Raw genomic sequence first — 71432 nt, 5'->3', positions numbered from 1 at the left:
AAACACACAAACATACCTGTGTTGAACATCGACAAATAAATCAATAATTAAACCAACAAATACCTACACTAACACCTACACATATACACTGTGACTCGCCCACACATAACTTTCTTCCCTTTCTGTCTCCGTATTAAATCCATAATTAATAACTTGTCACAGTTAATGGGGCTTTTTGAGCTTGACATGCACAAAGAAATAAAAGTTGAAATAATTTATAAGCAGCTTTTCAGGTGTAAGCACACAAAATAAATCATGTTACACACAGTTTGCCTGCGGAAGTTATAGCTTCTTATGCATGTGCATGTGCCAGAGAGTCTTTTCATCAACAGATTTCTTTGTCACTGTTACAGCAGATTATTAGCACGCAGTTGCAATTAGACAATGTAACTCACGGCATCGAAATGTACGAGAAATACAACTTCAGGTCCAGAGAAGACAGCAACACTATTTTCAAAGAGACTAACTCCTCATTTTAGTTGTTTTGAGCAATACAGGTAATGAGGTTAAGTGTAATACTGTAACACAATACAGCTGAAACTTTACTTAGAGAGACAACAGCATATTTGGTTTCAAGGCCAGCAACTGCTTTGTAGATTAGCCACAAGAGTCAGTCTGAGTTCCTCTGACATGTGCTAAATTATTTAAACTTTTTGCCAAAAACATTCTTTTTTAAAGTGCACTCCTCTCAACAAATTATCCAGTAGATATGTAATCAATTGTACATCTTCAACAAACTGCAATAGATTAAAGTCCCACTTTTACCACCATTATTGCTCCTATGGGCTTTTTAGGCACACAGTAAAATAGCCTGACACTGTACTTAATCGCAGTTCGAGCATCACTTGACCATCCGGTCAGTTGGTTTTTCATATTTGTGTTCTGTCAAACATTTAATGAGTGAATAAGTGATGCTATGCTTTGTTTGTTCTTTGGGTTCTGCTTCCCGGTGATGATCAGTTGGACTGATCTGGTGCTGGCTGAAAGAGCACCAGTCGACCACATGATGGTTTGGTTGCCGTGCCTCCATGTGCCTGCAGCTCACTATTCTGGGTGTGGACAGTGTGGTTGTGACTTAATAACTGACTGGACCGTCCTGGGATCCATTTATACCAGGCAGCACTCAGACAGGCTGTATATAACCGAGGCCTGACCAGTTATAGTGAGGTGGTGAGGAGTTGCGGCGGAATAAGTACACAAATCCTCTATTTATCTGATCCATACACGTCCTTAACTCTACCTCTGAGATAAACACATCGGCTAAAAAGAGGCTTAATGGTAAAGACACTTTTGAAGCTCTCCACCTCTGATGAAAATCTTTAGTAGAGAGCAAATTTTTTATCCACAGTATGACACATTTTTTTTTACCAATAATGCAAAGATAAATTACATAGAGTGGAGTACAGTTTGGGATAAAAAATACATACATTAGTCTTTAAGCTAATCTTTTCACACGCTCCATTATTCACATTCTCAATAAGGGAGCATCCATACTCCTCAGTGCAATGGCTCCTGTGGCTTGAAGAAGTCCAAAGTCTTGAAGTTTAGTCTGTTTTGATGTTACAGTTGTATAGGAGTAGTTTAAAGTATCACACATTTAATTAGTTTAAAAAATGTTTGCAATTATGGCCTCCTCATAACTTTCATCATAAAAAAAATTCCAAAATTGTAGTTGTAAAATTTGTGTTTCTTCTCCTTTGCAGGAGTGCTCTCCATACGCTGCCCACCTGTATGATGCTGAAGATGCCAACACACCAATGCGGCTGCTGCCTGGACTGTGCGAAGATTACTGTTCTGACTACTGGCATCAGTGTCGGTACACACTCAGTCTCCTCTTGGAGGACATGGGGAGCCCGCAGCAGTTTGCAAACCTGACGGCAACAATAGAGGAAGATCGCAGAAAGTTCTGTGACTTTCTGGTGCTGAAGGACAAACAGTACTGTTATCCAAATGTACTGACAAATGCAGGTATGGTGTTGTTTGGATGTTTTTATGTTCACCAGCTGGCACACACACCAATTACCACTCATACATGAGTCTGATCTAATAGTGAGGATGCGTTTTCATCCCTTGAGAACCACAAATGTCTGCACAAATTTTCATGGTTATCCATTCAGAAGTTGTAGAGTGCACTTATCAGCTTTAGTGCTGGGGAACAGGAGGTTCTAGTAATCAAGTTTCACACTGATACACTTAAATACAAAAAAAGCTGTTCTCTGTTTCTGTGTGCTTATAACAATCCATAAATCTTATCATAAAAACTTTCCCCTTGTGTCTCTTCTTTTCTGTCCCCAGACCTAAATGCTAACCTCGGCTTGGTGCGTGAAGATCCCCAAGGTTGTCTGGAGTTGTGTTTACAGGAGGTTGCCAACGGGCTCCGTAACCCTGTGGCCATGATCCACGCAGATGATGGTACTCATCGTATCTTTGTGGCAGAGCAGCTGGGTTATGTGTGGGTGTATTTGGCCAACGGCTCGAGGATTGACCGTCCTTTCCTCAACCTCACTCGGGCTGTCCTCACGTCGCCGTGGGCTGGAGACGAGAGGGGATTCCTCTGCATAGCCCTGCACCCAAGGTTCATACTCTGACAGTAACAGTGCCTGTGGTTTATGCAGAGAACTCAACAGTGGCTTTGTGCACAGCCTGTCACACCTTTTGACTCAAAGGAAAAGGTGCCTACATTGTGTGTAAAGCATGACTTGGATATTGACATTTAGCTTTTCTTGTGTACTTAGGTTCACAACAGTCAGAAAAGCCTATGTGTACTACTCTGTATCTATCAAGAAGGAGGAGAGGATACGTATCAGCGAGTTCACACTGTCAACACATGATGAAAACCAACTGGATCACTCCTCTGAGAGGTGAGACCTTCAATTTAACTATACGAATGAAAACAAGCACAGAAAATTTTTATAATATGTTGTCTGTGTGAACTGCACACATTGTAGCTTGCATAGTTTTGTATGTATATACTCATGTTTTCTCGGCCTCCTCTTACCTCTTCTCTCTTGGTGTAGAACCATCCTTGAGGTGGTAGAGCCGGCATCCAACCATAATGGTGGACAGCTTCTGTTTGGCCATGACGGCTATCTGTACATCTTCATCGGTGATGGTGGTCGAGCTGGGGACCCCTTTGGAAAGTTTGGCAACTCACAGAACAAGTAAATAAAATTTAACAAATTCAGTTGAACAAGGGAGGAGGATGATTGTGTTAACTTTAACATCAGCCAACACCTCACATCAAATTTCTGAGCCAGCACTTTATTGTCATAACAAAAAGTGTATTATGCCACACCAAAAAAGCTAACCTGAAACCTGCAGCACATCTATGACGTGAGCCTGGAAAAAGTTTGACACCTAATTGGTAAAAATTATAATGATAATTATTCTTTCAAAGCTTCAGTCCTCTATGTAATTTTAAATAATTTACCTGAATAAGATAAACACACCCTTGAGTTTGCTCTATTGAAAAAGAAATTGCTGATCAAAGAAAAATGTAAAAACCTCCTTGACACTGAGGCGATGTCTGCATAAACATAAATCCGCAAAATACCAAAGTGTGGTGGGAACCAGCCACTTCTGATTTCCAGGTAATTAAATACTTGTTAAATGAAGACTAATAAAAATCATCAAAATTATGGATAACTGTTGCTCAGTGACAACTATAAATGATAGCTGGTTATCTTTCCACTTATAAAAATTCTCCTAAACCGAGGATCTCCTCGGGCAGTAAACCGGCTTATATAATTCAAATTATTACATCAAGAGTACAAAACAAATTATCACCAACATTTAACCTTGAAACCTGCGGAGCTCAGTAGTGCACTTGTGGTACACTGTAGTGCACTTGTTCACTGAGATTTCAATAATCAAGTTATACTAGATTTTTAAAATTGGCCCAAAACTTACTTTATTGAGTTGGTTTATTAATTTGCTAGAAATGAGGAGTGTTGAGCAGTGTGAATGAACTGTCCAATGAGACAGAAGTTTCCACCAATCACATTTCACATACAGTATTTTGTAACAGTTGAGAATCAAGATCACTGATCATTTTTCCAAAGACACACTTCATTTATACACATGCTGTTGTTTGACAGGTATTATTTCTCTATTTAAAGCCGGATCTATCAGGCAGAGAGGACTTGTTCACTTAAATAAAAGAGGAAAACAAATCAGAGTATTGATGTTGAGACGTAGATATGTAACATAGTTGACAAGTCAAGGAGAAGTGGCAGAATGTGTTTATGCCAAGAGCAGTGTACATACAGTTTATGAAATGAGATGTCATTAAAGGGACTGCAGGGCATTTTTGTCTTTTACTGTGTTGGTAAACATTACTCACCTCTCTAACCACATGACGTTCACATTATAATTCATTTGACTCATTCTATTGAGAGGCTAGCTGTATCTTAAGGCAATGTGATTTATGTAATGTGTATATATTTACACAGAAACACAATGTCTGAGTGCTGCATGTGTGCGGGGGCAATTATGTAGGTTTTTTTCACTGTGGTGTAGGTTTTGTCATTCAACTATGAACTCATCCGTCACTCCTCATTCTCATTTCATCAACACACACTGGCTTTAAATGTTAATTACTGCCAAAGGATAAAAAGGTCAGAAGCATAAATATTAATGCTCATTAGTTGTATACATGTTGCACAAGAATGTCATACACAGTAGTTACACTGTGTAATGTGGAGCTGACAAATACCTGGACTTTGATTATAGAACAAAATAAGATGCAGTTATGAAAACAAAATAAAAATAGACTTATCTTTCAAATTCATAGGGACGGTAAGACTAAACTTAATTATTCATGATCTTGTTTGTCCTAAAAAAAACTGTGGCTGGGAAACCCTCTGAGGAAAAAACATCTGTCTGAAGTGCTATCAGCAGCAGGTTGAAGACAGTTTATGAAACAGTATGTTTTAGCTTAGACGCTGACACTTTTTCTCCAGACAGTTGCAGTTTCGTTATGAAGCTAGTTAGTTTCAGAGGGGCCTTGTTGACATGCTGTATTAGCTGTTCTGGGAATGACGGTGGATACACCCTGCCAAGTCTAATATTGACACTACACATTGCGGGCCGCCACACACTGGTATGTGTAGGGGGGAGAGAGAGAGTGGAGCCTGGGATTGGAGAGAGTGGAAAAGGGCTATGAGGAGACAGTGATCGGGGCATAGGGAGGAAAAAAGGTGCAAAGTGAATGATGGGGGAGGAGTACTAGGCTGGAAAAAGATGGGGAAAGGGGTAGGGTAAGGACAAGAGATTTAGCTCAGATGGATGAACAGAGTGAAAAGTGAAAAAGAGTGGACAGTAACCTATAACAGGATGTTGGAGGGAGATGAAGACATGGGCACGAGGAAGAATCATTTGTACAACATGTTTAAAAGATTTAAGAGAGTGTGAGTGTGGCAAGGTTGAAGAAGCTGCAGATATAAAGACAAAGATAGGGTAGAGGAAATATTAATGGGAAATAAAAAGTAGGGAAGTCCAATCAGGAGGAAGACATTTTTTTTTTTTTGCAATAAATAGAAAAAGAGCATTATAAGGGACTTTGGAATTAAAGAACGATGTAAGATGTAAAGCAATCTCAGTCTTTAAGCCTCTCTGACTCTTTCACCCTCTCTCGCCTACTTTTCGTGTTCGGTAGGTCAGTGCTTCTTGGCAAGGTGCTGCGTGTTGATGTCGACAACAATGACGATGGAGCCCCGTACAGCATTCCATCAGACAACCCGTTCCTGGGGGACAAAGAAGCACGACCTGGTAAATCACTTAAAATATTCTATTTAAGTGGAATAAGGTCATGTCTGGTGACTTTTATGATAAAATGAACATTTAAGATAACTGGCATGATTGTAAATTATTATTTTAGCTTTTCCAAAGAGTTTGCATAATGTCACATCACTACTCTTCTTATGCCTTGACGGGTGCAAAATCACTGTTCACTGTTCAGAAATGTGCCTTGGGTTTCTGTGTATAGTTTCTAAGATTATTCATTCAATCGTTACAAGGGTTGCATGCTTTTTATGTCAACAATTCCTGTCTTTCTTTCTTTCTTTCTTACTTTCAGAGATTTATGCCTATGGAGTGCGCAACATGTGGCGCTGCTCCATTGACCGTGGTGACCCCGCTACAGGCCGAGGTAGAGGCCGAATGTTTTGTGGCGACGTGGGCCAGAACAAATATGAAGAGGTGGACCTCATTGTTAAAGGTACAATGAGTCTATTTCGAAGTGGCATTTTATTGTGGAGGGAGATTTTACTTTTTAGCACAAGTACATGTACTTTCAAGATCTCTCTTGAAGTTGGACAGTATGTGAAATGGCTGTTATTATCTACTCATCCCCACATCGTATAAAACGGAGACCGCACAGTCAGACAGTGAGTCACACATCAAAGCTTAATCTCAGTCTGCTCTTTAACAGTTACGGTGAATGGGGCCTGGTTATGTTGGGTTCCAAAAAAAGGCATGAAATAAACATCAAATTACAAGTTTCCTTTTCCAGCCAAACAATAGTTATGTGAGTCCAAAGGTATATTTACAGTATATTTACTGCATTATGAAGCAACTCCAATTAGAAGAAACCATACAATGGCTTTTTCCTGAGGAGTTATACTAACTGTGTCAACACATTTAAAGGAGGCAACTATGGATGGAGGGCCAAAGAAGGATTCAGCTGCTACGACCGCAAACTCTGCCAAAACTCATCGCTAGGTGAGTCAAATTTCTGGGTCACTGTCACTGACACTGAATCTAATATTCACACAGAGGGACATAAAGTGGCCGCAGCAAAATTAATGCAGATGTGAGCTGTGACATTTTTTTTCACTTTCACTTTTTACGATATACAATAAATAGCATTTAAATAGAACATTGTGTTCTTTTTATGTGGTGAACAGTATAAAGTGATGTGTTCTTCTGTGTCTGTGTAGATGACATCTTACCTATCTTTGCCTACCCCCACAAGTTGGGCAAATCAGTGACAGGAGGATACATCTACAGAGGCTGTCAGATGCCCAACCTCAATGGACGCTACATCTTTGGGGATTTCATGAGCGGGTAGGTGTTCTTTCTTATCTTATTCAAAAATGGGAAAATTAGCATTTTGCCCCTGCATGTGTGTCATAAGCGTGGGTGCAGAAACACAAGCACTTTTGATAACACAAAACACAATAAGCTGCAGTTCCATTCAACACAGATATAATTTCATAGTTTCACTAAAATGCATCAATATGAATCTATATCCATAGGGAAGTATTTGTGCTGATGTGGATATATATCTATCTCTGTCTCTATTTAGGCGTCTGATGTCTTTAAAGGAGAATGTCAGCACAGGTGAATGGCAGTACCATGAGATCTGTATGGGAACAGACCAGACCTGCAGATTCCCCAAACTCATCAACAGTTATTATAAATACATCATCTCTTTTGCTGAGGATGAAGCAGGTAATGACTGCATGTGACAGGCTACATATTCAGGGAGAACGTTACACCAATGTTGCATAACTAACAAAAAATAAAAGAAATGAGGTCATTAAGGTGTGGGAAAGTTTGTTTTTTGTTAAATTTAGTAATAAGATTAAGTGGTATGTGTTTTGAAAACATATTTAGCCAGTGAGCCTTCATCAACATATGATGATGTTATCGCAACCTTGATGGTTCTTTAATGAGGTTGGATGGATGCTGCCAAAACAGTCTGAGCTTTGCATCTTGAACCAACTAATGTATCTAAGTGGCAATTATTCTTTCCCTACAGTGCAACTCAACTCAACTTGCTCATACTGATTCATTAACCAACTGCACTTAAAGGCATTTTTGCAAACTTGAAATGATATGTAATGAACAAGTGATAGTAAATACATTTCAGTCATGTAAACCTCTTCCCTTCACTAAACTTTCACGGTTTCTGAGGGGTTCACATGTTCCAGTAGACGGTTAGGTTTGACTTGGATTCGAGAGATCAGACTGTTGATTTACTAGGGAGTGTTGCACACATGCTGCTGGCCTGAGATAATCTCTTCCCTCCCACTGAAAATGCACTGGAGGAGATTTAAGTTAAAAAGTTCAAGCAAAGTCCAAACCCCTTTACTGTAAGACACCTTCCCTCACACACATTTTTAATGTGTTATGTCTTCTCCTCTCCTTCGTCCCTCTCCATCTCCCCTGTTTTGCTATTTTTCTTCCTTTCTCCTCTACTTTCTTGCTCTTTCTCCAACTCATACTCCCTCTTCCTTCCTCTCTCTCTGCTCTATTTTCACCTCCTTCTTTTCTTTCTTTCTTTGTCATTGTCTTTTTCTCCCCATCTCATGTCCGCCCTCCCCTCTCCCTTTCCTCCGTCCATCATCCTAGGTGAACTGTATTTCTTAGCCACAGGAGTCCCGAGTGCCACAGCCAGAGCAGGAGTCATCTATAAGATAGTGGACCCTTCCAGGTAGCTAACCATTACAATACTTCTTCATACCTACAGGAGTGTGTGGTACAGAAGTTTAGGTACTACTGATCAAATTTGAGACAGCCTCTAAAATGACACATTTTTATGCTTCCACGCAAGTGACAGCCAGAGCTGGAGGTGTTTTGTTGTCTGTCTGTCCCTACCCCATGCTCATTGACATGATATCTCAGAAATGCCTTGACGGAACTTTTTGGCACAAACAGTCACCTGAGCTGTTTCGATTTTGGTGGTCAAAGGTAACGGTAACCTCACAAAACGTGGTTTTGGCCTCATGGATGCAATATCTTGAGAACTTGGCACAAGAAGTTGGACTCAAGGACAAACTGATTAGATTTTGGTGGTCAAAGGTCAAGGTCCATGTGGACTCACAAAACACTTTTTAGCCATTACTCAAGACTTAATATTTTATATGACTCTGGATAAACAGGGATGTTATTGAAACCAGTCTGAGTGGTGGAAGCATACAACCGCAAAGCAGTAATTCTAGTTTTGGTCTTGTCAAGAGGCCAGCTGTGAGATTGTAAACTTCACCAGAAAGTAACTAAAAGAAACTAACTATCAACTAACTCTGTGGATTATGTAGACCTTTACTTATAAACTAAATATATATAACTACAAATTCCTATTATACACTAAAATTACTTACTACTAAGTACTAGAAAAAGCTACAGAGCTCAGAAAGCATCTACATCTGCATGTGTTAATCCTTTCTCTGGTGACCACACAGGCGAGCTCCACCAGGAAAATGCATCATCAAGCCTTCACATGTTCAGATAAAGGGAAAACTGATTCACTTCCACCCCAAAGAAGGTAAGGTTAATTTTAAAATAATATTTACTTCCTAGTTTCGTTGTTTTGTTGTTTGTTTTTGTCGTTGGTCTTTATGCAAACATTTTTACCAAAACTAATTATTCTCATCTTTTAAATGATAACAAAATAATCATGTCTGTTATTCTCACTATGTTGTCAATGTGCAACATGTAGTTAAATAGTGTGGATATGTGTTTCAGAGCCTGGCTAGGTTTTTTGACGCTATACAAATGTCTTTATTTCTTCCATTTCATGTTTGCAGAGTTTGTAATCAACAAGAAACCGACCACAACAGCTGTTCCCACGACGACCACAAGAAAAACTACCACAACAACAAAAAGAACACAAAGAAAACCTATAATAATAATAAAACCACCAATGCCAACAAGAAAAACAATAAGAAAAACACAGCTAGCACCACCAACAACAGCAACAGCAACAACAAGAAAAACAACAACAACAACAACAACAACAAAACCAACATTACCACCAACAACAGCAACAACAAGAAAAACAACAACAACAACAAAACCAACATTACCACCAACAACAGCAACAACAAGAAAACCAATATTGCAGACAACAAGAAAAACAATGAGAAAGACAACATTACCACCAACAACATCAACTGTAAAAGCAACAACAAGAAAAACAACCCCAGCTACAACAATAAAACCAACAACCTTACGCACAACTGTCCAGATGGCCATGGCAACAACTCCTGGCACAACTACGCCCTCTGGTAGGCCCACTGGTGCACCTGTTTACCAAGCCAGCTCCACAGATTATACGACTTCTAGGTCAACTGCTAACCCAGCCACTAGGTCCATTACTTACCCAACCACTAAGTCGACTGTCAGGGCTAACATTAAACCTACCAGTAGAGCAGTGCACACCTTGCCTCGGGGAGAAGCAACCAGCGCCAAACCAGGTGGTTTCTTCTTCTGCGCTCTATTTCTGTTTTACATTTTGACATGTTAATAGCTGAATTAATATTTTCCATCTTCAGGCATATTTTCAAATGGAAGATTCTTTGCAATTTACTTTCAAATGATAAAACCACACCACTTTTAGAATATTTAGAATAATAGTATTAGAAAACTATAAATCAGTATTGCACAGAATGGTCACTGGGGTAGATGCTGCAAATGTCAGTTGCAGGCTGTCTAGTGACCTAAAGTTATATGGTAATAAAATCATATAAAATATGACATTTAAATTATTTTGCAGCTAAGTTTACTGTAAATATGCAAATGGATATTTCCCTACTTTTTGATCTGTATATCACTTTCGTACTGCAGCATAGATATGGACTTTATTATAGTGCAATTCTGGCTATAATAGCAATTTATCCAAAGTCCATAAAAGTTTTACTGTGTAGACAAGAAAGCTGAAAGCTATTTCATTCAAGTTTATACATTATGTTAGAGATGAACTACATAGCTATTTTAGACATGTCTGTTTTGAATGGTACAAATAGAAAAAGATAATTAAATGATTAAACAAGTGCTAAAAAGTGAGGTGATAAATAAATGACAGTGATAGGAAGTAGGCTTAATTGGTAAATGAGATAGTAATATATTTATTGTAAATCGTTCTATTGGTTGTTTTGTACAATACTTGAAAAAAAAACTCTTTAACAATCCACTGAAATTACTCAACTCAAGATCAATTTTATTGTTTTTAAATTATAATCAAATTGCCTATTAAAATAGATAAAACAATTTTTTGATAGGCTATTGATAAATAGTTGTTTTTTTGTCTGTTTTTTTAACCTCTTCTGAGATTCCATAATTCCATATCCACCAAAACAGGTAATTCTTTGATGGAATTTTGTTCTTTTACTTATGCATTTTTTCAGTCTTTGCACTTACTTTGCAACATCTCTGCACTGGAAGAGTTAAACGAAAAGACACTAATCCTCCAAATTGTGGAAGGAGTAACAAATTAAAGCTGTATTCACAGCATTAAATGTTAATAAAATTGCAGTTAAACTGTTAGAAATTTAATATTAATTACAGGAGTGTCTTGACTACAGGGTATATTATTAATTAACAAGTTTGCCTGTGCAGATGTAAACTGGGGGATGAGCCATTTGCAAAAGCTAATATCAAACTCAGGTAAAAGAATTAGCTAAAATGGCTTTCATTCCCAACTTTAATTTCCTGCTTATATGCTATTCTTTGGCTGGTACAAGAGTCTAAAGCAGGATAAATGGTGCTTATCTATGTGTTGAGTATTTGCACTACTTTAAGTTAAATCAGGTACATTGGCTTTATTTATTTTGAATAAATGGTTCTGCATCAGCCTCAGTTTGGACATTCATCTTTGTGTGTCTGTGTTTATGTCCTTTCTTTTCCTGCCTTCAAGGCAAACAGTTCCCTAAATGGCTGTAGTAATATAGTATGGTCATGAAACATACTCAGCGCTTAACACCACTTTCTTGTATTAGTTAAAGGAATAGTTTAACATTTTGGGAAATATGCGTATTCACTTTCTTGACACACATTAGAAGAGAAGATACCATTCTCATGTTTGACCAGTTAGCCTAGCCTAGCATAAAGAGTGGAAACAGCTAACCTGACTCTGTAACAGAATCAGCTACCAGCACGTCTAAAGCTCACTAATTAATTTGTTTGGTATGTTTACTTTGTACATAAGCCAAAGTGAAAACAACAAAACAAAGCTGGAAGCAAATTTTGTTTCCCTGTATTCAGTCTTTGTGCTGTAGGCTAAGCTAACCAGCTGCTGGAGGTATCTTCAGACTTACTGTATATGTGTATTACTTTAAAGAAAAACAAAACAACAACAACAAAAAAAAGCAAAAAAAACAAAACAAACTTTAACACACTGTTAATCTACATATATTCAAATAAAGAGGGTGATTCTGTCTCTCCCTCAGGTTATCGCACAACCGTCATGACTGCAGTCTCCTCTAGGATTGCTCAAACTCCAATCATCACCACACGTCCAACAAGGAGACATGGGAGACCCCTTCAGTATCCCCCTAGTACCACCTTCCAACCTTCAACCTCGACTCAGCTTCCTCCTTCTCCATTCACAACATCCTCTACACATTATCCTGATCATCCCGGAGCACTGACCACACCACGTCCACCATATTGGAGCCAGAAACCCACAGTTTTCTCCTACAAGCCCCAGAGACCACCAATCAACACTATGCTGCCTAAAACACAAGAAGAGAAGCTGGGGCTTGGGGAGAAGCTGGAAAGTGCTGGGGAGGGCAACCAAATATATAAGAGGCCCAGAGTAAGAGGCAGAGGTCGCGGTTACAAAAGAGGAAGAGGAGGGAGAAGATTGAGGGTCGGCTCGGTGCGACTGGTGAGCGCTGATGGTTTATCAGATCGAGGCAGAGTGGAGATCTTTATCCGAGGAGAGTGGGGAACAGTGTGTGATGACCTTTTCACCAGCAAGGCAGGCACAGTGGTGTGTCGACAGATGGGCTTCACGACGGCTGTGGCGGTGATGAAGAGGGCTGCGCTGGGGGAGGCAGACAACAGCGTCAGGATCTTCCTGGACGACGTGGAGTGCGAGGGCGGGGAGAGATCGCTGCTGGAATGCAAGAGATCCAGAGTTGGGAAACACAACTGCTCACATGGGGAAGATGTTGGGGTGATTTGCCGTTAGCACAGAGGGGTGAAAAGTAGGAAAGCATTGGAAGGAAAGGAGGAGACAGTGGAGTGATGTATGTTTCTGTCGCACATAGGAAGTGACAGAATTAGGAGGAGACGAGCAGAGAAGAAGAGAGCATTTGAAGAAGTTATAAAAGATTATAACAGACTGCACATTTTCAAGCATGAATGTTGAAGTCAGTTTGCCAAAATCTACATGAATTGTATTTTTACTTGTTTGCCTGATTTGCATATTGATGTTCCATTTTTTAATACCCACCCTCTGCTAAATGCTCTGTTGTCTATCTGCATTACCTTACAGTTCTTACTACGCACCTCCAACAAAGAATGGAGGAGCATGGAGGAGGTGCATGTCCCTGCTTGGGTCCTTTTGTGCGCTTCGTCTGATCCTTTTTGAAGACAGTTTCTCCTTAACTCACTCAGTCCTCTGTTGTGTAAAAACTAACCACGCCCATAGAGTAACACCAATGATTATAGTGAATAGTGACAGTAACCAGCCTAGGAAATCTGCTGAATTCTTCTTAACCACTGGGTAATGACCTGGTCCACCATTCGAGACAGCAGCAATTTCGGCCAAATCAAGTTATTTCAACTGAGTTGCAGAAGCGAAATAAATCTGCATACAATTGTGAACTTTGCAAATTCACACGTCCAACCATCCATATTTATAACTCTGCTCTGCTAAAGTGTAATCTGCTCCACAAAACGAGACGCGGTGTGGTTTCCATCTACTCCTGCCAGTAATGACACAGGAGTGGATGGTAAAAGTGCGTTTCCTTGAAATAACTGCGCTAACTGTGTGGTTAGTGACCATGAGTCCAAATAGTCTCTACGTAAGTGTCTGTAGCTTCAGGCAACATTTACTTCAACGTACGCCCAGATGAATTTCACTGTGCCACTCTCTGGTGTGACCTGGCACTTCAGGGTCATGACAAACAAGACAATGCACCAGTGTTGTAGAATAATGTTTGTTACTTTTTCACTTTTTAGACATTTGAAAATGTTAATTTACCAAAAACTGGTTGAAATGGAGGAAGTTAGTTTCAGAGAAACCTGTTCTGTTTACATATTTACGGGAGAAAAGCCGCCCAATCCTGTTAGCTGGGCATAGAAGATGTTTGTATTTTTGTATTGTACAATTTCAGCAGGTCTATTTTCTATTTGCATTTTGATACTTTTTTGAATGTAGTTTGTGAAAAAAATCCAAAGAGTTTTAACAAGGAAATGCTGGACATTCTGTACGATGAATGTGATAAAAGTTTCCAGTTTTACATAAAGAGATTTAACAGCAAAGTCATTTTCTTGTGATTGTCTATTATTCTCTGCCAGTGTTTTCTGATGAGCTGAAGGATGGTGACTCACAAAAGGAAAAAAGAAACAAATGTTCACACATATGTAAATATTCTGCCCATGTTACATACAGTTTTGGAGAAGATACCTTACAGGCATGTAAAATATTCAACAACATCTTGCTATCTGAAACTGAATTTGTTTTGGGGGTGAGAAGGTCCAGCAGTCCTGCCTTCTGAAATTCAATGCTTCAGACAGTGCTGCTGGGTTATACTGTAGCTCTAAAGGAATCTCAGTTCAGTAGTTTTTGATAGTTTTTTAAACTATAATTTGACTAAAAAAATGTTCATGACAGAATCAGGCGAGAATAAAAGTTTTGGTTTCCACTGAAATATGAATGGGAAGTCTTTTGAATTTCCTACATTATCTCTCTACATTTTTATTTAATATTTGCCTGTGGAAATAATCATCAACTTAACTCCAAAGGCCAAATGGCATACAGTCAACAAAAAGTGGTAGAAAAGAATCACTAGATGGCTTTGGCAGAGAATGATGTAGAGTCATGGCCATGTGAATGTATGGTAATGAAACATATGAAACACAGTTATAAAAGCATCAAACTAATAAGTCAACAGATGAGTGAAGACAGAAGCAGTGCTCAGGCACATTAATTGGAGTAAATGAATCTTGAAGAAAAAAATATATGATAATAACGAAACAGTAAACACTGAAGGAATCCAAACAGGGAGAAGCTTATGGTAATGGTGGTGAAAACAACAACTCCCATGATCCCACGCTACTCCACAATGTCAGCAAATGCTGTCTTTTGTTATTGTTTTGATTGCATGTATATGGTTATATACAGCACAGTATATGTGGAGTCTGAGTGCATCAGAAAGATCCTTCGCCTGCACTGCACTGAACCCGCACTGAGAGCAGACCTGGCAAAGCAAAAGTATTTGAGTCTTATTTTAGAGCTGAGGAGTAGGGTTGGCAAGACGCCACTGGAGCAAATGAACTGTGACAGATGACAGTAATCTATGGTAGCACAAAATGTTTCCCATGGATGTAATGTATGTAATGTATGATTATATTACAGACAGCCATGTCAAAGATGACCTCACTCTAAGAGTTGGTTTAAATTAAATATCATCCAGACTCTTCAGACACAGTACAATGTAAACAAATGATATCATTTTTTATTTTTTTTGCTACTGCTCCTTGACCAGGAGGAGGCAGTCATGTACCAAGTTTTATCACCAGTGGCTGATGTTAAAAAGAGCAGTGGATGAGTCATATACTGTATGTGGTAGATAATGTTTTCATCAGTTTTCAAAATTTACGCTATGAAGAAAATAATTTATCCCTACATCTGTCACTACAATGAAGTCTACAGCATAATGAGCCAACTGAGTCATGCATGTCAATCACACAATCAATCAACAGATTGTCTTATCAAATTTAGTTCTCATGAATGGCTCCATTAGAAGAGGTACAAAGTCATGTTTGAAATGTATCTTATATTGCAAAGCAATTAGAAATACAGTTGTGTTAAATCATATTTATCAAAGTATGGGAAACTGTTTCCTGTAGACAGATAAATACGTCATTTATCCCGAGAGAAACGAGTCAGTGAGCTTGTTCTGTTTTCATTGATTGAACCATCTGCAGATTTTTGACAGTCTCTCTAAATATTATCAGCCAGATGCTTACTCAGTCAGAGTGCTTTAATCTAGCTGGTCACAGCTGTTCGGGATGTTCTATACCGTGTTAACTAAAGCCTCAAGAGAGACATTGTTTCAAACGCAGGATTTTTCTTGCTCTTATTTACCAAAGTGAGGTGACTGGAAACACATTTCAGCAGGAGCTATAGCCTGGGGAATGAGTTTCAGATGCAAAGTGAGTCGCCTACATGCATGTACACACACCTGAGCAGCTTTAGTCAAGCAGGGGATCAGCACATGGCAGTGCATGCTTTCACCAGCCAGCGGCTGCTGAGGATGCAGTGACCAACATGTACTATATATGGTTTTTTCTCTATAAGCATTCTGCTTTTATAATTTAAAAAAATCAAATCAAAGCAAATCAATGATGCACAGTTCTAATTTAAGAGATTCTGGGGCAACCAGTCATCAATTGATTTCCCATATTTAAAAACCGCAGGGGCTAAAATGAATAAATATAGTGATGCATTGAGACTAAGACTCATTGAAATATATTGATTACATACAGTATCCACTCACAACAATCATGTCTATAATACAAACTATACACTGTAAGAAACAATCTATCACAAAACATCCTGCAGTCCCAAACATCAACACGAGGGAGAGCCATCACCCTGTGCAGTTTATTACAGCTACTGCTGTTGACCCAGATTTATCCAGGAAAAAAAAACATATGCATCTGTGTATATACGTTAAGAGAAATGCAAATGTGGACATGCACATGCATAACACAGTTTTGTGTTTTATGATGGTGACATTGATATGTTACCCATTGCCTTCAGGTTAGCTCTCTACTGTAAGTGTGTACATGTGTGTATGTGGGTGTGTGGGTGGGTGGATGTGTGGAATGGGTGGGGTGGGGGGATTGATATACTATCTTTTAGGACAAATAAAGAGAGACAAGATATATGGGGGAAAAAAGGAGTGCAGAGAGAGAGGGAGCAGAAAATGATCGCACAAAAGTGACAATAATCTTTGCCAGCAGACAATTTAACTGTGATGTTAATTATCTCTAATGGATCTATGTCTGATTAAGACGATGAACATCCCTGAACTGGATGGGGCTCAAGAGGAATGGCTAGGATGTCCTATTGATTCACAGTAAACTACTTCCCCTTCTGGAATAAAGAGAGAACACTACCATTGAAAAAAGCTTGTTCTTCGACGAAAGCAACAATAAGTGGAATTATAGGTGGTTTTTTTTTCTATTTAATGTTACTTTTCTTGCACATTAGCAGGAACATAAATCATATTGCCAGTTAAGTCACAAACTTACATACTCTGCGTTTTATGCTTCATTCTTTCATGTGATTACCTGATAACAAATATTTTATTTTATAATATTCTTAATTTGCCTTTTCTAAAAGTAATCTGAGAAATGTTGTTTTATGAGTTCTACAAGTTAATTACATCCCAGAAGATCTTCAAAACAGAACAAAATGCAAGTGGGAGAAGCAATTAAGTAGCCTACGGTTTTATAAGGGTTTTGTAAAGATGCACAAAAACATGCAAGCATGCACATGGAATCCACGCATGAGCACACACGCCCAGATACTTCCCCCCAGTGTCTTGTCTTTTGTTCCTAATTTAGCTCTCCCTCTCCCTCTCTCCCGCTGTCTCTTTATTTCTGTCTTAATCACTCTCTTGACTCTCCTCTTTGTGCAACTCTGCTCTGCTGTTTAAAGTAGAACTTTTCATAAAGGCAAGTTCGGGTTTGCAAAGTGAGGGAGGAGAGATAGGAGGAAAACATGGAAGACAGATGAAGGAAAAGAAAGCAGGGTGAGGGTAATGACGCAGCAAACTTTGGAATGAGCAAAAAGATGTATATGCCTGCTATGTGTATGTGTGTGCTTCCTGTCCCTGTGTATGCGCCTGTCTGCTGCCAGATTTGCATGTGTCAGTGTTTATATTTATATATCCCCCCCCCCCCCCCCCCCCGCCCCCCCATTATCTGTCTGTCTCTTTCCAAGTAAAACATAAAATTCACATCACATAAACTAGACTCCTGGAGCAGAGTTGCCACATCTCTAAAGTATTTAGTAGGATTAACCACTGTGTCAGCACTGCCCCTCTGTACCTCATCCAATATGTAGAGTGCATGTAGCTGTACATGAGGTTTCTCATCACTGCCTGACATGTGGGAACATTTATGCCTATGAACATGCCCGACATCATAAAATCTGGGCAAAAACATCAGTAACATCCCCTCGTCACATCACTCGTCATTTATAGATATTTAAACCCGCTGCTTATGTTAAGAACATCTCCACATAAAATATATTTCTTAATTTCAAATCACTCTTTTGGGCATTAAACCTGACATCAGGACCATATTTCACTGATGTTGATTTGTGGTTAAGGTTAGGCAACTACAGCACTTTGTTTTCAGTGAAAAATATCTAAAAGCCCACTGTACACTACCTGGCCAGGACCAAACAACAGACAGACACAGTTTGCAACTTAAGAGACAGATTTTTCCTTCAGGTGTCAGGAGAGACCAAAACTGAGCTTAAAGAGCTTAAAGACTGAATGTTGAACTTACCAGGCTGCTAGAAACATGAAACAGCTGGATGTTTAAATAGACAGCTATTTGCTAATAAGTTAAATCAGTGAAAGGTGATCATATATCATTGTTGTGTTCACAGCTTGTTACATACATACATGTGCAATAGATCAAAATCCAATCAAAATGGCGACATTCAAGCACATTTAGTTGTCTTTGTTAGTACCAGTACCAGTTGGATTATTCCACACTACCCCTCACAGAGTGATGTGGTTCCAAGTTTGGGTTTTTTTCTCTGAGTTTAGTGAGTTTTCAGAGAGATCAGTTGAGTTTGGGTGTGAATGCCTTTGCTTTCTTGTTGTGTGCGTCCATTGAACTGTAAGTGCATTTTGTTGTAATTTTATGTTCATATTTAACCCTGTAATGCCTGACCCCAGAAATAATGGACAGAAAATTCTGATTTCTTGAATCTGGAACCTTTATTTGGCCCTTTCACAAAATTTGAAAAAAAAAATTACAAAAAATTATTTGCATATAGGTTTTTCCAAATTTTATACACGATTTTACTACATACTAAAATGCAAAAAATTATGTAATTATAACTTGCTTCAACAGATTAAGTGTTCATGTTAGAATATTACTAAAAATTTCAAAGAAAATGTCACTGGAAAATTGTAAAAATTGCAATTTTCTTTACCTTGATCCAGTGAGTTGGGAACTCTCTGAAGGTGGCCAACTTGGATTGTCCCATGTACTGTGTTTGAATTGTTGTAGTGATAAAGGTATCCACCAGGGGTTGGAAGACAAGTATCATATTGGATACAAGAGGGTTTTGAGTGAAGTTTTTACCATAAGGTGATGCAATAGGTCTCAGAAATGCTTGTATCAAATTTGATGCATTTGGCATTATAGGGTTAAGCTATTTAACAAGCTGTTATTTAGGTAATAATTGGTACTACAATAATCTTATGTTGTTTATTTCTATTTCTACACACACACACACACACACACACACACACGTGCAAATAATGCACCTTTCTACACACTCTCTCTGGATTTTATTCTGTCCTCCTTCATCTGAACTTCTGGGCTACGTGTGATTTAATCAGTCAGTGGACTGATTTTTAGAACCTAAGTAAGAGAGTGAAGCCTCTGACAGTCATTCTCTTTTATTTTAGTCTTTGACTTCTTTTAAAGAGGAACTGTAGAGGTGAGGATAGCAGCAGACACCCTTAAACTAACTCAGCGGCCAGCTGCTGCGCAGTTGGTACCCTTGTAGCGTAATGGACTGTGTGTGGACTGTGTGTGTGGACATAACAAATTGGTGGGTATGTAGACATCTGCACCAGAGCCTTGTGTATACCCTTCAGAGAAAATTGACCAGAAATTCAGATGCTTCTCTGCCAGTAGTTGTCTGAATTAATATTCACTGTAATGCATCCAGGCACATTTTGTATGCAAACAAAGACTCTCAGTAAGACAAGACAGGTGGAGTTGAAGCACAGTCTCCAGGGTAGTCAGTCAGGCACACCGTGGATAAAGACCAGGCGGGATCAGAAGAGGCATGGTGGAACCTGCAGTCAAGCTACAGATAGATGGTAAGATAAGATGTTTTTCTCTGTCACAGTTGGGGGAGCCTTTGAAATGAAAAGTACAATCATGCTGACTTGACGTGACATATCTGGCACTGAAATGCATCCAGAATTCATCTCCTACATGGATGACTGTTGAGAGGTTTTACTGCAAGAGACATGAGACAGAGATGGCGTGGGCATCGCCATGAGAGTTTATTTTTTTATATGTTAAGACTAATCATTTTGACAGTTTCTTAAATATTGCACAGAATCAACTGTGGACTATGTTGATAGTGTGTTTCCAGTGCTACAGTATAGCTGCCTCTCTCACTCCTCTCTCTTTACTGGGTGACCAAAGAGATATGTTCTACTTCCTGTTCATGTCTTCATATCCAACTTTGTCACAGTCAAATGGTCAGAAATGCATGATGTAATAGTTCCTGACAGAACTGTGCTAATGTTTAATCTATTCACTCATCAACATAAGAAATAGAAAGTACACGTTTAAAACCAATGGTTATTAGTCATGATTATCAGTTCTACAACGTATATGGGATTTAAAAGCTGTAACATGACAGATGTAGGATAATAGGACAATGACCAACATTTCTTCAATTCTTTTAAACCATTTGTCATCATAGAACAGAGTGAAATTTGAGATCAACCCAATGGCCAGAACTGAATCTCGTCAGTGGTGTCATCTTCATCTCAAACATGAAAACCTGTGAGACAGTCAAAGTAAGGGTGTTCCAGAGACACCTTCTACACATGCAGTAAAGACCGGACTGGTTTTGGAGAAAAGAGGATGCTAAACAGTTGTGGCAAAGAAATGCACAGATGTGGCTCACTTCCAATCCCTTGTCTGTCTTTGCTGCCAAACTCACTGCATGTCATGAACATAAATATGCTGTTCACATCCAAGAGATACTTCATTTTGAATATGTTGAAGATATGGCAGAAGCACAAAACTTCAGAAAGTCAAACTCAGATTTCTGGCATTAATTTAGATTAATCTTGACTAGACTACAGTATATTTGCTGGAGTTCAGGAATTGGTTTTACATGTCAAAACATGAGTTGAATCTTGGACTGATAGTGTGATGAGAGATTGTTTTATTGACCCAAAGATGACCTATCATGACCTATCAAGTTTTTGGTTATATGGTGTACCGGATTGTTGACTGAACAGAAAGACAAAGAAAAACATAAAAATACAAGGTCTATAAAAAGAAAAAGTATCATTGTACCTTATCACACCTTCAGTGCTGTGCTTGACCTCCTAAATAACAGGACCAGATTTGTCAGCATGTTGCTTTACTGTGAATCTGTGTAGTTTGATTGGAAGCTAGGTCAACAAGCTAATGATATATGGAAGCCAATAGCTGAAATACAAATGTAAGACGATTCAAGTGTACAGGAAGAGAAAAGGAAATGTGAAGCGATTATGTCTTTGAAATAAACACTTTAATTTTACTCCCTCTTTTGTCATCGATTAAAGGGATTTTGTAGTTTTTTTTTACTCTTTTTTCCTCATTGATGTTGTGATTTCATCACACTTATTTAATAAGGTCAGCTTTGTCTCGTCAAGGTCTCATCTTCATCAGCAAAAAGATTGTTGCCGAATATATTTCAGCGCAATTTTTGTCAAAGAAATGAAACAACTTGGCATTACATTTAAACATATTCAGAAGCAGTAACCCAAAAACAGATGAATGAGTCTTTAGGATATCAAAATTAATCCAAGACTCTAAGGTTTATCCTGTGACCTAGTTGAGTCAAAGTCTTTACAGACACTCAAACGTAAGAAATGCAAAAATATAATTTCGACAAAACAATAACCAGCATAACAAATGTTGATCTTTAATGAGTTCACCCAAATAAAGGTCTGATCCCACACACTTTCACACTCATGCATACACATTCGTGCAGACATCTGGTTGGCAGCACAGATGGTGGCACTGGGTGATGCTAGAGGCCAAAAGGACAGCTCTAACCAGCTCCACAAACACACACACACACACACACACACACACACACACACACACACACACACACACACATACACACACACACACAAACACACACACACACACACACACACACACACACAAACACACACACACACACACACACACACACACAAAAAGGATGTGACAGACATACGTGTCATAGTTTACACATGTATGCACTAATGTTCAAATTGGGGCAACAGACACATGCGGACATATAAGACATGCACACAGACAGAACACACACACACACACACACACACACACACACACACACACACACTCTCTCTCCCTCTCTTTCTGTTCTTCTATCTCTCTCTTTCTCTGCCTGTCACACAAACCCAATGTGGCTGATGTTTCATTTATTTGTTCAATGATTCAGTTGCTGTTTGTCAAACAGAATTTTCATTTCAAATGGGAACATTTTTACCCAGCATGTGCGGTCTGTGTGTGTGTGTGTGTTTGTGTGTGTGTGTGTGTGTGCGTGTGTGTGTGTGTGTGTGCGTGTGTGTGTGTGTGTGTGTGTGTAGTTGTACTTGCTACATAGTAAGGACCAAAAAAAGTATTTTACTAACAGAGTGAGGACATTTTGGGGAAGTGAGGACATTTTGGCCGGTCCTCACTTTTTGAGACACCTTCAAATCACATTTTGAGGGTTAAGACTTGGTTTTAGAGTTATGGTTAGAATTAGGTTTAGGTTAAGGTCAGGGTCAGGGTTAGGATTAGGCACTCAGTTGTGATGGTTAAGGTTAGGGTAAGGGGCTACGGAATACATTATGTCAATGAGTGTCCTCACAAAGATAGAGGTACAAGTATGTGTGTGTGTGTGTGTGTGTGTGTGTGTACATGTCTGCAGTCATATGATCAAGCACTCCATATATTCTTCAGTCTTATCTTGAGCTGTGATATCACATCACAGAAGAACCTCTTTTATTATCAATGCCTTCGGTGTTCTGTGTTTGTGTGTGTATGTGTGTGTGTGTGTGTGTGTATGTGTGTATGGCTGCAGTGTGAATGTTGTTCAGGTATGCATGCATAACACAAACCTTGCTGTGTGTTCATTTTTCAGCAGGATGTATCTTTGTTTTTGTTGGCCAGATGGAGAAAGAGAGAGGGACAGAGAGGGCGTGTGTGTGTGTGTGTGTGTGTGTGTGTGTGTGTGTGTGTTTTATGTGTGCATGCATATGAGAAAATATGAATGTACTGTGTGTGTGTGTATTATTCATGTTGCAGGGTTATGAATGGTGTTCACATGTCCCGGGAATTGTCCTCTCCTAGAGCCTGTCCACTCTGTTCTGGAAGCTTCTCTTGGCGAGGGAGGGTTGGAAAAAAGAAAGCAAAGGACAGCAAGAGAGAGAGGAATGTGGAGAGGTGGTGATGGAATATGGGATGTGGGGAGTCGTGGGCAGAGACAGAGGGTGAGGTGGAGAGAGAATAGGAGCAGAGGGGGGAGAGGGAGGGAGGGAAATGAAAGAAATAGAGTGGGAGAGACAGAGAGAGGAGGAGGAGGGGGGGGAGAAGAGGGATGCTGCATTTTAGTGATAGCACAGACTGAGGCTGCAGGAGCAGACAGAGGGATGGAGAGAATCGATGAGAGAGGTAGAAATTAAGAGAGAGGAGGGGAGCAGTGCATTGTCAGAGAGCACAACAGGATTCCCATGCAGGTAAAAAGAATATTAAGTAGCTGTGAATGAGAGGATGATTTGAATAGTTCTGACTAATAGAGACTGGGAGAGGCCTTTTCTTCCATGACAGCTGCATGAAATCTTTTCCTCTATGTCATAGAAGAGCAGTCAATCTGTCAAACCAGTCATCCATCCCTCCACAAATCCATGTGTGTGCCTGTCTTTCTCTCCCTCTATCCACCACCAAACCCTCCATCCATCCACATGCCTCTATCCACTCATCCCTCCATCCCTCCATCCATTCTCTTCATTCCATCCCTTCCCTGACAAGCTCCTCCTCTCGCTTCACTCCATATCCATCTTACAATCATCTCTCCATTCCACCCACACAAGCTTTTCTCAAGAACCTCCCTCCTCCCCCTCTTCTTCACCCTCCTCCTCCTCCCTGCCTCCTCTTTCCCTCCATATCTCCTCTGCTGTCACTTCCACAGATCCTGAAGGCATCTCTTTTTTTCTTTTATTCATCTCCACATCCTTCTTCTTCAATCCTTGTCTTTCTCTCTCTCAGAGAGTCTCTCTTCTGTTGTACTTTAGTGTTTTCAGGGAATGTTTACCACTCTTTCATCCTTTATTTTTCTTTCTTTTTTTTTTCCAGACTCACAAACGTGGACTTGAAGGAGCAGCAGCAGCAAGGGTTAAAGAGAGGAAAAAAGAAGCAAACTCGCACCACTGACCACAGCAAGTGAAAAGACGTTCCCTCTGTATGAAGAGGAGAAAAGAAGCCACCTGTAATCAAACTAAGAGACTGTCAGCAGCAGCAAGATCACAGAAAGAATCAGACAAGCATTTAAAGGCAGACTCCTGCCTCTGTTGGGGAAAGTGTGACTCCCTCTTTCCTTTTTCTCTCTCTCTGCTTGACTGTCTATCCACAGGCTGTCCTTCCATCTGTCTCAGCAGGATGCAGAAGCATCATTTTGGTGTTTGGGACAAAGAGAAATGCTGAACAGATCCTGGCGTGTTGCTAGAGAGAGGAGACAAAAAAAAAAAAAAACAGAAGAACATTTCCAAGCCTCTGGAAGGGAAAGGGAGGTGAGAGAGCTGTATGAGTCAGAGCACAGCAGCTACAATACTGTGTATTCTGCATGCAAGAGAAGAGGTAGAGGGGGACGGAGGAGCGATGAGAGCGATATGGGGGAGAAATAGAGGAGGACTTGACCAGAATTGAGCAGTCATTAGACAAAGGAAGGACAGGATGAGGGCAGAAGCAGCCACACTGGCAGGCGGTGAGTGAGATATAGGGCAAGTGAATCAGCTTGCTACAGGGAGAGGAAGGCGAGAAGAGGGTCAGTTTAGAAAGTGGAGAGTTCGGTATGACTGAAGCCGGTTGAGGGAAGGTTGAATGAAGGTTTGCTGCAGGGCAGAGAATGGACATAGAACTGCAAAGGACAGGAGGACAGACTTAATGAAAAACTACTTGAGCGGCCACAGGGGAGAAAGTCCCGAGTGACTGTGTCTCGCTACAGGGGGAGGACATGACTGAGGTTTGCACATGGGAAGATGAGCTTGAGAAGAAGGTTGATCACAGGAAAGGAAGAAAGTGGCATGGAGAGTAGAGAGGTTAAAGAAAGAACGGATAATGCCAAGGACCAGGACATGGAGATAAAAAGCAAATCAGGCTAGATAAGAGTGAAACCTAACAACCAAGTAGAGAGCAGTAGCTAATAAGAGCCAAACTGAAAACACTACAGACTAGAGAAGTTGTGGCCCAACGCACAACGATGGAAACATGGAAACTTTAACTGTGACAGCAACACTGCAAGAGGTTCCTGTTAAATATTGATGCTGACAGGCCACTCTCAAAAGAGCTCACTCCTTGCACCACAGAGACAGAAGCAGAAGGAAGAAACACAGTTGACTTTTTTATTCTAAGGGATTTGTACGCTGCCTTTAAAAGTGTGTCAGAGGACAGCTGAGTGTGGTGAAGTTGCTGCGCATTAGGACAAGACCTACAAATTAGCCAAGACTCCTGGAGGGCTTTTATTTTTCATTTTTTATTTCTTTGGCCAGCTGTGCATTTTCTTGGGGAGTGTGGAATGATTACAGAGAGAACTGGACCTTTATCTTGTGTGGGAACAGCAAGTAAGAAGGGAATCGATACTTGAGAGATCACATCAGGACTAGAACAATTTCTTCTTCTCTACAAGAACAAGATCCAGCTGTGGCTGATGAATACAGATTTATATCTTGGATTGGCTGCCACTATGAGGTGCATCAGGTGCAGATGAGATGAGCCAAACACTGCTGTAGCATTCATAGATGTTTCCTCTCATTATTTTGTCCTGGACTGTTTGGAACTGTTCCAACTCTCTGAAAATTTCCTCATTACACAGATTTGGCCGGTGAAGTTTTTCTGTCATGGCTTGAGGAACTGTGGAGATGCTTTGATGTGCATCAACACAAAGGATCCTTTAACTGGAGGCAGGATGTATATTTTGTTTTTGTCTCCATGACTGAATAAAGTCATGATGGCTATAAATGTTGTCAAGGCGTCAAGGTAGAGTTAGCCTCCTCTCCTACCTGAATCACCGACTTCTCAAAACATCACGGCAATAACGCAGGAAGACACATCGCCACAGCCTCCATCCAGCTGCGGCTAGACCAGCTGCGTGTGTGTGTGTGGCGGCGTGGGGGTGTAAGGACTGTCGAGGAGCTCAGCTGTGTTTGTGCATTATGCTTGTGTGAGTGTGCGGTGTAGAGGTGTGTCATTGTGTGTGTGTGTGTGTGTGTGTGTGTATGTGTGCGTATGTGCGCCAAGCTTTGAACCCAGCCGTGTCTGAGTGTATTGTCAAAGCGTCGCCCGGAGCTGTGTGTGTGTGAGCGTGTTTGTGTGTGTCTGTGTATGTGTTGCCTGGATTCTCCCCACCAGCGATAGAGCTGGACCTGAACAGCAGTGGTGAGAGGGGGGACAGGGAGGGGGAGGAGGAGGAGGAGGAGAGGGAGGTGAAAGAAACCAGCAGGACGGAGGAGAAGAAAAAACTGACAACATGCTCGGATAAAGAGAAGAAGGAAAGGAGTCTTTGGCTGCCCCCCTGGTGCAATGTGTGGTGAGTACACGTCTCTACTTGTATGGTAAACCTTCATGGCTTCCATATGTGCATATAGGTGAGTGCATGTACACTGTATATCCACCTCTGAGCATCATATTCCCTTCAGGTGGTTGGCCAAGGTCAGAGGTGAAAGTTCAGTTAGAAGACACAGAGTTCAGGGGTATTAAGGCAGTCCATGTTAGTGGATGCAGCAGAGTCATGTGGCTCACTTTGTGTCCACTATTGTAGGTCACATGATGCAGGTGCCCAGTAGATCATATGACATCCAGCCTGGCACCTGAATGAAACTTAACCAACTACATAAACCAAGGCAAGTTTAACCATACAGAATGCATACAGTATCACTGCCATCAAAATATACTCCAACATCAACCAATGGTCATTAAAACACATGATGTGCATAATATCAGAGACATCAGAGGCATTTATTACCAGAGGACACACTACTATTGTATATAGCTTATAGCCATTTAACATCTGTGAACATTAACTAGTCTCCCACTAGAAAAAAGTCAAGATTATGGTTTCAAATGTGATGTCTGAAGGTGAAATCAGACGGACTATATGAGCAGCTTGTATCTTGTAATGCGACTCTTGTTGATAGAGAGAAAGGCTGTGTGAGTTTGTTGTTCAGCAAAATTTCCATTTTGCTTGGTACATGTGGTTGTTTGAGAAATTTCTTAGTGTCATCTTGTTTATTGAGCACAAACTGAAAAAATATTTAGCCTCAAATATATAATATAGCCACATAATATAGCCAAGTGAACAATGCATTCTTGATCTTCCAGAAAACATGTTAGTTTCAAACTGATTCAGTAGGTGCTTATTATGCTGTGTTATGATGAGAATTTCTCTAACCTGTTAATGACTTAAAGGTTGTGCAAATGATCGTCACTGCCACTAGATGTCGCACTCGACCACGAACATCTCAGACTAAAATGAACGCTTCGTCAACCGCCCCCCACCCTCTTCATGTTCTCACTCAGCAAGGTGTCACAGAGCCAAGTGAAAGCGGCCACGAAACACACGAGTGGCACAATTGAATAAAGTTACCCTGTGGAGACGAGAGCCAACAAATTTCAATCTAACCACAACCACTAGCCCACGCTAGCATTACCGTGATATGCTCCACAGCAATGCTGACAGTAAGCCAGCTTTCATTAGAACATTTGCTGAACAAAGTCATAATATTGGTAATAGCAAGTCAGCTAATGTTACTGGCCATGTAACATTATGTTGCATTACGTTACTTACACACGGAGGAGAAGAAAAATCAGTTCTGAGTCAAGCTGGAGCCCTTTAGCAGCTCCTAGGGTTCTCCATCTTGGTAAAGACAGAGCACCTTGGACTTTATGTGCCATTGCACAAATGACTGATGGAGCCGGTAGAGACACTGGAGCTGACAAAAACTTCAGTGCAACTGAGAAAGCCAGAATTCAGGCTGGGATATACCCTCTGTTGCACAAACTTTCAACACTTTTGACAGTCCACTGGCTGACCGGGGTTTAAGTCAGTTATCCCCATGGCCATTCAACCTTTGCTCTGGTCTCACCTCTCTTTGTCTGAACCTTTTTAGATGAAAAAATGGTTCCTTCAGTGGAGGAAATTCTGTAAGGTGCTTTCACCTGAACACTGTTGCTTTCACCTGAGCGCTGAAGCCTGCACTGTGTCAGTTTGCATTTGGGCGGTGCCTGCGTTTTTAAACCTGGGGAAAGCCAAAGGTTTAACAGGAGGGGCTCAAAGGGATGAACATCCCACTATCTCAGACCGGTTCCCATAACAAAAAGTGGAGAAAGGCAGATTACAACACACACAGAGAAGGTATGACTTCATTCTATGTGCAGGACACCATTACTCCACTGTATCTTTACATAGAAAATAGTTGTTTACTGCTTTATTATTGCTTAAAATCTAGATTACAGAACCCTTAAAAGCTTTCACCTGGGAAGGGGGACTGTTTCCAAACAAACTGAACCAAACACACACACACACACACACACACACACACACACACACACAGGTTGTTTTCTCACACTCCACACAGATGCATTTTCTTTCCTCTCTCGCTGTCATGAATACAGCACATACATGGGGTCTTACAGTAACCACACTCATTCTCGCTTTCCCTCTCGACACTCTAGATCTTTTTCACACACAAGCACCCAGACACACAATCAACAAACACACATGCTGTAAAAACACACATGCACAAACATGGAAGAAGCAGGAGTGACAGTTGCTTCATGGCCGCTGGCTTCGTATTCTAGCAGTGACGGGCTCCAGCTCATAATGAGGCTGTGGAACGTTCTAGTGTCATACGGATCTGGTTCCCACACCATCACTCTGTGCATCAGCTCAGTGTGTGTGTGTGTGTGTGCTTGTCTTTTCAAGTATGTGTGAGAGACAGAGACAGCTAGAGACAGAACCAACAAGAGACTGTGAATTTATGGAAAGCATGCAGGATTTTATATGTAGGATAAAATAATGAATCTGTCTTACTCCATGTAAAACGATATCTTTCAGCAACAAACATCTGTTTTTCACAGCTTAGCTGTGGCACACACAACCTCTTTATGTATACATACTGGGTGTATGTGTCATTGATCTCTGCAAAGGCTGAGCAGTCTCTGTATTGTAGCAAACACAAAAGCCTAATACTTGCAATTCCTTGTGTCTCTGATCACGACTCCATACACACCTGATAGACACAACACAGTGCCCCACGGTAGAACATTATCAGATTTTTTTCTGTTCTACCAATAATCACTTGCCTTGGAGCATGATGAGGGTTAAAGGGGTCAGATTTCCTCAACATGAAATCTCACTGTTGTCAGTTTGCAGTGACATATAGTAAAAATCTACCCAGCATCAAGAAGATACAAGCCGTCCTCTCATCATTTTTGGTTGTTTTAATGTGTCAAGAGTCTCAGTGGCAGCTGGTGATTATTTGCCTGACTAAATAATCATATCGCAAGGATGAGACAGACAGAAATCTGAGATAGATTACCTTTATTTGTAAGTATTAGAGGCATTTTTTGCTTTTATTTGACAGTCAGCTGACAAGAAATGAGGGGAGACAGATAGGGGATGACGAACCTAGAATACTGCAATTACGTAGTCAGCATCTTAAACCCCTAGGCCCCCAGGACACCCCAAGACAGATTAACTTGCAATGGCTGACTGGCTGATTGGGAATATAAGAGCTTGTAGGGATTCGTGAAATCTGAATCAGATGAGTTCAGAGAAAAGTTCAGAGTCTGAAGAGGCTGCTGTTATCAAGACAAATAATGGCCAAAAATGCGACCAAAGAGAGGGGAGTCTGATATATGAATGCAGTCACTTGAAGCTGATCAGGAAAAAATGGAAAAGTTGGATAGTTACGTGTCAATAAGACAACAGGCTACAGACCAGATCTTTATGTTATGATAAAGATGAGTACAGATAAGTATGTTTTTTTTAATACCCTATTAACTGTATTCATATGAGTGTAGATAGTGGAGATGTTCAGTCAGATGTTACAGTACATTACATTGCTAGGAGGACATGTTGGGAGGAGAATAAGCAATAAAGCAAAAAAAAAAAAACACCCCAAAAAAAACCATTCGTTCAAACATTCCATTTTTGACGGCTCGTTGATGGCTAACAGCTGCCAGCCATGTGGCCCAGGTGATGCACTGGTGGCCAAGGGAAACAAAACGAAATTCGCTACTTTCGAAACTTCCCTTTGAGGGGAAACAAAATGAAATTTGCTGCTATCCCTACAACCATCAGCCCTGCACTGACTGTGATTTCTGTATAGAAAAAGCGCTTGAGTTGATCCAGTGTGACTCAGTCCTTTGAGAGGTTGTTTGAGCGCTGGTCCCTGAAACATATGCATTGCTTTTTGCTACCTTAAAATCATTGGTATATAATGTGAATGTTTGGACACCAAAGTTGATGAAGAAGACAAAACTCTTCAGCATTGACTGTTGTTCATTAACAGTCATTCCAGGACGTTCAGTACTGGATTTACTCTGCTCTTTCTGCAGTAGTGGGTTCACACAGATGCATCTGTTGTGTTTTTTTAACTGCATAGTCACTCTTCACTCAAAACTAAGAGGAACTCGTCAGGGTGTACAGAGAACCGTGAGATGAGAGCATGTGCATGATAAATGTATAATCTTCTATTACAAAATGGATGAAGTAGGTATGGAGATGAGACGTACAAATTAGTACCACACTAGGATTAAATGCTTCTGCGTGTGAATGTGTGTGTGTGTGTAATTACACAGTGTGGAGACAGACTAATCTACCTTTGGCTAATGTGTCAGACAAAGATCAGAATGAGGGCCATTAAAGCATCTTCCAGGGAAAGGTTGCTGCTATTTGAGTTCACGAAACACCCAAACACGCACACACATACTCATACACTGTCCTCCCCTGACGTCTAAATTTTTCATTCTTTTATTCCTCCATCTGTTCTTCCATCCTGCAACAATCCATCCTTTCTTCAATTTTTTATTTACCTTTTATTAATTTCTGTTGCAATATCTTTTACCACAATCTTAAGACTGCAGTCAGTGCAGTCTAAAGTTGATCTTATGGTTTGGATGCTAACATTAGATGGGGGAAGACTGCAGCATTTGGTAGGTCTACCTGTAATTGTGTCTGCATATTTTTTACTGCATGTCTGCCTTTGTCTGGCTGCCTATTACTCGGTCTGTCTGTTTCATGTCTCTCTCTCTCTCTCAAGTGTTTAACTGTCTGTGTCTGTGTTTGTCCTCTGTCTGTCTTAATATATTTGAGCTGATAAATGTATCTATCTATCTATCTATCTATCTATCTATCTATCTATCTATCTATCTATCTATCTATCTATCTAATGGTCCTACTGGGAACATTTTCCTCATTTAATGTTTCAAACCAGACCACTGGTGGTGAGCCTGTGTCAGACAAAAACAAACATCATGCTTATCAGACTTTCCTCCCCTGAGGACAGGTGCTCCGGCAGAGGTGTCACCCAGGGGTGGCAATGCCCTCCAAAAAGCTCCACCCACTGAAGTTTTGCTAATTGAGTATTTCGTTTGTGTTTTTATTTAAGGAGCACTGCTTGTGTAACTGCTCACATTTACTTACAAATGAATTTTTTTTGGAAAAAGGAAGATATTCAAAGATATTACTTTACTTTATAGTGACCTTTTTTTTCCAAGTGTAGTTTATAATATGCATCTCACAGGCTCTTATTTGCATTCTAGATATTTCCATGAGATTATGTTGATAGGGATTCACTGTGCAACCTCTCAAACCTCTACAGTAATACACACTGCACTGCAGATGGACCCTCCATAGGGAATTTATATCACGCCCTACATAAATTAATTTGACAGTGAAATAAGCAGCGCAGCTATCTGCACCAATTATGGTGAATATTATGCATGGGTTTCATGGGACAGACTGCCAAGCATTGCTTATTCAGTGGTCATTGGTGAATTTTCCAGTGCTACTGTGCATTTACCCTAACCCTTACTGTTTACGGTTTACAGGTTTAGAGTAATATTTGCCACTTCTAAAACTTTCTAATTTTGATCTCTTTACAGTTACTTTAATCTCGTGTTTTCCTAAAGTAATACATGTTTGTTATTTTAAAGAAAGCTGAACATACAGTCACAATTAGGACAGTGAGCTTTACTTTTTTAGGTCGTTATTTAATAGGATTAGAGTCAAAGTCTGATTACTGCAGGGAGATGTTTGTAGCTAACCCCTCAGACTGTGGTGGGCAAACATGAGCTTTAATTTAAGAATTATGCCACTGACTGCTTTTACCTCAGACAGCAGTGAGTGAAGAGCTATCATAGTGACAGAAGATAAACGATTTTTTTTTTAACAGTAAATTTATTTATTTATTTTTATCATTGCTGTGGGCCTAAATGATCTAAATTATCACAAGACAATCACATCTGATTCCTCCTGCTCTAATATGGTGGGATGGTGGAGGTTTGACTGAGTGAAATAGCATGGGTATACTCAAATATTAATTTGAATTGACTAAATGCTTGAGCTGCTGTGGTTCATTAAAGATGTACTTGAATAGAGGGAGGGAAGGAGGAAAGGGTAAGAGTAGAAGAGAAAGAGTGTGCGTTATTGGAATAACTGAAAATGTATTTGGAGCAGCAGTAGTCTCAAGCTTGTGAATGTAAAGCAAATACTGCAGCCATAGGAAACTACATATACAGTATGCAGCATGTACCGTATGCGTGAACAACCATGCTTGTTCTTTATTTGTAGAGGGGGCTGTACACACATGCACATTCAAAATGTGCATGTACACATCTAATCAACATATTGAAATGTAAATGCTGTAAATGCCGAAAGGAATCCACACAATTCCACACACATGCAAACAAAGAAGGAAAAAATATCCTATTAGACTGCAGTATAGTTTTGATGGTCACAGGATTTAAAATGGAGATAAGACAGAGGACATAGAATTAGCAAGTGAACTTGCAGAAATAATAGTAATTCTAGATATGGAACCAGGTACATAATCAAAGTTCAGACAAGGACACTGAAAGGTCCTCAGACCATTATTTGCACACATTGTTTCATGTGAAGATTTTACAGTTACAGTGCTTCGAAAATGCTTGCCACGCATTCCATCTAATTGTATTGGGAACAATCATGTCACATTGCTGAATGGCTGAGCGGCATCAAAACGATACTGCCATGTCCCAGTCCTTACTCTACATACGCACCCATAGACACACACCCCGGGGCTGCCACAACAGCTGCTGGATGTTGAAATGTTTACCCAGCACCCCAACAAAATAAAAAGATAGAACAATTAGAGACCATCTTGAAAATTGCGACGACTGTCAACATGTTGACAACCCATGTGTACTCAGCAGTCATCACTACATTATAACATTCGTACTCAGCACTCATGGGTCAGACCACACCCACCTTCGAACTCAGCCTTCAATTTGATCTCAACTATACACCTGTAAGGTTTTGTGGCTGTATCTTCCACGATTGTGACGCTATTGGGCTGACAAACTCTGTCCACAGACAGACATATAAACACCAGACATATAAACACCACTCAATACCACCACTGCGGTAGTTCCAGCTGTAGAAGGTGTCTCCAGGACCACACACACAGACACACACACTCACAAGGTGAAAACAATACCAGCCGTGCTGTCATGCCTGATATTGTTGGAAAGTAAAGAAAAGGTTTGAGGGAGAAAAGCAACTTTTGAGGATAAATCTGTACAGTGTTGACATCTATGCGCTTGCCTGTGGCTTTCACACATGATCAGGGTCAGTTTGTGATTGACTGTAATAAAAACATCATAAAACCAAATCTTTTCTATGATCCAATTTTGTTCATGCTTTTATTGGAAGGTGGTGAATTATTGACCAAGCTGGATGGGGTAATTGACCCGTGGATCTAATTATGGTCAGTTCAGTGCAGTGGAAATTTTAACTCCTGCGCAAAGCCTCACTCACTCAGTCGCACTCATTTTAGCACACACACAGATATAAATACACACACTTGCACTGTCCTCATCGTAACCTCCCTTTCCCTCTGTGCTCCCAAACTGTCTCCGAGGACTACAGATAATTCCCTCATCAGCATCCAGCCTCATCCAGTTTTAACAGACACCATTGATCCCACATCAGCAGTAATGCTCAGTGACAGAGGAAAAGTGGATGAAAATGGATGGAAAAAGAAGAAAGAAGAAGGAGGAGTACAATGAATTTTATAAAATGGGGATTTAAAGGAATTTTAATACAAGCTTTAATTGAAATTATACTAAAAAGTAAATGAATTTCCATCAACAAAGGGTGTTATTGGAGTTAGAACTGGTGGGATATTATATATAAAGACAAAAGAAAGGAAGAAGTGAATGGGAGAGACAGATAAGGTGAACATGAAAAGGTCTGGACAATAACACACAACATAAAAAAGTTAGCTGCTGTTGGCATTTCATCGGATGTTGTCTTGTTGAGTTGGACTCTTCTTGAAGTCAATGGGATGTGAAAGAAGTGAGAAAATATGAAGGAAGGAGAAGGAACAGGTAGTGAAAAGATGAGAGGTGAGAACAAAAGCAGTAGGAGAAGTGGAAGGAAGAGAAGGAGGAAAAAGTGACGAAAAACAAGATGTAGGCCAAGAAACTGGGACAAGGGGGACAAAAAGATCCACAAGAATGAGAGAGATGGAAGCAAGAAAAGAAGGAGAAATATTTTGAAGTAGCATAAATGTCTGCTTTTGGTGCAGATATGGGTCAGACACCAAACAAAGTCAAAAACTCATTTCATTCTCCACTGACTTTGAACTTTTTCACCCTTCTGTGTTTAATATTCAATGCTCACATGCACGGAAAAGTGTGTAAGTGAAAAGATGAGAGACCATTTCTAGCTACTTTGTGTCAGATATAATTAACCTGTTTCTTTCTCCTGCCCTTCCTATTCCATTTGCCTCTCTCCCCCAGGCGTCGCGCCCTATGGGGGTGGGGTTCTGTGATGGTAACCATGGTCCCCGGCAGCCGCTATGTCTGCAGCGCTCATGCAAGAGAGGAAGACTCCACGAACGACAGGGAGGAGCGAATTTTAGCCGTGCTGGGCATCATCGGAACCATCCTCAATCTTTTAGTGGTCATATTTGTCTACATCTACACCTCCGTCACCTAAGGTTTTCTTGGACAAGAGACATTGGCAGTATCCCCAACTTTGCTCCACACATGCCCACCCTCCTCTTTAAGTAGCCTATTTATAAACCTGGAGGGTTTGATTATGCAGAGGAAGCGCTGAGATGTGAGGATCATTGGCAGTGTGTTCAGCTGGATGGTAGCCATATTTGTCCACACTGCTTATCCGTTAAGACAACTCTGCTCCATTGACTGAAGACCGCTGCCCGTCACAGAACAGGAGCTACATGTGGAATCATCTGCATTTCCCTTCACTTTTAAACCGCACCTTCAACAATTTCCACATATCCATGACTGCTGACAGTGTCTCTGGTCTGTTAGTTGTCATAAGTTTACGTAATCATACTGATGCATGACTGTGGCATAGCAGTCCTCTGACTGCTTAGACAGCAAGAGTGAAGCTCTTATGTGTCTTTCATCTGATGGTGCTCATATCTGACTGTGCTGCATCTGCCTTTTTGTCTCATAACTCTGTGAAAGTCTGTGGTTTCTGTTGCTTTTTTAAGATATGGTCACTGCCAAATGGTCTGACAAACACAGTATTTTGACTTTGCTTGACAAAATTAGTAGATAAGGAGGGGCGGTACACTGCTAAAATTATATAAGGGACCAAATTTGCCAAGTGAATTATCAACAGAGGGACCCTGCTCCTGGGCACCATTTAATCTACTTGAACAGAGCATCAGTACAGCTGTACAGCTGATCGCTCATTACTAAATATTAGTTTCTGTAGTTAGTTGAGTCATTGAAAAAGTTTTACATGGACCTAATGAGCCCATATCTGAGCACACCGGAGGAGAGATTCCTGGCTGTGCTAGGAGTCATTGGCATCGCACTCAACCTTCTGCTACTTGTCTTCGTCTACATATACACCTCCATCTGATGCGTGCTTGAACACACTGTCAGCTATGAGATAACTTGTCGCACCTACAGTAACTGCAGTTGTACCTTACAGCTAGGGGCTTCCAATGATCATACTGTCCAACAGAGTATGTTCCTTAACCACAAATGTATATGTTGTACCTAAGCACAGCCTGATTCATAGCTTATTTGGGGACTATATGCTATTCTAGGCAGGTTTCTGTGCCTAACAATATAGTGATATTCTAATAATAGTGGGGAAATGACAAACAGAGGGTGATGAGAGAATTTAAAGGCAAAAGCAGTGACCTTAAGAAAAGAAAATGAGATTTGTTTACAGACTGGTTTATAAAAGACATATGCTTTGCAAATTAATTTTTTTGGGAAAATTGTGTCCTGCAGTTCGTGTTTTTGTAGATACAGTAATTGCTCATTTATGTGCATCATGAGATGTTTACTTAAGCTTGTGTCTCTATAATCAAATACTTTTTATCATGCTTTGACCAAAATAACTGATGTAAAGACTGCCGTCTTTGTAGTAACTCAGTTTGTTCTACATGCTCATTGATGTTGAAAACAACCAGACATGAAAGTGGATGGTGTTGATGTTTCAGGCTGTGCAGCAGCTCTGCTCATCAGCGAAAATCCCTCCGTGGACGGTTGGTACCACAGGATAACACTCTTTTCACGTTTTCTGGTGTCATGTTTCTGTGATCGGATCTGTGAGCCAGGCACAGAGCAGCATCAGAGAGGGCAAAGCGTGGAACTGAGACAATGTCACACGAATCAAGACGGTGCACTTTTGCAGTGCAGCACAAAGGAGTGCAACAGCAACAGAGAAATCAGGGAGAGCCAGTGTGGATTGTCTGACAAAAGAGGACATAAAACCTCTGCACAAGGCCTCACCATCTGTCTTGAAACTCAAGAAGGCACAAAAGTCTCCCTGGGATTTGGTTACAACATTTCTGCTGGAGCTGCATGTCACTATGGATATGATTTTAGGTTTAAGCACTGTGCCTGTAATGGAGGAGCAAACCTAAATGTAGTTGACAAGCGAGCAGGAAGGACTGGCCTGAATCTACACTTCATTCTCGTCATTCTCCTCTCCACCAGCAAGCTAAAGCCAGAAAAGACATAGTACTGAGAGGACCCACATGAGTCTCTGCTGTCATTTCACATAGCACAGTACTTTTATATATATAAATGCACCCATACCTGTGAAAAGGACTTCATTTCTGACCATCAGTCAGAGGTTCTGGGAAAGACACAACAGACAGGACCACAGGAGCAGTATGTTTTCCAAAATGAATGACCAGCACCTCTGACTGCTCACTTAATCTACTGCAATTTAACATGTCTGCTTGTGTGACTATGTACTGAGATTTTGATAACCATTGCATAATAAGATTCCTTGTTACATTGTGTATATATATATGCTCTTAGTTTTAGTATCAGTTTAACATTGATTGTTTTTGTTTGCAAGCTAATCTGAAAGTCACAGCCACCACATTGGAAAATGTTTGGGATGAACTTCAGTGAATATCTATGGTTCTGCTGGGCACAGTCTATTTTTATTGAGTGTGAGTGTAGAATGTGCAGATAAGTGTTTCCATGGCCATATCTACAGAATGCTGGACAAACAAGTGACCACAATTTTCTTCCCCAAACTGCAAAGAGGATGAATCAAAAGGGTACATATTTCAATTACCTGTAATGCATAATTAACTTGCCTAAAGACTCTTTAATTCTCACCTTATCATTTTCACATACACACTCAGACATGTTTGTACCTGAGAACCTTCATTGAAAAATTGCATTTGCTTCTAACCATAACCACCACAAGTCTAATCCAAATCTTAGCATCTTGGGTTTTCAGTTATGTTAAGATTATTCTCTCCAAAGTAATGCTGACATCCATAACATGGCGAAATTGCTAAAGAGATATAAGCGGTCAGACTAATCTGGTAGTTATCCCAAGGTTTGACTGTCAAAATAAAATTATTTCCCAAACCAGCTTCATGTTCCAATTTGGACCTACCCAATTTGCTGAAGTTTTGTGGTTTTCCTGCATTGAGGGAGTTCATATTTACCTCCAAAATGAATAGGGAGCTAATCTGGCTAAACTGGAGGCTTTTTTACAACCTATGCCATTGTCTGATAGGTACAGTCTCTTCCCCTGTTTGACCTACTTGCTGTATTCTGAGATGCCAGCAATTACAGTGTTACTTCTGTGTTACTACTTAACTTCTGAAACCAGCGGCCTGAGCTCTGATGATAAACCCAAAATGTTACTAAATGTAAAAACAGCTCTGAAAGAACTTAATGCCCAAAGGTCTTCACTTCCCAAAAATGTCCTCACTTAGACCTAAAACTCAAAAAACAAAAGCGACACACACACACATACACATACACACACACACACACACACACACACACACACACATGCATGCTATCTTTAAGAGTTTAATTTTACACCATCTTTCAGCACACATCAGACGAGTCGATAGTTAGCATGCTGAGATTGATGTGACTTGCACATTTACTTCCTGTCACATCTAATAAGTGTACAGCGGAGTTTGTTGAGCTAAATCCACGTTAAGTGTGCACCACAGCACAGTATGAGCCACCTTTGGTTTGCCAAACATCTGCTGTCACACTGTGACAGTCAAAGGTTGTACTGTGCAGAAACACATTTCAATATACTTTATATTTGGTCCACTATATATGGTCCACTTGATATTAGCAAACAAACAAATTGAACTAGCATACTCAGCGTTTCAGCTCAGGTTTACTTAGATACTGGCAAAGGTTTTGTGGTATCACTTTCTAATATGGCACCCTTTATGAAGTGTTTATAAGCTGTACCTAATAGCTTTATTAATAGTTAACAAATAATTTACTAATGGGTCAGAGACCAGTTAGACGGTATTAATAACAGCACTTGGAGTTGCACTTTGGCTGGTGTTTATTTGTTTGTAATAAGGCACAGTTTTATAATGGATTTATCGGTTGTAAGTGATGGTTTTACCAGTTAATAAATCCTTTAGTATCCTTTACTAATGCTTTATGGCTGAGCATTAATTAAGTGATTATAATTGGATTATTACCAAATAAAAACTAAACACAAATAAATACATAATTGCCAGCTACAGGGATTTCACATACAACCAGAAGAAGAAGAAAACAGTGTTCTCTTCTCATTGATTATTAAATTAGTAGTATTAGTAAATTATTTATTAACCATTGCTAAAACAATTAAGCAGTTATTACTTTTACCCTTTTAAAAGGGTGCCTTACTTGAAAATGATACCAGTTTGTGGGTTTTCAAAGGCCAACAGTAAAACTAATATTTTTAGACAGAAACAACTGAAAGACATTTATTTTGTGCCAATAATAAATATTTTTAATCTTTTTAAATGTTCGTGACAAAATATTAAAATGTAAATATATATTAAAAACTCTATAGACTCATCTTATACAACCAAGGGTTCAACTATACAATAAGTCTTAATAAAGAATAAATTTAAAGAAAAAAAAAAAATTAACAGAACCAAAATTAAAAAAAACAAACAACAACAACAACAACAGAAAAAAAAAAAACACTGCAGATTTACAGACGTCATTATAGTATCTGTAGCCTTGGTCTGGGAAGAACCTTCATCATGTCAGCAAACACCATTGACTGATATTAGATAAAAGTTCAATAAGTTATCTCACTGTGTATTCTGCATGCAGTTCAGGTTTTTGGTTGACACCAGTTAACATGACAGACCCACTGCCACACAGACCAATGAGAGGAGAGAGCCCTACAGGGTGAGTCCTGGCCATCTGCTATCCTCCTCACCGCATATGCACACACGCACGCACACACGCATGCACACAGCATGGACTTTTCGTAACAGTGCAATTCAAATGTCTCACTCAGAATCATAATACAGAGCTTGGGATGGTTTATTATTTATGTGATGCCTGTTCATGTGTTTTTTTTTAGATAGTTTTATGTGCACAAACATTATGTTATGGAAACAGAGAAGAAACAGGTGGATCAGAGTACACCTGGGACTCCTTACCACTGCCCCAGGCATGGATTGTTAACACAAAACACTGAAAACAAGAGAGCAATGTTCAAAGACAGGCAAATGTGCACTCTGAGACTGTGACTCCCATGTATTTTTATGAATCATGAGCTGAATTGATTTTTAGCCTGAGAGGGCACATTGGACACAGACTGCCAGTTTTCATTTAACAGCCAGTTATTTCCTGAGCAGGCAGGACCAGTGATTCAAGAAACTGCCAGGTGTCAGAAAACCTCAGAAATGATCCATTCACCAAAGTTTTGTGTGACGTGCCGATTATTTAGTGACTAACATTCCAGGACAGTAGCTGTCACAGTACTAATAAAGCAAACTGGAGATTTGAAATGGGAGATGTCCAGAATGACAACCGCACTGAACTTCTATGAGCAGACAAATTTATATTGTCATAGGAGAAACTAGGTCCTCTAGAATCCTATAAGAGCTTTATGGCCATTTCTGATGAGGCTGATGAAGAAATAGTTTGTTACAATCCCCGAGAGTAACCACTGAACAAATGCTGTGAGATCTGGTGTACTTTCATGTAATGTTTATATATAATGTGTAATTATAGTAATGCAAATAAAAATGAAAAACACCACCTTCAAAGAGTTTCATTGTTTTTTCACACAAATGAATCAAATCTGTTTTGGCAAAAACTCAAACTGTTTTATTTCTGTACTTTTATGTAGCCTCCTGTTTTCATTTGGTATTTTGTAATATCTGTCCAAGAACACAACTAGTGAAAACTAGTGAGTAAATAAGTAAATGAAAATAAAAATTGAGCTAAATGATTGGGAAAGACCTATTCCTCCTAAATCTAAGTGATCCTAATGCGCCTGGGATGTGGTCTGGATAACTGGATTACAGCGCCAACAAAATCTGACTTGGGAGAAAAAAACCCAAAAAACATTTGAAGTATCTCTCGATGCGATTCCTTTTACATGTCAAAATAAGTGTAAACATAAAATATGAGTGTGATTTTGAGACATTTGTCCACTTGTTGGTGAGCTTTTTCATATCGTTTTTGTACCTTTAATTTAATAATTTAGATCCACATTAAATACGTCATTAGCTAGACCCATAACATTTGTCGTGGATTACATACACTGTGTGGACAATGTGTACTGGGTATTTTATCATGCTAGTTTAAAACATATCGGTGAGCCTGAAAGTAAGTCCCTTTATCTGATAATGAAGCTGTGCGTTCTTCCTAACTCCTCCAAATTCTGTTTTCTTATATAGGGAGAATCACTGAAATGAGTTGGAATAACTAAATTAAGGCCAAAACTCAGTGAGTGTTTGGTGCTGCTGATGCTCCCTTTAGCTCCTCTGAGGGTTTTTTCCCTTGTTTATTCTTCTGGCTTGTCAGTGGGATGCATCCTAATACGGCGTTGTCTTGAACGCACCAACTGTATGAAAACAAGGTTATCACCCACACAGCAGAGCTCTTTTTAAGTAGTATTGTTGCTCTGGCAGACCTGTGCTGTTGGGTGCAGTCGTGTTCAGCCAGCCGGATAAACTAACAGTGTGTCCTCAGGCACCCCATGAGACAGCCACTGACCTGGCTAATATGGGTGGCTGCCCTCTGCGCACACACACACATATATACACACAAACAGACTCACACACATCGGCCTATGGTCTTCAGCATAGATCGGACTACCACTCAGATATATAATGTAGTATGATTTAATAATCTAGTGTCGCTTTCTACTCTTCCTGTTCTCCCTTACCTCTGCACTCTCTCTAGTGCAAACATTTATGTTCTCTCCTCAGCGCCTTGGTCCATTGTTTGCTATGTTCCTATTTTAGTCCTTAGTTAGTTTGCCAGCTCAAGCGTGAACCTCATCCCTGACTCTAAGCCTCAAGCCACTGTCAGTGGAACAAGGAAAGATGTTTTATGTAAACAGTAATATAATGTCCTACTTGCCTGTTGAGTGTAACAATTCCCTCAGAAGTTCACCCAGCCTTGAAAGAAAATACCCAGTGAGTCACTTTGTTTTTTGCTCATGCTCCTTCGGACGCACCTAGATCTCTGCTAAATGTACAAGCTACAGTGAGTCTGGAAAGGTCCAAGTCATTGACATCACGTTCCCACTGGGAGAAATCCAGAAACTAGTCTCAAGACAACAAATGAGTTTATATGCCAGCATTAGCCCAAATTTTATCAAGGGCACAGTAAACAGGAAACAGATTGCAGGAAGTAACATTATTGTTGACTGACTCGGTAACTCATAAAAATCAAGCAACAAATATTATTTTTGTAAACATAAAGACACAAATCCTGTTGTTGAATGTTGAATGCTTTGTATTTATTTATATGTGCAGGTATTTAAATATAATGTACTTCAATAGATATAAAATGTAGAATATTGTACTGTGTGATTGGGCCTCCTGAGTAATTAAAACAGTAATTGATAATTAAAATTCACCTACAGTATCAATATGTTGATATTGGTATTTGACAATCAATGTGGTGATAGTACCATTTTTTCCCTGGAGTAAAGAGAATAGAACTCCATATACAGTCCACGCTTCCAATGTCTAATGATTTTGTATTGAATCAGGATTGATTGTAAAGGTAGGAAGATATGACAATCATCATCGTCGTCATCATCATCATCGGGATGGTGTTTGTCTCTGTCATTGATTACATTGACGTCTCAGTTGTGATGGTGTTTACAGTGTTTGCCTTCATCCCAAACTACTTTTCAGTCATGCAGTCCTCAAAGCCTGCAGCTCAGTCAGCACAGCTGAGACTGAGGGAAGCACAGTGTACACACACACACGCACACACACACACACAGGAAAGAGAAATAATAGATATCGGGGGATGCAAGAAATGCTTCTTTAGCTTAAAAGCTGGTTCCTCAAATGACAATCGCTTTTCCTCTTGTGTCTGGGGTCTCATTATACTTGTGTTTTCTGCATCCCATGAGAGTCCCTGATCAATTTATTAATTGCTTCTTTTACTCCTTGGTCTGCTACCTCTGCTCCACTCAGGGAAAGAAGGCGAACACCAGGGTGATCCCTCACCGAACATACTTACAATTCTTATTCCACAGATTTTGAACATTTTAGTCGAGGTTTGAAAAGACAACAGAAAAAGGGAAGATAGGCTGACAGGAACAATGTACACTAACTAAAACTAATGCAGTGTCATTCAAGAATCCTGTAATAAATCCAACCTTCATTAAGGTTGTAATGTTTCGTTTTTGTTGAACCTGATTTAGAGAAGTGTTTATCGGCAGAGATTTGTCATCATTTGGTAGGATGCACTTCACAGCAAAGGATATGAGTCTAACTTGTGTTCTAAATGATTACCAAGAGTAGGGCTTATAAATATTCCTTTTTTTCAGTTTTGGGAAGCACTAATCAGACATTATCTCTTTAAATTAGGTTTGTTTTTTTTCCCTGAAACTAAAGCTGATATTTTCTAAATATTTTACAGGCTAATTAAGTCAAATTATCATTTGCATGGACTAAACCAGTGGTATTAGTTGACGAATGGCCTGAAGGAGCTTCACCATAACGCAAACTAACACTTCACCTCTGCCCCCCAGCACTGCCTATAATGAAGCCTCAGTGGATCTCTATTATCAAGGCTGTCCAATGGCAAACTCCCTGCTCCTCTGTCTGCTTTAAACATGATGGATGTGAATCTGCACTGCACCGTGTGTGTGTGTGTGTATCTGTTGATTTCAGCTTGATATTTTTCAGCTGAACAATGAACAATGATGTAAAAGGGAAACTAATTCCCTACAGGAAACTGGAATAGTTTTTCAAACTACTGGTTTTCAAAGTGTCGCCACACATACCTTCATTTAGTGGCAAATTCTATCCATCATACTTTAAGCCACAGCAATAATCAGAATGCACATGTGCGCGCACACTCTCTCACACACGCGCACGCACACATACACCACTAAGAGGGCACTAATGACGTCACTGTTAAGTATTTGAGGCCCCTTCACTCCCTCAGTAATATTACACACTGAACACACACAGAAGCAGCTACAACCCAGCTATATATGACCTGACACAGAAATAGTGACTGGGCAGCTGAGCAGCTTCTTGGCCTTGTGTGACACTGTGCCATTAGATGCACAGCCAAGGAGCATCCCTTTATTCTCTCTTTTATCATGGACTCTGGAGCCCTGAGAGAAGAGGATAAAGAAGACTGAAAAACCCCAAGAGTTACCAGTGATCCTGGCAGTCATCATCCCTGTGAATATTTGGATCTATTTGTTTTGGAACTGGACGGGATTAAGTTTGAAGTAGTTTTACTGAGCTGTGATTGAGTTTGAAGGGTGAGAGATGGAGCCCACCACGTCAACAGAACTGAGAGGAAAGAGAAACAGCAGGGAGATAAACTTCAGAAAAAAAAAAAACTTCTGCTCATCAGAGCAAAGATCACTTTTTTTTTTTTTTTTTTTTTACTTTCTAGCAAAATCCATGGTGATTGTTACACTTCTTATCACTGTATTGTCAGTGTATCACTATATTAGACAGAGAGAATAGAAGAGGATCTCTCACTATCACTTGTCTATAAATATAAGAATCATAACTATTTATTACATAGACATAACATATGCTGTATAATACACATATGTATCCTGTATGTTGGACATAAAATGTGTGCACATATGGACCTAACTGCAATGAATAGTTTCAAATTGAGTTGAGTAGAAAAAATAGAAAGCAGTGCTATATAATAGATCAAATATGCCTCGCCATTAATTGCCCATAAATAAATTAAACATACCCTGTGCTGCATATTACATAACACAGATATAATACATGCAGCACATTGCAAATACTTCTGTGTAGATAAAATGTGTGTAGATACTATATGTAGCTCCAGAGTAGAATAAAACTGATTATCTCCCACTATCATGTCTAAAAAATTAAACATAACTTACACAAATTGGAAACTTACACATAAATTGGACATGATATGACACAGATATACTTCTATACACAGACAGGCTGTGTGCAGCCTGTGGATTTAACTACAACCGTGGGAGCAGAATTGAGTAGAGCAGAATAGAATAGGTTTACAGAGAAGGTACCAGAAGAGAAAAGAGCACTTTTGTGGGTGTTGTTTTATCTGTATCAATGGCGCCATCAGGTGGCTGAAACATGTCATCTGATAACTCCTGCTCTGAGCGTATGGCTATGTACTGTACACCTCTCTCTCTCTCTCGTTGTCTCTTTTAGTTGGATGACCCTGTAAGCGCACTTCCTGAAGTGGCCCGACGCAAGGTGGACCACGAACACATGCTTGGCATTGTGGGTATTGTTGGCACAGTTCTCAACCTGCTGGTAGTGGTGTTAGTGTATATCTACACACCTGTTTGACACGTCCACGTACAGATTCGAATGTGGATTTAGGGTGAAGCTGTTGGACGGATGGAAGGACAGACAGAAGGAAGGAACAGGGTGTTTTAGTAATACATTACTGGTATTCAGTCTAACTTGACTGACTTTTGTGGTTGTGTTTGTAACTATGATTAGGTTACCTCGGAGCTGAGGTCCTTCTCTGTGAGGGGGTAAATATTTGATCAACACTGTTCAAATATTTGAGTTCTGTGAGTTGGTAAAATGTTTGCAAATTGTGTCTGCAATATTACGGTTTGTTTTATTTACAGCTCTAGACGGCAAAAACGTGTTTACATTTAAAAGCTTTTGTTGGAAATTATGACACTGACACAATCATAGAACATTATTTTCACATTGTCTGTTTGATGCTATGTTTTCTACATTTAGATTTGAAAATAAATTTATATTCATAACCAATAAATTTCAAGTGAGAAAATTGTTTCAGTCATCTCTGCATTTTACTATTATTCAAAGCCACATCAGTGAAACATCAGGGCAATGTGTCTGGTTATATTATCGAGGTACTTTTATTTTACAATTTTAACACACATGGGGGAAAAAAGGGATGAAAATTATACTATGACAAACTTGTACAACTCTACTTGCTTGACTATCACAGAAAATGGCAAAGACGGAAAGTGATATGCCGTATAAAATCAGTGCAGTGGTTTAAGATATTATGATGTTGATATGTTATATTGATATTTACAAAGTACTGCAGGTAAAACATGGATCTTGTCAATAGATTCTTTTGTGAAATGTACAACAAATTGTAACCCTGGAAGAAAGGTGCAAAACCTTGAGATGACAAAACATGTGTTTTTTTTCCTTAACTCCAACACTTTATATCTATAATATCTTCAGAGTTTCGACACAGGAACGGACATTACCTGGCAGATAAATACACACAGTGCATGCTACACTAAAGTACACTAAAGTAAAGCCAATATGCCATTTGTGAGAGCTTTGGTTTTACTCTCTGAAAATATGTTAAAATGTTTATTTTAAATATAGACATTGATTTATTTCTTTATGGAACAGGAGCAGTATAATTATTTGTATTGCTGATGTTAATATCAGGTAGTATTTGACAGCTGGTAATAATGTCAATCTTCTCAGATACAGCCTTCAGGTCATCCAGAATTAATCTGATGCTGTGAGAAGCGTTGATGATGGCGCTCTGCGACGTATTCAGCTGAGCTGTTGCACTGCGCACCTTTGACAAAACAGTCAAACAATTGAAACGCAAAGTTGTTGACGGAAAGTAAATGATTGCTGCAATTCACAAAACTCAGAAACCTGCTAAGTTACAAGTGACAAAGGAATCACACTGAGTGTACATTGTATCACATATTTACTTACAGCAGCCACTTAGATGCTTAGATGCTGCTCTTTGTGACTGGTATGTCATTTCTATCTATTCTTACATTATGTGTCTGACATTACAGCCCACAGTTTGTCATAGCCATCCTAGATTCTCAATTTAATACAGGTTTTTGTTATTTCAGTATCTATTTCTGTACTATAGAGCATTATTGCACTTTTCTTGTATAGAATAATATGTTTTGTGCTCAAAAATTTAACTTAGTTCCACAACAGTGGTGAATAAGTGCAGTGGCATCTGTGGTAATGTAGTAGTATAAAGGGTATTTTGGAGGATATAAGCTATATACAAAAGTAAGTGTTCTGAGCATACCTCCCTGGAAGCACCACCATAAACCTGCCGTAGTGTCTGTGACACGTCGTGATACAGCCGGCTGTTAGACTCCCGCAGCTTCTGTTGTAAAAGGGTGTCACCTGGAAAATGAGAAGATTGGCAGATCAGATAAATAAGTGAACTGTATTGGTCTTCCTTTGACCGTTCACATATCGATTTGATCTAAGCGATACAATACAAAGTATTGATAAAATAATGAAAAAGTTCTTGCCTGAGAATAAACTGCAATGATCGTTTATCAGTAAAACTCCAACTACCACTCCGCAATATATGACCGTCAGCAGGGCTACCCAGATGCTTCATTACTTGCTATAGAAAGAACATTTGGCCATGGAGGGTCCTTCTGGACATTTGTGACAAGACACTCTAAACTTAGTAGTAAACTCAGAGCTTTAAACTGCATCTCAATTGCATCCATTTTAATCAGAAAACAGAGTCTCCATCCATATGTGCATGCAATCATACATCCAAATGAACCATTAACTGTTCATCAGCACCAGGGTAGCAGAGAGGATCGGGTCACAACTTCTGAATAACCACCTGGAACTTACCTGGCCAGACAAAATGAAGGAGAGGTGAAACATTAGATTGAGATGCAATTGAAAGCTCAAAAAATTTAGTAAGGGGACCTTTGAGTTAGGAGTTTTCTGTCACACAGTAATTATTGTCATAATTATGACTGGCATTCCTCACCATGTGGCCTGTGTGTGGGACTGGGCCTGTCTTCCACTATGGACTGTATATCGGGATGGTCTCTGACTACAATTAGAGGAGGCAGGTCTCTCCTGAGTATCTGAGCGCTCTCCTGGCTCACTGCTGAAGCTCGGTCCGCCTGCTCCTCCTCCTCACCCTCGCTGTCTGTTTCAGATGCCTCCCCAGGAACCTGACATCATCCAAGATCACAGACAGAACAGGTTGTAGATTCATGACCAGAGAGGTGGAGATATGGTTTGATGCTCATGAACACACACACACACACACCTTGGCTCCAACAGAGGCAGTTTGTGGCGGAGGCAGGGAGGTGATGTAGACTTCATCATCGGAGTCTGTCTCAGACGCCTCGCCCTGCACCACTATCTGGTACCTGTTGGACATGACTACACACACACACACACACACACACACACACACACACACACAAAACGAAACGTCGTTAGCTAACTGAAACAAGTAGCCTATAGATGGTTACTGAAGCCAAATAACGGTAGCGACACTAACGCATAAACTCGCAGAAACTATAGTGTAATGTTAGCTAAACGCTCAATGTCAAAATACACACTTGGATAAATGCAAAAAGTGCCAAACCTTCTCTGTGAAATCAGAAACACAGATCACATGAGCATCAAGGAAGTGGCTTGTATACCAACTGTCACGTCATAAGTAACGTCTCGTACCGCGATTGGAAGACAAGCCAGCTCGTAAAATCAAGAGTATTGTTTGTAAGTAAAACCGGCGTGCGCCGTCTTTAAACGGGTTTCAGGCAAGCGTTTGGTGCAATGTTTATTAGTGTCCTTCACTTACGAACAATCTTTGTATGCCTTTAGTTTTTGTAGTACATATAATTCACAGCCACCGGGCGCTTTTACACGTTGTTCTAGGGGCTAACTCTTGCTAACTCCGCCTACGTGAAAATAAGAGGAGCGTCATGGTGTTAATATCGAGCTCAACATAGGAAGCGGGCTGGTATATACTTGGTGTAGCCTACAAGAATTTGACAGGTACAGTAGTTCAATCCGTTTAATTTATTTAGATTAACTGTGTATATGGCATACACACATGCATTGCTTTTCCCACATCCTCTCTCATATACCGAGATAGAAGAAGAAAGAAAAAAACACTTATTACGGCTTGGACAATGTTGCTAGCAAACAACACAAGCTACCTGGTGCTAACGGTTTAGCTAACGCTAATGTGTGGGTTTTGCTGTTGTGTCTTGAGGCACAGCTATCTAGGTTGAATAAAACTGCTTTAGGCTAGCTTTGTGTCGGCGTGTATAATCATGTCTGTGTGTTTGTCAGGAATGACAGACGAGGCTCTGTTTGAATTTCTCCATATGGAGATCGTGTCCCATGTTTACAAGGAGCAGCAATCCAATAAAGGAGAGATGGACAACAAGGTGTGTTCAACGAATCACATAATCACACATAATATACAGAAAAACCTACGATGTTGTACACAGTAGAGCCACTTGCAGGACACACTGTACTTGTTCACTGACCAAATAAACGGTTTGAATTTCTTCTCTTCAGGACAGAGCTGTCTGTGTTTCTGTCCTGGAAGGCATGGGCTTCAGGGTGGGACAAGGACTCATTGAGAGGTAGGCGGGCATAAACATACTATATGTACAACATCCTCACTTGTGTAAAGTGTCTTAAGTTGTGTCTTCTGTCCAGGTTGACCAGGGACTCTCCGAGCTTCAAGGATGAATTGGATATAATGAAGTTCGTCTGTAAAGACTTCTGGACAAAAGTGTTCAGGAGGCAGGTTGACAACCTTCGAACAAACCATCAGGTAAAATTAAAGTGAAGAGAAACAATCTGTAGATGGCTGCTACCTAGAATACAATGTGATTTGTAAGACATACCACGCTTTTGGTTGTGTGTGTAGACTGTTGAGAGGGCTGTGGCTCATCTGAAATTATTTCTTGAGCCACTGAGATTTCTGACCTTACAAGCTCAGTTTCAGAGCGCAAAGCCTTTCCACCAACAAGAATTTGGATCTCTTTTGTGAAAGAGTGACTTTGGTTGTTAAGGCAAAGAGTTTACAGTAAAGTTAGTTAAGGTCATGGATTATTTAAAAGTTCCCTGTGTAGACTTTATTTGTAGACAAATAAAAGTTATGTTTGCATTCAGTGTTACTCACCAAAAAGCATTGTGTGAATGCTCGATGTCTAACAAACATGTTAAGTGAAATATTTGCAAAGTCAGTGCAAATATAGAGGTGAAACACTCCACAGGGAACCTTTAAATCTACTTTATATTATACAAAACCTTGCTGTTAATTAAGTACTGAAGATATACATTCAATTGCATGTGGTAGTTAAAATTAGTTCTTATAGTTTGTTACTAGGGTTGCTACTATACCCCCATTTATTTTGCACCACAGGGTACCTACGTACTACAGGACAACAAGTTTGCTCTGCTGACTCAGCTCTCCGGTGGAAAACAGTACCTGGATCAGGCTCCTAAGGTCAGTATAAACGCGCTCTCTCTCTCTCTCTCTCTCTCTCTCTCTCTCTTTCTCTTTCTCTTTCTCTTTCTCTTTCTCTCTCTTTCTCTTTCTCATACAAAGAGGCAATTCTCCTGTTGTCACCTTCAGATCAACTGTTAAATCAGAAGCAGGCACTTCAGGCTTTGTTGGGTTTTTTTTTTTTTTGTATACAGTCAAATAAATCAGAGTCAGTCACAGTAGTTAAGGCTCATTTATATGTGTGTGTATGTTTTCTCTCAGTATCTCGCTTTTTCATGTGGCATGGTGAGAGGAGCTCTGTCTAACCTGGGTCTGGACAGTGTGGTTACAGCTGAGGTCTCTGTCATGCCATCCTGTGAGTACTATCAGTATACTAATCCATGATACTCCATGACATAACATGCTCACTGGCTGCCAATAGCAGCCAAACTGCTGTTAATCATGTGAGGTATCAATGACTTAATTATCTGAATTTTGGATAAATCTGTTAAGGTCAAAACTAATGTTTCACCTCTCTTATCATTTTGTCTGGTCAGGTAAGTTCCAGGTGGTTATTCAGAAGTTGTGACCTGATCCGCTCTACTACCCTGATGCTGATGAACAGGGCCCTGAGGGGGTAGGAGGATAGCAGTTCCTCTCTTCCCACTGAGCAGTCCAACCACAGAGGGAATCAGACATCACCCTGATTTCTACAGGTGGGGCAAACAGGTCTAGCCAGGTTCTGCTGACAACCCGGTACCCCTTGCAGGGTTAGCCAGAGTTTACCTTTTACTTGTGATGCTCTGATACAGAACAAGATTTGTTGGATTCCTTTTGCATCTTGATTTTGACAGAGGTTATTTCCCTTTTGAGATAAATAATGTGTGATGTTCTTAACGTTAGTTTAAATAAGTGGAACCAGGCCCTGACTGACCCCTTTTGGCTGAGCTTTGAAAAGAAATATTGACTGTCAGTGGCTGTGAATACAATAATGTGAATGTGTTGTTTATGACAAGGTAATTTAATATTCTTTGTAATGTGTTGTAATGTTAAGTCAGAGTGCTTACTATGAAGAAATAATTGGAAATGAAAAAGAAAAAAAAAAAAAACAGAACAGATCAGCAGGATCTAGGATAAGACATCACTTTGGATAATAACTGCAGACTATCAACTGTCATACCATTTCTTTAACAGCCATCCAAATAATTGCTAGAGAGCCTTTGAAAATCATTGCACCAGACACATCAGATTCATGATTCAGCACGTTTCTCTGTAACCAGCACCTGGTGCTTTGCTCTGCCTTGTAGCAGATTGCCTTTAGGAGCTGGGCGTCTCTTTTATGCTGGCATTCTTTTAAATTTCAGTTGATTTCAAGGTAAAATTTAAATCCACAGAGAGTCATTGGCACAGTGGTTTCAGTTTAATTATATTACTAGATGTGATAAGTTTCCAAGCCCAGCTTTTCCACAGATGAAAGTGGGTTGATGGCTTCTTAATGGGCATCACTCTTTTCCTCTGTGGTGATGTTGTATTTCAGAGCTGACCGCTTACACTGGGTTTACAGGTTATTATTTTTTGTATGAAGATGAACATTTTTGTTCTTTTTACAGCATTGACATGTTAACATATAATAATAATAATAATAATAATATTTTCCAACTATACAATAATCTGCGAATGTGACTGAGTCATGTTGTAAGGCTTTGAAATCAGTTTACATGGATTTCTGGGTTACATTTATTAATGACAGCTTGCTTTGTACCTCCTCAAATATGAGCCCTATTATTATTATTATTATTGTTATCATTATTACTGTTACTATTATTATTGTTATCATTATTATTATTTATTTTATGTTTTCAAATAAACATTTTGTCCAAATGGAATAATGTGACAAAAATAGTAGAACAACAAGGCTTATTGTCCATGAAGAACACAACGGTGAAGAAATTCACCTCTCTGGTTGGTGTAGTAGCCTCTTTGTGCCAGTAGAGGGACTCATAGATCTGCCTTTATTTTCATGTCTGTTGCAATACCAATTTACCCATTTACCATTTTGTTATGTTATGTCCAGTGTTTCCTTGTCTGTTCTCCTCGCTTATCTCAAATGTCTACTTTATCTTTTCAATGTACTGCCAATGTTTGTGTGGCAGAAAGGAGAACCTCTGGTAGAACAAATGTGGCTGTGCAGTGCCATGAAAAACACCCCCTTGAGTGTTTGCATGATGTTTTGTTTGGAAAAAAAATCTTAAACAGCAAAGAGTTGTCACAGTTTCTTCCATCAATTCTTCAAATATTTTTTATTGATACAATCAATCTGCGATAACACAAGATGTGCACATTTCCTTTACACTACACACACACACACACACACACACATATATATGAAATCAATTTTCACATTACTGACTTGAAAAAAGTAACTAAGATCATGCGTTAACATGGAAAAGTAGGCCAACAATCAAAACTTGTCCACATGTTTTCACAGAACTGAAAAAGAAAAGTGCACATCAAAGAGAACTGTCCGGTTATAATGTCTTACGTAAACTGATGTGTTACCGTTTCCTTTTTCACTCCTCTGCATAACAACACATTTCGCATAGTGCACATGCAAGTTATTAATATTTCTTTCATGTTTTTGATCCATATCATGAGCTTGGTATTAAGAGGTTCTGCTGTATGAGTCTACTGCTCCTCTGACATATTCAGTTCTGTCCCAGCAGGCTAAACTATTACTTTTACATTTTCAAGTCATGGTCATTCTTAGATCTAAGCTAGCATTGTGAATGAGCTCAACCAGGTTCAGTCAAATCCATCATCACATTTGGAAAAATATAAGGGTATTTTCATTATAGTTACATTTTGTTACAGCACTACACTGTTATATTGCCCTAGTTGATGGATTGTGGTGCTTTTATTTTTGTCTCTGCTCTGATAAAGTATCCCTGGCTGTATTCCAGTATTCCACTGCCATCAGTGTAATAATCTTACACAATAAAGGTCTTTACATGCAACTTCATCAATTTAATGTTCTCCCAATGTGTCTCCCGCTTAGTTTCGGCCTGAAAAACTGCTATGGATGTTACTTTCAATATTTGTTCTTACAGCTGTGTCATTACTGTCTTTATTAGACTCAATGTGGAAGTTGTATTTTCCCATACAAGGTGAAACCCAGCCTCAGTATTTCATTATATATTTGACATAATGGTGCTAATGAGGGCCATCAACAGTGCAGGGCAAAATCATACTGGCCAACTTATTGAGATCACCTCATGCACATATATGTACGATGAAATCTAGGCAATAGTGCAGATATCTAGTCATCCTTTCTGTTTAAAGCATGGCAGATGATGCACAGGCAGATATCATGGAAAGTATAGCCAAAAGTAATGGCAATAATGAAGATTTCAGTTTTATTTTGTAATATGGTTTTAAAGGTTTTCACACCTGCAAAAATATTTTTGTGGACCAACAATTAAAGTATGTGCTGACGTCCTCTGTTGTCTCTGCTTTAAACAATATTAACACAACAGTTTAGAAGGTCTTAGTCTTTCACCGACATTGAAACAATAGCCACCCAACTCAGCGCTGCTCGCTCACAAACTGTGCCACAAAGCTTAAACGGTTGACATAAAATAGTGGGAGGACAGCGAGAGAGAATGACTTGGACTGCATCTTAAACAGGCACTCCACCAATTTTACACATGAGGAGTTCTCTCATCATGCAGCCTGTGAAAACAGTTGTAAAATGGCTTCTGTGGCTCCCGAGAGAGCTTTTTAAAATCTAAGAAATTAACCCCCGTGTTGCAAACAAGTGGCAAGGAGTTTGGGAGGGAGGGTCTGATAAAATTGTTGTCATTGGTTACATTATGAAAAGCATAGGATCCAGTGTTTTTGGAGCTTGGCCCCATGCTAGGGACTAACAGTATGAATACCTCAGCTTCTGCTTCATCAGTTTTTTTATTTTTTTTATTTCATGGAAGTGCAATGCTACATTGCTGTAATATCCCTTTAATATATTCTTCACTCTCTCACCTTAAATTTTGGGTTAGGACTTGAAGTGGGTCATGTCCTTACTTCATAATGGAGACCCTCAACACAAGAGTACTTGAATGAGCGTAAGAGTTCAAGAAAAATTAAATAAGATCCCTGGTTATAAGTAGACTGCCTCTATACTCTGCTCATCTGCATAATGCATTGTAGGTGATATCAAGGGGATATCACCTTCTGTAACTTCTACACTACTGTGCGAAGGCTTTGAAGAAAACAGTCAGGAAATTAAGTTAGGCATCTGCATAAATGTGCAGCACCTGACTACAGCCCACTCTTTTGCCCATTTGTTGCAACCCATTAAACACTTAGCCCAAATCCTCTCTGCAAAGAAGGGAAAAAAAAGTCAGAAGGAGGGATTAGAGAGAAAGCCTGGGAGGGGGTGGATTTGTAGAAAGTGGGTGGAGGAGGAGACTGAGAGAGTGGGCAAGAAAATGAGATGGAGAGAATGAAGAGCCTCTATAGGAGGCTGGAGGGAAATGAAAGGTAAAAAAGAGAAGTTTATTAGAGGTGGTGGGCGGAGAGGAAGCAGTGTCGGAAAAAAATAAAAAGGTGTTATATTGGGGGAGAGGAAGGAGTGAGGGTGTGAGGGGTACCTGTACCTAAATGTCTCACAAACAGTATGAAGTGAGGAAATCTGGAGACCCGGCACAGAGGGATGATGGTGAGGGTTGAGCAACAGCTGTTTTGTGCTGCTCTACATGGCTTCACTCCCCTTCCTCCTGCTTTACCCTGCATCACAATGTCACCAAGACGCTCACAAAGGGGAAGGGTGAATGGAGGGAGGAGGGGAGGAGGGACTAGACGAAAGAAAGGATGTGGGGGTTTGCAAGTAAAATCAGCATTCAGTCTCCCAAAATGATGACTTGCTACAATTCAGTAACACTGTCCACATGGACTGGCTTAAGTCTTTCGTGGTGTGAGAAACTGACAGAGACCATTGATCTAGGTTAGGTTTCATAAAAGCACTTCACTTCAGTTCCTTAGTTCGTGGGAATCACCAGTCCCAATTTAAAATCATTGCTGAACCCTGTCAATTTGGGAGTAGCCATTAAATTAAAATCAAATCCTTAATTCCAAAATCATGCAAGTTAACTGGTAAACTGATCAAACTGTACAGCTGCATGAGGTCCACAGGTCCGAGCACAGAAGGCTCAGTTCTCATAAGAAACAATATTTTGATGCTACCTGGATGCTAACAGAAAGATGCTAACAGAGTGAAGCTAAATACAAATTTCGTGTTTAAACTTTAGTAGTTAAGTAGCATTTAGCTAGGTTAAATAGAAGTAGCAAAGTAATTATTAAGCTGATTCAGCTAGAATTAACACTTGTGGTTAGCAGATTAGTAAACAGTAAGGCTATGCTAACTGCTAGCTACCATCTGATGTGCTTGCTATCACTACTTTCTTAAAAAATATATTTAGTGTAATGTAACTTCTCAATCTACTTCAATGTTTTATTTCTTAATTAATGGTGCTATACAATACTTAAAGAAGAATAAACAACCTCAAAAGGCCAGCCTTATTTTTCTTAGCATCAAGACCAAGTTGCTGCATTTAACCACCTGTATGATCTGACAGGATGCCGCCCACTTTCATCCTCCCAATTGTCACCACCCTTTTTGTTTATCTCACCAGTTCTTTTTCACTGCTTTTTTTTTTTTTCTGCCCCCACTATTACCTTTCTTTCCCTTCTCATCTAGGCTACCTATTCAACTTCCTCCACTCATGCGTAGTTAAGACTGAGATTCTCTGTCTCACACACACAAACACAAACTGTCTCTCGGGGCCATATGTTGACCCGCGGTGGACCTGAATACAGCCATCTGCCTGCCTTTCCTATGTCCCACAGGGCAAGAGTGTGGGAGAATGTCTATCTGACACAATACAGCGCGCGTGCACACACACACACACACACACACACACACACACACACACACACAGAAACCATGCGAGCGCACACATGCCTTTAACCCCTTCACAGCCACTAATCACTCCCAGACAGCCAGCCCATCTCATGTTAACAGTGACAAGATAATAGCTCTTGTGTGTGTGCATGAAAGAGAGATTCCTGGAGGGCCAGCCATGAGTATGCATCTTAAACCCTGCCCTCTCATTTTTTTTGTGGTAGAATTAAAATGCTAAACTTGTGTGCATTTGTCTTGAGGGAGGCAGTTTTCCTATTTTCCTGGTATCTGAGATTTGCACAAAATAGTCTCAGTTGTACACTTCATACTAGATTTTACTAGTTGAGCCACTGAGGGTGAGATGAGGGGATGTAACTGAAGTAACAGAGAGGGACTAAGTTAGAGAGGAAGGATGGAATCACTGGAGGCAGTAAGGGAGAGGGGGAAATGGGTGGGAGCTCAGGATTGGCAAGATTAAACCCCAAACAAAAGACTTCTTATCTCCACATGAAATCTTTGTGGCATGACTACACACACACACACACACACCAGTGTCCTGCTATCCTGCAGCACAGTGGGTGGGACAAGGATGAAAATTTGCAATCACAAAACTTTTAGAATAAGAGACCACAATGTAGCATATTTCTATTTTTTTTTTTTTTACCTTCAAAGTGTCACATTCATCACCAGTGGCTATGGTTTGAAGTTCCTCAATTATTCATACTTTTTCCTCACCACCTTAGGCGAAGCATCTGTACTGGGTTGTAAGCATGATCTTCGAGCAGAGGCAGTATCATGGGTGAATTCAGTGATTCTGGTGCAGTTTCACTTCTGTAGACTGTAACTTGTGGGTGTTTGAATACCCATGCTAGCCATTTTAAATAAACTGTAAACCAAAAATCACACTAAAAGAGTTCTTGAATAGCCTTCTTTGAAAGATTTCTTTCCAGTGTAGCTGTCCAGTGAAAACCATGTCACAGTATGTTGATTTTTCAAGTTTTCAGTAAACTAAATGATAAAATGTTCCTTTATGGATTGAGCCACTTCACCTGTGTCTTAGCTTAATAAATAAAAAACAAATTAAACCTGCAGTAAAAATCAACTAAATTATTTTTGTCACAAAGATGAAAACAACCGCTGTTTTTTTCCCCCATTTTTGAGCTACATGATTTACATTGATACATTAAATGTCTTACTCATAACAAAGTGCATTAGTTTTATTTTCACTTCCAACATTGTGTGTAGAAACACTTATCCTCAACAGTTTGGGGCCACTGGGGGAGTGTGATGTAGAATGAAAACCGTAAATGACAGTTCACTGGTTTCCTGCTTCCTTCCTTCCTGCAACTTGCACCTGAATTGTTGCAAATATACTATAACAGCATATTGTACAAGCAGGGAAATGTACACAAAGTGTCATAATCTGCGCAATGCTGCATCTGCACCTCAGCCTAAGGTTTCAGGGGAGAGGTGTCTGTGTCTGTAGATTTTACCTCCTCAGGATAAAGTAAAACCCTGAAAAGGTGAATGTGTAAAATAATCCTAAGTAGTCACTTTAAAAAACAAAAAAAAACAAAACTTTATTTCCGGTACAAAAGAAGCAAAAGAAACCCAAATATATTAAACTTGATACAAGCATTAACAACTCAAAGTCCTCTATAAATACGTTAAAATAAATTAAAGAAATTAATTTACTAAAGATTATCACCTTTAACACTGAACAGGCCTCAAACATGTTGATGAAAAGGCAATTTAAATAGACCAGTAACAGCACAGTATCTGCTCTTCTAACAAACTACATCATAAACACACAAAACAGCAAAGTAACATTTCTAAAACACTAAGCATATATACCCTAACCCTACAGTATGCTGGATCTAGCACAGTAAGGCAACACACCCGGGAGCACAGAATGCATGGATGTGACTGTGCTTCACATTCGTAAGAGTACAAAGCCAGAACAGAAGGAAGTAATACTGAATGACAGAGAGCTGGAGGATGGTGGGGTGAGAGTCACAGAAACATGAATATTCATCAAAAATATAACACCAGTGCTGCCTGTGGCAAGGGAGGAAAAAAAAAACTCACTCCCGGGAATGTTTGTGTTTAAGATGATCTAAAATACATGTTATGGGAAACTTGCCAGAGGTAAACACAGGACTGTTACGACGTCTTCATTTGACTTGGTTAAACTTTACTTCAGAGCCAAATGCCTTGAAACCAAAGGTGAGCTCACACCATATCAGATTACACAAAATAATGTGACGACATCTCATTTAGGTTTCTGTCCATCTTTGACTCCCAGTGCAGATGGATTTTCTACAATGCCTGCTGTTTGTGCTGGCATACCTCACATTTCAAAGCCCATTAAATTCCCCATGTCCTGTTTCCTCAGCTGGCAAGTCATACAAATATGTCATGAACATGAGATTTGAAAATGTATGATCAAGCCCATTTGGCTTTTGTTGTAAGCTCACACTGAAACCCCTTCCTCCTCTCATAGGGCAGGTTAAATTTGGTCACTTTGCATTTCACTTATGGCAGTTTATCAATAATGCATGAGAAACAGAAGAACACTTTATAGGTATCTTAACAACAGAGACCTGAACACACACTAGCTTATGTGACTAAAAAAAAAAAAAAAAAAAAAACCTCACACCTCCTCAGATCTCACATCTCTCCTAACAACCCAGCAAATCTTGGTTCAACACTAACATGACCTGTTAAAAAAAAAAAAAATAATGAAAAAAAACACTATACAGGCACTTCAGTTATTTAAAAACTTAACATTCAGGTTTGAGGGCAGTGAGAGAAACACAACCTCAGACTGTACAGTTATTCACCAGCTTATCAACACAATACTGTGTACAGTTAATGGAAAAACAACTACTGAACATGGGTCACACTGTGTGTTTGTCCCACCATAATGAAAATGTTTCAGCTACAAACAGATGTCTTTGGCTTTATCACATTCTTTAGATCACTTTGAAGATGCTGATAAAATGTAAAAATAGAGAGGTTGGAGTAAACAACAGACGGCACTGAGGTCAATCACACTGTGATTACAACTTCTTTCTCGCAATCTGCCATCTCCACTTATTATTTCGATAAAGCACTATTAGACTTCTATCTTGATATGTACTCGTTTTGGTGGCAACACATTTTAATTTCTATATCAGCGTGGCTTCCCTTAATTACATGACAGCAGAATTTGGCCTTCAAAATCTAACAGGCAAACTTCTGTCAGTGTGCTGAGTCAGTCACTAAAGTCTCCGTTTGTCTTCGTTTCCTTTGACGCCATACAGGTGCAAAGAACGTCTCAGGTGTCAGTTCTGTGGCTCTGTGTGATAAGGGAATGTGCATTTATGTTTTAACTTTATGAACACCGTGTGTGCTTAAGCATGAATATGTTTGTGCTGCATATATTGTGCCAACAGCACATCCAGGGTCTGAATGTATGTAAATATGTATGTTTGTGTTCCAGCACACTGCAGCCTAAAGGCAGAACCCAGCAGCGTCCTCTGGAACAGAGAGCTGACTGAATACAGCCAAACGTCTGCCGTTGCCTTCGTTAATGCCACCGCAGGGTTCAGAGCCACTAAGCGAGTTAGCAGAGCTGCTTCCATCTTGGTCCTGGTCTGACAGAGAGGTGTAGGACAGGGATCTGGCACCCAGTGGCCCTGAAAAGACCCCAGTAGCACCGGGACTCTGCCTCAGGGAAGGGGATCCCGTTGGAGAGAGCCCACCTGGAGAGCAGCCAGAGTCTGGGGAAGGCAAGAATGGAGACTGCAGATCTGCCGCAGTAGCGTGGCCCATGGGAGGTTGGTACTGGTGGGCAGCGGAGGCCTCGAAGGCAGAGTCTATCTCCAGTAAGGCATGAGACAGGAGGTCAGTTATGTCGGCGCAGGAAGGAGGAGAGGCAGAGGGATCAGGTGTGAAAGAGGCTGTGGCATGAGGAAGATGAGCAGTCGGGGCATGCTGAAGGGCTTGCTGAGGAGCAGAGGGAAATCCAGCAAAGCTGAAGCTCTGTCTGACAAGAGGAGGTCTGTGCACGTGGGAGGAGCAAGGTGGCTGCTGGGAAATGCTTGAGGAGGAGGAGGATGATGAGGAGGAAGAGCGAGAGAAGGAGTGCTTCTTTTCTTCCTCGTTGTTGTGGACAAAGTGGCAGCGGATCCCGTAGGGGCAGAAGCCGATGGTGTGAAACGTGCGACACGGCTCCGTTTTGTATTTTGGATGTCTGTTAAGATCCCGCAGCTCTTCTGGCCCGTGGGCAAACTGGCACTTCCCACCATACTTGCACAACCCGTTCTCAGTGAAAGATCGACACAGTTCAGTCTTATAGCGTGATGAGGAAGAGGAGGTGGAAACAGATGAGGACGACGAGCTAGCGTTGAGTGCAGTGGGGCTGATGTCACTTTGGGAGTGCTTCATGTCAGTCCCGGGCCAGCCTAGACATGCTGCTGTGGTGCTGCTGGTCTCTACCATGCTGACAGAGCGCTGGGCAAGGAAGCCTGACTTTCCCCACTGGGAGGAATTAGAAAGCTGGGAGGGCAGCCAGCTTTCTGACTGCTGCCCCCTTTGGCTGGAGGTCAAAAATACACTGGCTGAAGGATCAGCGGGGAGGCAGGAGAGGGACGAGAGGGAAAATGATGTGTTGCTACGTGGCTGTTCGCTGTAACCTGGTGTCCTCCTTGCCAGGCTGAGGGATGATAGTGGTCTGTTTGATTCCCTCAGGTCCAGGCTGAGTAACTGCTGTAGAAAAGCAGACACCACAGCATTAGCCCATAACTAAGACAATTGATATCCAGTGACACATTTCTCTCTGAGGAATTCTATTGTTGACGTCTCTTGACATTTCACTTAAAGACCGAAGAGCATTAACAGCACAGTTGTGCCACTGATCAACAACTGCGAGGATGTAATTGTTTTCAGTTTCCATACTCAAGCTACATTTGGCAAATGCAAAATCCCCCCCCCCCCCCCAAGAATAAGAACTGTATTCATGAGTGATGGATACAAAATGTTGGTGTACAAGTATAAATAAAAACATGGGCTTTTGTCAAAAATTCATTTTTGTAAACCTCTATCATAGATAAGAATACATACTGACTCAATATTCAAGTAGTGATGATTTAAAACGTGTTTCTTATTACTACATTGTATTTGTAGAAGAGTAGCTGGGCACGTGCTTACCCAGGTGACAAATTATTTACAGACTGGCTATAGCAATAAGATAAATTGAAAATAATCATTGCAGTAATAATTACATTGCTGCCATTTGAGCTGAGGGGGTCAAAGTTGTGGTTGGTGACAACCGCATTTCTGACATAGCATCAAAATCCGGAAAAATCTCCTTCACCCTTTTAAAATCTACACTAATGAAAACCCAGAGGTTTAACTCAAACTTCACTCAAACCCTGTCATCCTACGCATACTCATACCTCCTGTGATGGACACAGGGAAGTACAACTTACAGTGCGCATCACCAGCAGCACAGTGAAACCCTCGTCATTGTATAAAAAACATCATTACACTACTTCCTTCATGTCACAGGATTAAACATCTCTTTGTTGTCAATGCAGCTTCACAACTAACCGGTGACTTTCGGTTGTTTCAAAAAAAGTTCTGGTTGTTTACGACGATGTTTTGATTCAACCTGTTTGCGTCGTCTGCCGTTAACAAGCCGCCGATATCACTTGTCACCTGCTTGTAACCACTATTGACAAATTACTACCTAAACTGGTTTGACTAGGACCAAATGACCAAGCTGGCTAATAAGCGAACGGTTTAATGGGCCCATGCTGCGATGCACAGTTAACACCAGCCTCAACTTTGCTCCCACTGCGACAAGTTAGCCTCAGGGCCGGGCTATCTTACAGCTCACAGAAAACCCTCAAGAGCTCGATAAAGCCCCTGATTAATAATAAACTGTTAAAACAACACAGCAACGGAATCAGCGAGAGAAAAAAAAGAAAAGACAAGTGAACATATGAAGAGAGCAAACGACGTAAAGTTAGCAGCGTAGCTAGCCAAGCTAGCATTAACCCCTCCGATGACCTAGCCAACTTTTCCGCTCCCCGCTCCAACTTTCGTCGCGCTCTGCGTTTACCTTGCACATCATCTCCTCCAGGTCCGCGAACTGGTTGAGTTTGGGGTAAGATGGCATAACGCCGACTTCTCAAAAGCTTCGTCCGATCCCCGTCTGCCCCCGCGCCGATAGACGTGGGCAACCCGCTGGCATGAGTTGTTGGGAAGTTTCCAGCAGAGTCTGCGTTGCCAAACAAGCCCAAGACCCGGACCACGTGTGGATTTAAAACCTCACGCCGCTGTTGGCCACTCCCACGCCCCTGGAGTCAGACCCGGGCCGCTCTCAACAGACCATGTCCCCAAAGCTGTTTGAGCCCCCCCCCCCCCCCCTCTTTCCTCAGGGCCGATGAAGCGTATTTATACTGAAGAAACATTAGTTCCTGTTTTTGGCGTCGTTCTTTGCTTTAAAGTTAGTGTCATGATCGAAGTGGCTCAGTGTGACATCCGACATTGTGATTATATGATTAATAATACTTGTTGGCAGGTCTGTATAGAAGATGTTGTCAAAGGGTGGACATTTTGATTGTGCCTAAAGCAGTGGGGTTTTTTTTTTTATATGCTGTGTTGGCATCTGGTGCGTGAAATGATTTGATTGTCAGACATACACATGAGTATAATATATGGGATTTTTAATTTGTATTTACTAAAAAATAATCACCAAAAATTATTTTACATGATGTTATTGTGTATTATAGTATTATTGTGTATTATTGTTATTGTGTAGATAGGCTATAATTGTGTTACCCAGTGGCCTCAGCCAGTTTGATGCTAACAAGTGGTTCTTTGCTTCAAAGTACAGGCCTTGTCACTGATATCACCAGATGATGTGTATGTAGCTGAAATACTATCATCCTTGCTACCAAATGAAATGAAATAGCCATTCCCCCCCCCACCTTTATCATCATCTTTTATCAGATGGAGGAGGTGGAGGAGCTGCCACTGGTTGGCGCTAAAATAAATGAAAAAAGGTTATAACAAAGGGAGCCACAAGAAATGGAGGCAAAGCAACGCACAAATACAGGTTTGGTGTATACAGTTTACAAAGAAACACCCACAAGAAATGGCTTCCACAAGGACTAAAAGGAACACATACAGAAAAAAGAAGAGCTGAACATATGGGTACAAAAGACAGTATGGAGACAGCGAAGCCCTTTGAGACAGACAAGGAGGAGTGAAGGCTATGATTTCAAAGGTGAAAAATTCCACCACAGAGCGGAGCCATGAGAGTATCTGACTGTCCCACTCACACAAAACGTGTGCACACACCCACACACACACACAAAACTCAGGGCTGTTCCTCTATCTTTGCAAGGACGACAAATGTCAAAGCAAAAGTGTATTCCCCTAAACTCAAACCTTACATTAAACTAAGACATTAGACTAACACACAACCCAACTGACACCCTTAAACCCCGGCCTAGAGAAATCACCAGAGATAGCACTGACAATAAAGGTTTCACTTTCCTGATGTCACTGGTAATGCATTTGGTCCTCTCAAAGATAGAACTTCAGGAACACGCACACACCCACACAGGTCTGCCAGAGGTGAGAAGTTGTCACACCTCTGGGATTGTTAGGAGCATTGCAAAAGCATGCACAGTGACCTGAGGAGTTGGCAAACAGTTGGCTGCGACTGCGGAGTAATAAACAGCTTTCAGTTTGTTCTGTACAGTTCAGTGCTTCTAGTGGCCAGATATAAACGTTTGATCCCTCTGGGGAAGGTCATGCTAAAACTGAATGCACGGGCACATATGGTTAGAATAAAAGCACAAAGTGGTTCACATAGAAGATCTTCACTTTTAAAAGATCTGTCAATGGGAGAGAAATGCTGTCAGATGATAGCTGTAGCTCTGAAATATGTACAATCATTTCAGTGTAATCATTGCATATTCAACTTACTTACTTTGAGCTACCAAGCCACTGCAATGCATCAAACACTGAAAACACAGTAATGCCTCCAATGTACAGCCTACTCAGAGAAAAAAAAGCTACAGAAATAGCTTGAAAAGGTTGTAAAAAGCTTTATATTTAAAGTGCTCAGCCTCTACTCTGAGAAGAAGTCTGAAAGTTCTTGAAACCAGCTCATGGCTCTGAGCTCCCGTCACAAAGATGAGCTCAGCTGAGAACAAAGCCTGCCAAAAAGCTTTGTTTTGGTCCAGCCAAGTGGTCACCATTAAGTGTGTGTGTTTGTGTGCGTATACATGCTTGTGTGTGTTTGACAGAGGGTCTCAAATCCACCCCATCCCCCTATTTTGTGATGATGTAATGGTATAGGTACACTCTACCACTCCACAGCCTGAGGGTTGTGTGGGCCAGCCGTGTTTTGACTTGTGTGATATGTATGTGAAGCACTGTTGGTGATCTTCCCCACACACCTGTGGTGCCCTGATGTCCATCTGTTCTTGGACACGGTCCATGTAAACATGACTCCCTATGTGAGTCCTAATATTTCTATTCTCTCAAAACTATCTTCCTAAAGAAAACGGGTATATTCATCTTTTGTATCTGCCTCTGAAACCGCTTCCTCAGTCATATAATTTAAAGTTGAGATGCACTATCGTCCAGATATATCAGACTGTGTCGAGATCCAATAAAGATGGACTGGCAGTTCTCACCCGGCATCAGGACACATCCCAAATACGTCTTTAGTGACCTTTTGTTATCAGATTTCAGTTCCTTTAGGAAACTTGCCACATCTAAACAGAAAAAAACTACACTTCATGTATTGTCATGGTTACTTCTTATTTTCTTTCCAATGCAAAGTTTGGTTGTAGGTTATGCACAGTTGGCTGTGGCTGAAAAGGGGAGGAATGACATGCGACAACCTCCTGATATGGTCGCTTCTGATCACATGACCTTCATAAGCGTGAAAAAGGCCTAATTATATTGCAACTGACCTTTGGGTGCCACCCAGACATGAGATGTTGCCCTAATTAGTTCATCGTCTTTAGCAGGTTGTGTCTGTGTGTTTGTTTTGTTTTTACCCTGAGATGAAGACCACCACTGTGAACAACTAGCCATTAGCAAGATGTCAACAGCATGAGTGCCTTGAGGTAAGCAGGCCCTTCTGCTGATTTGGTTAAGTAAACAAATGCTATCTATAAACAAGCTATTTGGTTTGAGTTTACTTCTATAAACAAATCTCTTTTGGGTGAGTTAGGGGATTACTGAGAGTCGGGGGGCTTGAGAGTATTGGGCTGGGGAGGGGATGGGAGCTTTCTGAAGGAAAGGGGGAGGGGAGAAGGGAGGAGCGACATTTGAAAGAGAGTCCCGGCTTCTTGTTGAGTCCAGCTGGGCTACAGGGCCTTTGGAGCACAATGAGCTCAATGAGCTGCAGAACCAACTAACAAACTAATGGCCCGCCCTCCACGACTCAACCCTACACACACACACACACACACACACACGAATGAATGGGTAAGATAGGAGGGCTTGTTAGCAGGAAAGAGATGGGGGTGAGGAGAGGGATGAAGGGTTAGGATTGGGGGCTATTTAGAAAAAAAGGGGGGATGATACAGAGAGAGAGAAAGAACAAGAGCAAGGATTGAAGGTGGAGGAGTCAGAGGCAAGTGATTAAAGTATGGCTCCATGCACAAAATGTTTATCTATAGTTTTGGGATTAATCAACCAGATGCATAAACGTGTCGTGGGACCTGTTCCCTTGTTTTGTCAGGTAATCTTCCTGCAGTGGAGTAATTAGCCAAATCAATAAGAAGCCATTTGCTGATTCAACATCTGTTTGATAATTGAGGAGATTTACAGAGGCGACATGGCAGTGTGGGGCACCCATTTTTGAAGAAATCGGATGGATGTTTTCTAAAAATAAAAATGGGGAGGTTGCCTAGTGAGAGCCAGATTTGGGATACAAGTAGCTAAAAGACAGAGGAATGAGCAGGAGAACAAGGTAACCCTTAACCACAACATAGTCAACAGTGTGTGTGTGGAAAGTTCGTTGAGTGAAACATTTGTATTGTAGCATTGTTACTATGTGTGTGTGTTACAGAGAGTGAGACACACACACACATACTTGGACACTCGATCTATTGAAACTCTCATGATTAAGTGAAGTCATTCCTTCACAGCCCCACGCAGGCTTCTTCAGATAAGAGGCTACTATTACCAGTGAAATAATAAAAGGGGGGGAGGAGGGGCTTGTAGACCTGATGAACATCTGCTCCTCTTTTTCTCCCCTTTCTTCACCCCCTCCTCAGCACCTTCCTTCTTTCACGATGTACCCCCTGCCCCATTCATTTGTTTATGTGTGTGTGCATTTGTGCGTTTGTGCCTACAGAGGGTCTTTGGGGATTCACTGAAAGAGTTCGGAAGAAGTTTTGGAAGACAGATCTAGAGTTGTTACCCTTAGTGTAAGTATCATGTTGAAACCATAACAAAATAGCCTCATCTTTCCTGTCAAAATTAACATCTATTTTATGATACTGTGTTAAAATCTATCTATCTATCTATCTATCTATCTATCTATCTATCTATCTATCTATCTATCTATCTATCTATCTATCTATACATATATATATATATATATATATATATATATATATATATATATATATATATATAAAGATAACACAGATAGTGTAAAATAGCTGAATTATGTAAAATATGTGCATTATACTAAACTTTTAACATACAGATGTGACTGCCACCTCATGAATAAACATGATAACCAGAGTGACTGCACTGGAATGTTAATTTATGCATAAATACATGACAACTATGACTCTCACATTTCTATTTTATGCACTACCATACACACACACACACACACACACACACACATATGCTCACACACCCAGAAACGCCGCACAGTAGGGTTCTACTCGCAGGGCAAAGGTCATAGCCTAACCTTTGACCTCTGACATCACCCCCTCCCTCTCCTCCTATCTTGCAGACTGGAATTCACTCCTGTGGATTCAATTAGAAAGCTAGAGAGGAGGAGAGCAAGAGAAGAGGACGCTCAAGGCTGAAAAACAAGACAACAGTGACAAATGTCTGAAGACAGAGCAGCATGGAGAAGCAGACAAAGATTCAGGGTGGATTCAGTGTGAGAGAGTGATGGGGGAGAGAGTTAAGACATTAGACAAAAAGAGTCAGCTGTGTTTGTGTTTGTGTGCACATCTGGGGTTCCACAACACACTTACTGGGGTACACTGTATGGCCAAAAGTACACTTGAAGGAGCTCTTGCTATAAGACACAATGATATGTAATTGATATTCATCTGTCTTATTCTATTTTAGCTTCTTTTTCTTTTTTAATCCTTGCTTTGTGCTTCTTGTATTGTGTATTTCCTTGTTGTTGAAAGGTTATATACAAATAAACTTGCCTTGCCTTGATTTTATTGCGTGATTGATTCTATAATGTACAGTGTGCTCCCGACTTTGTTGCAAGAGTTTGGGAAAGGCTCTTCTCCATTTCAGCGTGATCAGGTCCCACACCAAAAAGAAATGTTTTTGGTGTGGGGGAACTTGCCTGGGTTGTTCAGAGCAACACATATGCAGAGGAGGAACTGTATATTTACATCCTGTATGATCACCCAGGGACCTTTCTGGTATTTTCTGCATTCTACTGCCCACTGCTGGATAATATCATAATTACAAATCTACACCAGGGTAATGGATGGTGTTGTCACCCACTCTGCACAGTGAGTCATTAGGTGAGAAAAGGATTATATGAGTTAGGTTCGGATGCAGTGTAGTGCACACAACACTCTTTATTTATGTTATAATGTGGTTCATCTGCGCTGTGAGATCTATTTTTGCTGAGAAAGAGTGACATGAGAAATGAAGGAGAAGAGGGAAGGAATAAAGTGTGGAGTTTAAACAATATCCCTGTGACAGGTTGTTAAATGGCATTTCAGTAACACATCCAACTTGTAAAAGATGATTTAACCGCCAAAAAGTTGCTGTGTTCAATTTCATATCAGAATTGAAATTGATGATTTGTGAACAGTAAATTTCATGAAGACACCTCACAATCATTTACGATCCCTCTGGTGACCTGATTGACCAGTGAGGGGAGCTGTTGCACCATTTCCATGTCAGTTCTGAAGGCCTTCACTGAGTGGATCACACTAATTTCACTCATGCAGTTTCTGTTTAAAGAAATGAGACACACCATCTGTATCCGTTACCTTAGGCTGCATATGTGTGTATTTTTCCATGTCTGTGTGCATGTTACTGTCCACATGAAACAAGGGTATTTTCTGAGTCACACAGGGAACAAAAGGGGCCAGTGACACGGGAGAACTTACACAACCCTCATCCCTGGAAGCGAGCCACACAGTTGTGTATGTGTGTGTTAAGCAACAGTTCCTGGAGATCCTCTTGAACTCCAAACAAAACAAAAAGGTCAAATCTTTGTTTCAATATATAAGAATGGTTTATCACTTTGTGTTGTTTTCACCCTCAAGGCACGATACAGTCTTGAAAATGTCATTAATTCAGAAAAGAAAAAACAAGAAGAACAAAAGCTGCAATTCATGGCAGGGTCATGATGAGCCAGACAGATTGAGGAGAGGATAGAGACAAGCAAGAAAGGTAGGAAGGGAGGTAGGCAAAAAAAGAGAGGGGCTCTTAAAAAGTGTCATTAGTGATCATTTAATTGTTATGAATATTTTTTTAAATTATCACAACCAAAACCCAATAGAAGTGCATGTGTGAGTGTGTGTGTTCCCACGTGTGAAAGAGACAGCCACAGAGTGGCCTGTGAGGATTTCTAATATTGTGAAAGACACAGAAATGTAATTTGAACAGTTTGTCTTGCTGTTGTCTTGGCTGATTATAATTTTAAAAAATCCTGCGTGAAACAGACTTTACTGAGATAAATAATTTGTACAAATCTACTTTAGTAGGGTTTTTTTTTGTAATTACCTCACACAGCTGCAATTAGTCTGAGAGAGAAACTAGATCACTGGTGTGAAAAGACAAAGAGTGCAGAGTGTTGTCAGGTGTTTGGATGCTGAAGTGCAGCCAAATGTAGAACGAGCGTCATAAGGATGTCTGCTGCAACACATTTATTTATTGAAGCTGTTTAAAGAGGAACACAGACAGAACACCATTACTCTGCCACTTTGCCTAGTGTCAGATGTTTTTTGTGTACAAAATCCCCCAAGATACAGGCCTACTGATGTTGGTTTTGTGCTGAAAACAAGGAAAACACAAACTTACATAAAGAAATTTGTAGTTTTTGTTGACACGGAGCAGGAATGTTGAATGATCAAGATACTGCAGGTAGAAAATGTTTAATCTCAGTTAGCTCTCAGGTCATCTCTATGGTAACTTGGTGAGATGAGAGTGTGATAATGATGACACGATGAATGTTTCTTATCAGATGACGTGTAATAGCAGACATGTCTTTGTGCGTCAGTCTGCAAAAATGCAGTTCAGGGATGTGTTGAATGCCAGAACCCTTTAAGCCAACTTTTTTTTTTTAAACTAAAAAAAACTTATTAAAACTTGATGTAAGCAAAATAAAGAACATTCTTTAAAAATCTCTCTATTTGGCTTGTGTTGTTGTGTTGTGGACTGGACTTTCCTGCTGCACAGAAATATTTGTGCACAGGTAATGAGGTCCCTTGTGCAATTCAACCAATGATTCTTCAAAAGTGGGTTTCTGCTTTCATAAAATTTCTAAGATCAATGAGCTTTACATCATAATGTCTAAGACGGTGTATTGACAGGGTATTAATGTGTGTATCTGAAACATTATTTACTTCAAAACTGTTAGTGTTTATATTGTGTAATGTCTGCAAGTGGCGTCATGAGGCGTACTCTTGTCTGTCAGTGTACTATCAGTTTGTTTATGCATGTGTATGCATACTTGTGTGGATGTGTGCGTTTCAGTGTTTGACCCTATCTCTAAGTGGGGCAGCAGGTTTGGCGATGAACTTTCTCCTGGAATGTATGTTTATAACTCCCTCAGAGCAACATATTCTGCCAGAGAGCGTTTTTTTTTCTTCCATCACATTCCAGCCTCTATTCATGTCAGCCAAGAGTGAATGCATTGTAGACCTTCTGTCTACCTTCATTTTACACTGTGATAATTTTGCATGTACTAGATGTTCTCTGTGTATAATAATAATCAAGTTTGTGCATGTTTATATGTATTAAAAAATCTCATCCACTAGTAGTAATGCTACAACAGTAGCTGATGTGTGGATGTGAGTATGTGTGTCTCCTTGCAGCTGAATGTATGCCAAAGGATTTGATATTCATCTGTCTTATTCTATTTTAGCTTCTTCTTCTTTCCTCTTTTTGTGTTATGCAAAGCAAACGATCCCGGCCTGTATATTCTCACACTGAACTCATCCAACTGTAGCCAGGCAACAGCTCATAATATTGATCAGTGTGTTTGATCAAAGGGATATTGATGGATCATCATATAAAATGCTGTCCTCAGCCTCAGTATCCAGGAAACCTTTAATCATCGTTATAAGAGTTGCGATGTGCTCCCTGTGTGTGTGTGTGTTATTCCGGTATGTGGATTTCTGTGTGTGATGGGAAGCCACACTGTTTCCTCTGCAAACTTCCCCCAGTAGTTTCCATGTTTTGTAACAGCTTGCACGTCTGTTAATTGTCTGTGTATCACAGGAAGGATGCTGCCAATTGTCTCACAATATGAACGTCCCTCTGTTCTCACTGAATTTGATGCATAGGCCAAATTTCCTACAGCAATATTCACATGGCTTCTGTGTGGTATAAAATGTGATGTCTAATGGTGTCTGGA

The 71432-nt window shown here is 40.2% G+C and overlaps 4 protein-coding genes and 2 long non-coding RNA genes across 9 annotated transcripts in view; 4 read left to right on the top strand and 2 right to left on the bottom strand.

The window, feature by feature from the left end:
• Positions 1 to 13050, top strand: part of LOC139632114 (HHIP-like protein 1) — an 18683-nt gene extending 5633 nt beyond the window's left edge. Inside the window, exons 2-14 of the mRNA XM_071496884.1 lie at positions 1704 to 1968; positions 2296 to 2575; positions 2736 to 2861; positions 3018 to 3161; positions 5657 to 5769; positions 6077 to 6217; positions 6646 to 6720; positions 6939 to 7065; positions 7307 to 7452; positions 8356 to 8437; positions 9186 to 9268; positions 9531 to 10010; positions 12171 to 13050. Coding sequence (XP_071352985.1) covers positions 1704 to 1968; positions 2296 to 2575; positions 2736 to 2861; positions 3018 to 3161; positions 5657 to 5769; positions 6077 to 6217; positions 6646 to 6720; positions 6939 to 7065; positions 7307 to 7452; positions 8356 to 8437; positions 9186 to 9268; positions 9531 to 10010; positions 12171 to 12916 — 2808 coding nt within the window. The 3' untranslated portion in view covers positions 12917 to 13050. The remainder of the gene's footprint in view (positions 1 to 1703; positions 1969 to 2295; positions 2576 to 2735; positions 2862 to 3017; positions 3162 to 5656; positions 5770 to 6076; positions 6218 to 6645; positions 6721 to 6938; positions 7066 to 7306; positions 7453 to 8355; positions 8438 to 9185; positions 9269 to 9530; positions 10011 to 12170) is intronic.
• Positions 13051 to 23562: 10512 nt separating this feature from the next.
• LOC139632192 (uncharacterized) lies at positions 23563 to 41031 on the top strand. The gene is made up of 3 exons (XR_011693520.1): positions 23563 to 23687; positions 24304 to 26752; positions 35230 to 41031. It is a non-coding gene; the product is annotated as an uncharacterized lncRNA (long non-coding RNA).
• Positions 41032 to 46267: 5236 nt separating this feature from the next.
• Positions 46268 to 48926, bottom strand: bloc1s3 (biogenesis of lysosomal organelles complex-1, subunit 3). Its single transcript, XM_071496055.1, has 5 exons — positions 48787 to 48926; positions 48463 to 48578; positions 48175 to 48364; positions 47461 to 47561; positions 46268 to 46980 (listed from the first exon to the last, which is right to left on the bottom strand). Exons 2-5 carry the CDS (start codon positions 48574 to 48576, stop codon positions 46795 to 46797), a joined length of 591 nt encoding a protein of 196 aa, XP_071352156.1. The 5' UTR covers positions 48577 to 48578; positions 48787 to 48926; the 3' UTR covers positions 46268 to 46794.
• A 137-nt stretch (positions 48927 to 49063) lies between these two features.
• trappc6bl (trafficking protein particle complex subunit 6B, like) lies at positions 49064 to 51763 on the top strand. 2 transcript variants are annotated; one of them, XM_071496057.1, is made up of 7 exons: positions 49064 to 49199; positions 49500 to 49597; positions 49731 to 49798; positions 49875 to 49992; positions 50587 to 50670; positions 50932 to 51025; positions 51207 to 51763. In XM_071496057.1, exons 2-7 carry the CDS (start codon positions 49502 to 49504, stop codon positions 51236 to 51238), a joined length of 492 nt encoding a protein of 163 aa, XP_071352158.1. In that variant the 5' UTR covers positions 49064 to 49199; positions 49500 to 49501; the 3' UTR covers positions 51239 to 51763. The 2 variants fall into 2 exon arrangements, with proteins under 2 accessions (XP_071352158.1, XP_071352157.1); XM_071496056.1 differs by lacking the exon at positions 49064 to 49199 and having other exon boundaries at positions 49466 to 49597; positions 51207 to 51380.
• A 6396-nt stretch (positions 51764 to 58159) lies between these two features.
• LOC139631666 (mRNA decay activator protein ZFP36L1) lies at positions 58160 to 62920 on the bottom strand. Of its 2 annotated transcripts, none has more exons than XM_071496053.1 (2): positions 62715 to 62920; positions 58160 to 61357 (listed from the first exon to the last, which is right to left on the bottom strand). In XM_071496053.1, the coding sequence occupies exons 1-2, from the start codon at positions 62769 to 62771 to the stop codon at positions 60101 to 60103; spliced, it is 1314 nt and encodes a 437-aa protein (XP_071352154.1). In that variant the 5' UTR covers positions 62772 to 62920; the 3' UTR covers positions 58160 to 60100. The 2 variants fall into 2 exon arrangements, with proteins under 2 accessions (XP_071352154.1, XP_071352155.1); XM_071496054.1 differs by lacking the exon at positions 62715 to 62920 and adding an exon at positions 62080 to 62213 and having other exon boundaries at positions 59948 to 61357.
• A 697-nt stretch (positions 62921 to 63617) lies between these two features.
• LOC139632237 (uncharacterized) lies at positions 63618 to 68041 on the top strand. 2 transcript variants are annotated; one of them, XR_011693525.1, is made up of 3 exons: positions 63618 to 65745; positions 66984 to 67056; positions 67599 to 68041. It is a non-coding gene; the product is annotated as an uncharacterized lncRNA (long non-coding RNA). The 2 variants fall into 2 exon arrangements; XR_011693526.1 differs by lacking the exon at positions 63618 to 65745 and having other exon boundaries at positions 66671 to 67056.
• Positions 68042 to 71432: the final 3391 nt, after the last annotated feature.

The sequence above is a fragment of the Trachinotus anak genome, unplaced genomic scaffold (genome assembly GCF_046630095.1).
Source record: "Trachinotus anak isolate AG129_WGS33_773 ecotype Australia unplaced genomic scaffold, CSIRO_AGI_Tana_v1 ptg000014l, whole genome shotgun sequence".
NCBI classification, from domain to species: Eukaryota; Metazoa; Chordata; class Actinopteri; order Carangiformes; family Carangidae; genus Trachinotus; species Trachinotus anak.
Note: the sequence above shows the minus strand (reverse complement) of the source record. Positions and strands in the feature narration are given on the sequence as shown.

What these genes read in the sequence shown, in the direction of transcription:
- bloc1s3 (XM_071496055.1), bottom strand. Translation starts at nt 48,576, where the DNA reads ATGTCCAACAGGTACCAGATAGTGGTGCAGGGCGAGGCGTCTGAGACA. An exon ending in CTGCCTCTGTTGGAGCCAAG is followed by an intron (nt 48,365 to 48,462) that starts GTGTGTGTGTGT and finishes GGATGATGTCAG; the next exon opens with GTTCCTGGGGAGGCATCTGA. An exon ending in TCCCACACACAGGCCACATG is followed by an intron (nt 47,562 to 48,174) that starts GTGAGGAATGCC and finishes CTCATTTTCCAG; the next exon opens with GTGACACCCTTTTACAACAG.
- trappc6bl (XM_071496056.1), top strand. Translation starts at nt 49,481, where the DNA reads ATGTCTGTGTGTTTGTCAGGAATGACAGACGAGGCTCTGTTTGAATTT. An exon ending in AAGGAGAGATGGACAACAAG is followed by an intron (nt 49,598 to 49,730) that starts GTGTGTTCAACG and finishes TCTTCTCTTCAG; the next exon opens with GACAGAGCTGTCTGTGTTTC. An exon ending in GGTCTCTGTCATGCCATCCT is followed by an intron (nt 51,026 to 51,206) that starts GTGAGTACTATC and finishes TTGTCTGGTCAG; the next exon opens with GTAAGTTCCAGGTGGTTATT.
- LOC139631666 (XM_071496053.1), bottom strand. Translation starts at nt 62,771, where the DNA reads ATGCCATCTTACCCCAAACTCAACCAGTTCGCGGACCTGGAGGAGATG. An exon ending in TGGAGGAGATGATGTGCAAG is followed by an intron (nt 61,358 to 62,714) that starts GTAAACGCAGAG and finishes GCTTTTCTACAG; the next exon opens with CAGTTACTCAGCCTGGACCT.